Here is a 72,089-nt window from a genome sequence, read left to right as displayed (position 1 = left end):
ATAGCTTTTTTACAAGATACAACATACATTCCTATTTTAAAAAAACTAAAAAACTAAGAATAAATGAAAAGTTTAAAAAAATAATTAGCACTGTCAATCTGAAAAACAGACAGAACCACTAAAGTAGTCAGCAAAACCAAGTCTTTAATCAGGAAAAGAAACAAGTCCTTAATAATTAGAGGTCACACAGGACGGAACACTAAAGACCACACAGAGTTGAACCCTTGGGGCTCTGGGGTCAGTGTCTCTGAGAGGATCACCAGGTTAGATGATTCTCCAAAGAACAATGGAACTTTGGCACTTATATACCTTTTGGGGGAAATTAAGTACATCAAACACATATTGACAGTTTACAATCAGGCTTGGGAAAGAAGCAGTAGCTAGAGACTAGAATATCAGAGTGGCCTAATTTACAAAGGGTACAAAAAGGATGATTCCTTTTAGGTGTTAGTCTTCTTGGGAAAAGATCTCTGATACAAATGGGGAAAATTTCTAAGACAAAAAGGGTGATTTCAGGATTTGAGCATTTCTATTACTCCTATTCAGATGCTTAATGGGTCCTGGGACATCCCTTATTCAGGCTCAGACAAAATCAGTTTGGGACTTCCCTTAATGGCAAGTTCACAAGGGAAATGGGCAAACTTTGTGGCTTCCAGAATTCCCATTGACAACATCTATCTATAGGAATCTATCTACCTAGGAACTTATCTATATGAATAAGACAAGAACAAGTATTTGAAGGAATAAGATTAGGCAGTGAGGAAATATAATTTTCAATCTTTGAAGACAATATATTGCTATACTTAGAGAATCCTTAAAATAATCTCAAAAAACTAGTTGAAAGAATCAACAACTTTAGCAAATTTGTAGGATTTAAAATGTATCCACATAAATAATTACCATTTTTATATATTACCAACAAAACCCAAGAGGAAGAGTAAATAAAGAGAAATTTAATTTACAATAGTTGCTGGCAATATAAAATATTTGAGAGCCTGTCTTCCAAGACAAACTCAAGAACTACATGAACATTGTTCATACAAATAAAAATAGATCTGAACAATGAGAGAAATAATCATTGCTTTTGACTACATAGGCCAACATTTCAACCTAAATTTATTTACTTATTTGGTGCCATATCAAATAAACTACCAAATAATTATTTTATAGAGCTAGAAAAAAATAATAGCAAAATTCATCAGGAAGAAGAAAAGGTCAAAAATATCCAAGGAATCAGTTGAAAAAATGTGAACTAAAGAAGTCTATTTGTACCTTATTTCCAACTATATTACACATAGATAAACATTAAAATGATCTTGCACTGGCTAACAAATAGAATGTTGGATCAGTGCAGCAGAAAAGGTATAGTATACACGGTGATAAATGACTACAGTAATTGAGTGTTTGATAAACCCATTGACATATTAGGGGGCAAGAACTCACTATTTGACAGAAATTACAGGGAAAACTTCAGTTTGCAAGAAACCAATTATAAACCTACAGCTCACATTATATGCCAAGAAAATTTCAAATGGGTACACTATTTGTAAGTAAATTTGCAGAGTATGTGAAAATTTAACTATCATAACTGTGGACAAAGGAAGACTATGACCAAATAAAAGGCAGAGGGAATCATGAGAAATAAAAATTAAGCATTTTGATTACATGAAATTAAAAGGATTTTATGTCAAATTGTTCTGAATCATTGATTTTAGAGAAATTAGAATGAAGACAATTCATCTCTCTCAGATTAACTGAAGTGACAGAAAAGGAATAAGAAAACACAGGAAAATATATGGAAAAGTAGGTTGACTAATGTACTTTTGGTGGAGTTGTGAGCTGGTCCAAATATTCTGGAGAATGATTCAGAAATATGGCCAAAGTGATAAAAAATTGTGCATAAGCTTTGACCTAGAAATACCACTACAACATGTATGTCCTGAAAAAAATAAAAAATAAATAGAATTTAGGATAATTTATTTTGTAACATTGGAAATTAATAGTATCTCCATCAATTGGAGAATTGATTAACAAAATGTGGCATAATTATGATACTAATATTATTGCCCTATTAAAATGAAAAGTAGGATAACTTTAGCACAATATAAAGGGAAAACCTTGATGAACTAATGCAAATTAAAGCAAACAGAATTGGGTGCACATTATAATCAGTAAGAGAAATATTGTATTGATAATCAAGTGAATGGACTTATATACTTTAATCAATTAGAGGATCCAAGAGAATTCCAAAAGACTAAAAGAAAAAAAAAACACTATCCGTCACCAGAGAAATTTGAACTCTGAGTTCAAAGCTTTCCCCCATTTTAAATATCTTTCCTATTGTTTTATTTTTTACATCATGGATAATCTCGAAATGTTTTTCATGAAAAGGGAATTGTATTAAAATTTTTATTTCATTAAGATGTATAATAGTTTTGATCTGTTATAAAAATGATATTCTGTCATACCCTCACAGTTGATACAAGAATGACTCTCACATTAATCACGAATCATTTTATGTGTTAAATAAATAAATTTCATTTTTGTCATGCTATTTGATTGTCAAGTGCCTACTAATTCTAATTGTAAGGTCTCTTTGATGCAAAGATATTAGATCTATATATTCTGCAAGTTCTTGGTTTCTCAAAGTCCTTATCCCTTTTTTATACTTCTAGTACATTTATTGAAATTCTCACTTATTCCTTTCATTTTATTGAAGTCACTGAGCATCAGAAATATTTTTTCTAATTTTACAGATTTTATAAGGTATTCAGAAAATTTCTCTCCCCTTTATTTCATCACAACAGAAGTTGGTATATTAGCTACAATTATGTTCTTAGAGTGTTTTTTTCAAATGTTTATCATGTATACCACAATATGTGATGACCAGCTGTCCCCCTCAAATGATGTTCCTTATTGCCTTTGAAAATGCACTAAAATAAATTTCAACCTGCTTCCTTGTTTGCCTTTCTCCAAGTTGTGTGCATAAGCTATTTTTTCCACTTAGCTGTTATTTTCCTTTTTCTTCTAGTTACATTTAAGTTTATGGTAATAAAATCAATACAATTTAGTTTCTCCCATAGTATATCCACTTGTTCATTGGACAAGAATGGATTTTAGAGTATCAAAAGTTAATAGAAGCAAAATTGTGTATTTATTAGTATACTCTGTACCTCCCTCTAATGCCACTCTTTCATTTGCTGGGGACATATATATTTATATATATATATATATGTATGTATGTATATATGTATATAAATTTCCTCTTGGGAAATGAAAGTAGGCTTTTAAAGACTGAAATCCTTTTTGCATTTTCCTTGGCCAGGTATTTCATCACCAAATAGTTGGTTAGCTAATCACGAACCTTAAAATGATTTAGTATTCAGATTTATTTGGAATGCTAATCATCCAATATTTAAGATATTACATCCATATTTATGTTTAGATGAATAGAAATATAAACCCAAAGAAGAAGAAAGCCAGGTAACTCATCAATGACTTCACTATGATTTATGAATCTGGTTCTCAAAGAGAAAGCAGTCCATATATTTGAATTCTTTTAGATTCTTTTATTTGGAGTGATTATCCTATATTGAAGATATTGCATTCATATGAAATCAAAGAAGAGGATGAGCAAAAATGCAAACCCAAAGAGAGTATGTTTGTTTCAGGGTGGCTGTAACTGTCACTAATCTCAATACCTCACTAATATCCACCATGCAATTTATATTACCTCATTTCATTAGTATAATGACTCCATGAAGTAACAATTATTTTCCTTATTCTACAAACAGAAACTGTGGCTGGGGGTTTTAAATATAAACCCAATATCACAAAAGGAGTTAGGTTCTGGGCCATTACTAATTGCTTTTTTTGTCCCGTGTCTAACAGTTTATTTCAAACTTTCTTGTTAATAATTTGACAAGAATTAAAGTTAAAACATCATTCTGAGTGAAGTGGACTGAATTGAAGAAATAGTCATGGCATTAAATTATGTGCCATTTCCACTGAAGATTCTCAATTATGCACTTTAAAGGAGTTAGTGATATCTCAGCCAGTTTGTCAGATATGGAGTCTAAATTTTATCTGAATTATCATATCATGACGGATTCTTCCTTACAGTGAAATAAATCCCCTATTCCTATAAGGATACAGATAATAGAGTACATGAGATGCCAAATAAAATAAAGTTTATTTAAAATATGTAAAACTTCTGAAAACACACACATATATACACAAAATCACCATTGCCAGTTCCTATGAAAATGACTCAGAAGAATTTGCTACCTCCATCCTTTAAATCAACTAACCTTCCCTTTTTTTTTTCTATTTTTAATGGAACGGAAAATAGTCTTTAATAGGAACTGATCAGTCTTAAGTGGATTAGCATGGTGGCAGTAAGTGGCTCTATGGATTGAAAACCAGGTCTATAGGTGGGAAATCTGGGGTTCAAATCTGTCCTCAAACATTTCTTAGCTCTGTGACCCTGGGAAATCCCTTTAATACCCCTTGCCTAGCCTTACCACTCTTCTGCCTTAGATGCAGTACACAGTAGTGATTTTAAATTAAAAGTTAAAGATTTAAAAAAAGTGAATTGTCAATCTTTGTAAACTGCTATTATGGTCGTGATGGTGGGGTAATATTTGTGCACTTTCCCAAAAGTTTGTTTTTTACTTATAAACAGGAGATTAAGAAGATTCCCCTCGAGACTTTGTTGCAAAATTGAACAGAAAAGAACTTACCTCTTTGATTGCAATTTACAGTGTTAAACCTAAAAAATGATCAAGGATTATTCTGTATAAGTAAGGCATTTTATTCATACATATATAGAGTCTAGTTAGAATAGATGATTTGTCCAACACCACAAAGGCGTCAGGATTGGAACTGAGATTTCTTATACTAACTTTTAGAAAAGGAATTAGAATTTAGAAGTTTAGATTGCAAAAAGGCTTTGCTAGCAATCTTGCATTACATTCCTTAAGTGTTACTTTGTGAATTATTTATACTTTTTACTCATGCACAGCACATATATACATGGCTATGAAATTGGTATATTTCATCATTTTCTATTATGTAGGAATCACAAACACAATAATATGTCAATTTTTAAAATAATGAAACAATAAGTAATTTTAAAATCTCACATTATCAGAAAGGTTATGTGAGGGACAATTGTCTGTGTCATAATTAGTCTGTGCTAGGTAATGGGAAAATTAGATAACTACCCACAGGTGTTTTCCTGATAAAGAAAGCACATATTTTGAATCAATATGTTTTAATGAACTAACATATGGTATAAGGCAAAGAAACAAAAATATTTTTCCAAACTCCAAAAGTATTTAGAAGTCGATCAGTTAACTACTCATAAAATGTTTTGTTTTCTTTTATTCTGGCAGAAAAGAATGTCAAAAATAATTTGTGATCTCTAATTTCACACCACTAGCAATTAGGGAATACTACATAAATATTCACACCTGAGATATTGGACTATATTCTGGGTATTTGAAGAAATATTTAAATGAGAACAAAGCAATTACCTGATGGAGTAAGTGGCCATGAGAAAGGGAATCCTTTCTATTCACAAAAATAAATAAAGTAAAAAAATAGTCAAAGTTTATTATAGGACAGGAAAGGCTAGTTCAAATACACTGTGGGGAATTTTCTTAATCGCCTGATTTATAACTGCAAAAAAAATAATTATTTTGGGCAGTGTACAAATGGTACCCTCCTACCATTACATCAATATACAAAGATTGACAATCCACTTACAATCAATCAGTTCATATTACAAGTTGTTCTATTAAAAATAGAAAATGAAAAGTGAAATCCTAGAATGAGTAACCATTTATTCTGCAAATTTATGCAAATCCTCAGAGAAAAATATAGTAGCAGGCAGATATGAAGGTTCCTCTGGATGAGGCCTCCTTTCTTACCAATAATACCCTGATCCACTGCTCTCATTCAGTGAGAAAGAGAAATGGTACATTACCCTCTCCACAACTTTCTGTCTCTCCTCATGGTTTTATAGCATGGTAGATAGTCGACAGGATTCTTAAATTGGTTTGGGGTCTGTCTTTAAAGTACAATATTATTTTTGATAACTTCTTTAGTGTAATATGATGACAAAAACCTCCAACGTCCCTACTTATCTTTCTCTCCTTTCACTTAAAAAAAAGAAAATCTCTCCTCATTATCAGCCCATAAGGGGAATCTCTTAATTTTCACCTGTTATTCTTACAAGAATAGAATCAGAAGAGGCAAAGTGCATCTCTTTTGATACAGTAATATTCAACTACATATTTAATTCAATCAATATTTATATGTGAGTTTTGTTGTTTGTTTGATTCCCCCCCCCTGCTTTGTAAAGAGAGGAAAAAGATGGGAAATGAGTCTTTAGTTGGATAAAGAGAAATGAAGTTTCACTTTTAAAAGCCTTGATAAAGCTGAGGAAATTGTGATATCTGGAGAAATTTTTTTCATTATTATTTATCATAGAACACATCCTAGAGCTTCTTTGCTCCAGGTTGTCCCAACTTCTCTGATTTCTGGTAGCCCTCTGGGCTTCACAACAGGAGTTATGCTGTTACTCATGATAACAGAGTTCAGAGCCTACAATTGAATTTCCTCCAGGTTTATTTTTCTCCCATTAGAGAGGATAAGTACAGATAATTCAGAAGTTATGTTTGCATTTTATTGTATTGCCTCTTTCAGAAAGACATTGCATCTCTGGTTTGAAAACAGATAAAATATTTCCATATTTTTATGCTTCAATAAGATATTTCTTACTTTAAAACTGAAATAGAAAAAAACAAATATAATTAACTTATACATATTATTACTTATAATTTAAACATCTGAGGTCCGCGGATATTTGTCAGTTTGTTACTTATCACCTTGGAAACCTTAATTACCTTCTGGTGATCTACATTTACTTAACTTATAAGGCACAGGACTTGAAGATTTCTACGACCTTTTGTTTCATTGGTTTGTTTACATCTATCACCAGAACAGGTCACAATCCCCCCCCACATCATAAAAAATATTTTTATTTTAATTTGGATAAAAGAAAGGAAGGAAGGAAGAAAAGAAGAAAGGGAGGAAGGAAGGAAGGAAGGAAGGAAGGAAGGAAGGAAGGAAGGAAGGAAGGAAGGAAGGAAGGAAGGAAGGAAGGAAGGGTTAACCAGGGAAAAACACAAAACTACTAAAGTAAGCAGAAAGGCCAAGTCTTTAATCAGGAAACAGATAGTATTCAATATTTCGTCCACCACCCAGAGTCAGGGTGAGTTCTCAGGGGACAGGGACAATCTTTGGGTCTCCATATTTCAAGATAACAGAAGGAAGAATTTAATAAATAAATGGATGAATGGATAGATTAATAAGCAAAAATAACTAAGCAGATTGATCAATAAGTAAATATGCAAGAAAACAAACAAGTGAATAAATGAACAAAAATGAAATGAAATAGTCATCACTTGGGAAGCTGGGTGGCACACTGAGTGCTGGGACTGGAGTCAATAAGACTCTTCTTGAGTTGAAATCTGGCCTCAGACATGTAGTACTAGCTGTGTGACCCTGGGCAAGTCATTATACTATGTTTGCCTCAGTTCCTCATCTATAAAATTAGCTGGAGAAGGAAATGGCAAATCACTCATATATCTTTGCCGAGGAAATTCTAATGGATTCAGAGGGAATCAGACATTACTTAAAATAACTGAACACCACCAAGTTGTAACATTTCTACTGATGATCCTTTGAAAACTGAGTTTGAGAAGGGATTAGGAGGACACAGTTACTGGTTTCTCCTCTTATTAGTCAATACTCTGAAAACAGATTCCTTTTTTATGTCAGGGGGTATAAAAGAAATTTAAAGTACAACATGAAAAATATGCATAATTGAAATAATATATACCATCCCAATGAAAATGTGAAGTCTGTCAGGATCACTGTTAGGGACAAAAGGTACTGGGGGATGCAGGGGATTCCAACCACGTGACATTCTTTAATGATCTTTGGCAGTTCAAATGTCTGTTCTATTGATGAAACTAACAAGTATAAATGTGAACTTTAGGGATCTTGAATTTTGTAACATTATTTATGGGAATCTTTGCTCTTTACTTAGAAAGAAGGAGGCTCTCTTCTTGTACTATATGGTTAACATTAGCTTTTCACACTTCTAAGATTTATTTGTTGCTCATAATCTCAGAGACCAAATTTAGGAATTTTTGAACCTAGATTTTCGAAGCTGATCAGGTTCAGGATTATGGAAGGACCTAGAGGTACCTCTCAGGTCAAGGGTGTGATGGCACAGCTGAATGGACACTTCATCTATGAGTTGGGGGCATTTTGCAAAAGACTGGCAGAGACTACTTGAGATTGAACACTCTAGACTAGGAATAAGATATTATCATCTGTCTTTTTTAACACCTACACATGTATTCCACGACAATGGACCAGAACCAAAGCTTCTTTCCAGAAGTAAATAATCAATTCAATTGTAAATCTGGCTCCTGTTCATAGATGTCCTCATTGATTACTGGAGGATGAATAAATCATCTATGCCTCCTCCCTATTTAAAAGCTATGTTCTAGGCTCAGGAACATTCTGGCTTTAGCCCTCAGTGACCAACACTATTTGGGAAACAATTAAATGTGACGTATAAATAAGGATATTTGGAGCTCCGGCTAAGGTCCCCAAGTCATAAGACCAGGGCATGGGACTTGCAGCTGTTCTTTTGAAACCCATGAAAGTCCAATCATACTGTTGAATTCTACTTCTTGCTCAAAGAAAGATAATCAAGTCAAAATTATTATTACTTTTGGAAAGAGCTTAACAGTCCACTCTCTTCTGGTTGCACTCAGAATAATGATTCAGACTCAAAAGCTGCCCACCTAAAATGTCCCTTCCCTTTATACCATAACCTAATTCCTCATGCCCATCCATAAGAGCCAATCCCATTGTGTCTCAATCCCATTTTGCTCTATCTTTTTGTTTGTCTCAAGAAATACATCACTTTATTTTAGTCATTTAAACTTCTTTTTCTCATGTTCTTTTAATGTTAATTTAATGTAATAATACTAATGGAAATTTAACAGCCACCAATTAACAAACATTTATGAATAATCTGGCTTGTGCCAAAAGCAGGGATGTGTGATGTAACTCCCAAAACAAACAAATAAATAATGGATGAATGGACAAATAAAGTTACTTTTGTTTTAAAAATATATATATTTAGGGGGCATCTGGGTAGCTCAGTGGATTGAGAGTCAGGCCTAGAGACGGGAGGTCTTGGGTTCAAATCTGGCCTCAGACACTTCCTACCTGCATGACCCTGGGCAAGTCACTTGACCCCCATTTCCCACCCTTATCACTCTTCCACCAAGGAGCCATGACACAGAAGTTAAGGGTTTAAAAAATAATAAAAAGTTATATTTAGGGGAGAGGTAGGCTGTGTACACATAGAGGTAAATACAAATTTCTTGCAGAATAATTTAAATCAGATTAATTATAATTGGAGAAAACAATTAAAGATGTCTTAAAGGCCAGATTTAAAGAAAACTTCAAATACTAAGCAGCAAAAATGGAGAAAAATTTTATTCCAGATAGTGCTGTAGCAAAGACACAGAAAAAGATGATAGATTATATATAAGGAAGAGAATGCAGACTAGTTTGGTTGGAAAATATTTGGAATGTAGTGGAATAACATATATTAAGCTTTTTAAACCCTTAACTTCTGTGTAATGGCTCCTTGGTGGAAGAGTGGTAAGTGTTACATCACACACATATATATAAAACTTCCCTAACAGGGGAGCTCAGGGCAGTTTTTGTGGGGGATAGGGTAGTCAATGTTAGAGAGGTGAAGAAATTTCCAAAGAGGAAGCAATAGAGATAGAAGAAGATCAGGCTAAACTTAATGAAGCAAATGTTAATAAAGCAGATTTAAACAAAAGAAAAAGTCAGGTTCTGGGATAAGAGAAGAGCAAATTCTTTTGAAAGCACACCTGATAAGTTACAATGGGAGTAGTCTGATTATGGAGAAAATTACTGTAATTATTAATGCATTTAACAAGGGTTATTTATATCTTCTATAATTTAGAGCCTCATGGATCAGGAGAAAAACCAAAGTGAAAAACAAACTCACATACAAATAAGGATTAGCACACCCAGAACAGTCCTTCTGCAGTTAGGGAATCTCATCTTTGATCACTGAGACCCAACCTATTCATTTAATTCATTCTCAATTTTTTTTCTTACCTCATTAGGATGCTTTACAGTACATACTTTTCAAAATGGAAGCCCAAGAGGGAGAAAACGGAGGCATAAACACATATATACACATTTTTTTTTGGCATAGACTTTTTGAAGTTTGTCCTCTATTAAAATCCTCCTTTTTCCCCTTACCTGATTGTTGAATGAAGCTTTCAAAAATCCTGGGTCACCTCTGTGAACAATGAGGTGAAAAAATAAGACTTAATGGAGGACAAGCCTCAGTATCTAAAATGTATTTATGTATGTATATTTTTTCCTTGGGTTTTCATTTTGGAATGCAGCAAAATAAAAATGCACCGTTATTTGTTGTTGGTTATTACTAAGTTAGGTGCTTGATATACATTCCCTACTGCTCATCATGTCTAGCTTTAAAGTTTATTTACTTACTCTGAACTTGCTGTGGTTGGCATAGAGATAATGAATAGTTCAGGTAATACTGGAATATAGCTAAAGCAACGAACATTGCTTATAAAAATGGCCAAATAAACTTCATATGAAATAAGACAACAATACCTCCGTTAAAATAGAACTTTAAATTATGCTTATCTAAAAAGAGGGAAGAAATGTAATTGCATTTAAAGGCACACACAGCACTGAGAAAAAAATGTTAGCCCATTTAAGATCACTGTCTATATTTTATTTAAAATTGACAGTACCTTTGTTTCCAGTATTCAGAATTTCAGAATTTTTCAGTTTATTACATTTAGAGGTCACAGTATTATACTTTTCTGGATTTTCATATAGAATATATTCTCTTAATATTAAGGAAGCATTCAGTATTTCAGAAAATAAACATCAATATACATGTAATAAATGGAAATCTATACATAAAAATAGAGAACACAAAAAGCTGGGTAAACCATGGAGCATGTGGGCTGGATGCAGCATGAAAAGGGTAAGTCATATAACGTTACGTAAAGTTCTTTAAGGCATTTTGTTGGGTTTTTATGTGAAGGAATTCATAGATTTGATATGGCAAGAAAGAAGATGAAGACTTCATTAAATGTCTTCATTTTATGAAAGAAACAATTGATACTTGATGTCATACAAGTCTGACAACCATATCAGCACAAGAAAGAAAAAGATTTGTCATTACTTTATTCCATAGAAGATTGGTAGAGTTGGGAGGAGATTGTCTTCATTCGAATAGCTAGTACAAAATAGTAAATGAAGAGTTTGCAAATGGCAAAGAATGTTGGATTTGGATTCAGTTGTTCCAGGTTTGAATCCAACTCTGCTATGATCAAGTTGCTGATGTGGGGATTTTCAGTGCACAATGAGAGTGCAATCTAGGAACCATGAATAGAAACCATGATTCATTTTAGAGGTATCTGTTGTATGTAGAAAAATATACTGAATTTTTATATGAATAATTTTCCAGGAAGTTTTAAGAAAAGTTAATCATCCTGTAGGTAGTCTGATTCAATTTAAAAAAGTAATAAGTATGTAACTGCTAAAATCTGAGGTCACAAAGGTAAAAAAAAAGCAGTTTCTTAGCTGTAGGAATTTATATTAGCTAGACAGACAGACAGACAGAGAGATAGACAGATCGGTATATGCACAGACCCACATTCTCTATGCTCAAATTAGGCATGATGTGCTATCTAAAGACAAAGCTTTTCCTGAAGGAGGCCAATAGATTGAGTAACCTAGAAGTTTAAGAGGCAATGGAGACTTTATTCTATAGTGAAATAAATAAGAAAACTATGAAGTCACAGCATTTTTTTCCTTACTAACCAGGTAGCCTAGGAAGCACAGTGGATAGAGTACCAAGTCTTGAGTCAGGAGGATCTGGGTTCAAATATAGATTCAGACATTTCCTAGCTGTGCATGACTCTGGGAAATAATTAGCTCTGTTTGCCTAGCCCTTACTCTTCTGCTGTGGAGTTGATATTAGGACAGAAGGTAATATTTTTAAAGACTATATATGGAGTCTGGTGTGTGAGATAACCTTCAGTTAAAAGGGCCATTTTATCAAAGACTGGAGTAAAGAGCATGACAGATTGAATTGTTTTGGTGAGGGGACCATAATCTGAAAACATTATGAAATGAGGAGGAGAAAAAATAATATGTAATAAATGACTTTAAATTTCTTGGTGAGGGAGAGGAAAAACAACTGCTGGAGGGAAGAGGGGACAGTGCTAGAATATGGAAAACAAAGAACAGCCCTCAGTTGGGCAGTTTTGCAAAATGCAGATTCTGCAGAACTCTTGGAAGAAACAGATTACTAGTGGAGAAGGAGAAAGCAGCTGAGACATATTGGTGAAGCCTAGAGAATAAAGGATGAGTGAAAAAGAGGCAAGACAAATGGGGGAGGGAACAAAGAGAGAGAGACAGAACTCCAAAAGCACAACACTTTGAATAGTTTGTCCAAGGAGTTTCAAAAGGCTCTATCTCATTCCAAAGTTCGTGGCAATTATAGATACTACAATGATATACTCAAAATGATGACCCTGTCATAAAAAAAAAAATTAAACCCTTTTCCATTTCCCCTTGTTCTTAAGGGTCAGAAAGGGATACATATTAGAATGATTATCATCATACCTGGAGGTATGGGCCAGAGCTCCAGAGCACAAGCATCGCTTGGCAGTGGAGACAGGAGAGGTAGCAGGAATAGAGAAGGTAGCCTTAGGGCAAGTCACTATGAAGCTGCCTATACAAACAACAACAAAAAAAAAACAACACAGCCCTCCTCCTGGAAATCTCCAGCCCTAGAGGTGAGGGTCAGAGCTCTATAATACTGGTTCACTAAGGGCTCTGATAGGGAAGTGAAGATTGAACCAAGGCAAAGCCCTAAATTGGACTAAAATTGGAAATCCTAAAAATCAAAGGAGAAATGAATAAAATTGAAAGTAAAAGAAATATTGAACTAATAAATAAGACTAGGAGCTGGTATTTTGAGAAAAAAAATAAAGTATTGGTTATTTAATTAAAAAATAAAGAAGACAATAAAATTAAAAGTATTAAAAATGAAAAGGGCAATCTCCTCTTTAATGAAAAGGAAATTAAGGCAATCATTAAGCACTATTTTGCCCAACTATATGACAATAAATATGACAATAAAGGTGAAATTCATGAACATTTACAAATATATAAAATGACTAGATTAACAAAAGAGGAAACAGAATACTTAAATAATCCCATCTCAGAAAAAGAAATTGAACAAGCCAACAAGGAACTCCCTAAGAAAAAATCCCCAAGGCCAGATGGATTCACAAGTGAATTTTATCAAACTTTTATAGAAAAACTAATTCCAGTACTATACAAACTATTTGACAAAATAAGCAAAGGAGTCTTACCAAATTCTTTTTATGACACAAATATGGTACTGATTCCCAAATCAGGAAGACCAAAAGAAGAGAAAGAAAACTACACACCAATCTCCTTAACGAACTTAGATGCAAAAATCTTAAGGAAAATACTAGCAAAAAGACTATAGCAAGTTATCACAAAGATTATTCACTATGGCCAGGTGGATTTATACCAAGAATGCAAGCCTGATTTAACATTAGGAAAACTATCCACATAATCGACCATATCAATAACCAAACTAACAGAAACCACATGGTTATCGCAATAGATACCAAAAAAGCCTTTGACAAAATACAATACCCATTACTGTTAAAAACACTAGAAAATAAAGGAATGTAAGGGCCTTTCCTCAAAATAATAAACAGTATTTATTTAAAACCATCAGCAAGTATCATCTGCAATGGGGATAAATTAGAAGCCATCCCAATAAGATCAGGAGTGAAGCAGGAATGCCCATTTTTCACCACTACTATTTAATATTATACTAGAAATGCTAGGAGTAACAAATAGAAAAGAAAAAGAAATTGACAGGATTAAAATAGACAATGAGGAAAATAAAATATCACTCTGCAGATGATATATATGATGGTATTTAGAGAATCCTAGAAAATCAGCTAAAAAGCTAATAATTAACAACTTTAGCAAGGTTGTAAGGTACAAAATAAATCCACAAATCATCAGCATTTCTATATATTTCCAACAAAACTAAGTAGCAAAAGTTAGAAAGAGAAACTCTATTTAAAATCACTCTAGACAAAATAATTTTAGGAAACTATTTATCAGAACAAACTCAGGAATTATATGAACACGATTACAAAATTCTTTCACACAAATAAAACTCTATCTAAACAATTGGTAAAATATTAATTGCTCATGTAGGATGAGCTAGTATAATAAAAATGATAATCCTACCTAATTCATTCTGTGCCATACCTATCAAACTACCAAAAAACTTCTTTTTTAAAATAGAATTAGGGAAAAGAACAAAAGAGCCCAAAGAAAATATTTTTAGAGCCACAAAAAGGTTTCAAAAAATTGGAATGGCTAATTAAAAGACAAAAGTCTTTAAATTAAAATTAAAATTAAAAGTTTTTCTGGCCTTCTAATTAATTGTTTGAGTGCTTTCATAAAAAGATTATAATTATTCAAATTGTTTTGTTGGGACATGCTTTAAATTAATTCCTATATCAGCTACCATTAAAATAATTAACATATCTCAAAGGGTTTACATTTTTCATGGTATTTGTACTTTTCTATTGTTATCAGGTAGGATCAGGAGTAACAGAATTGTATTTCTATTAATTTCATTATTTTATTTAAGCATCATATTTAAAATTAATAACATACAGTATTAATGAAACTCTATAAAGCATTCTTTATTTTATCTTTACAACCATATCGAAATTTAATTATTTTACATAGGTTAGCAAAATGTATTACAAGAAAAACCTAAATATTGGATTTAACAAAAGCAATACTTCTGAAAGTGGTACAACATTTGATTTTTTTCCAGGAAATAATATTACAAAATGATCAACTCTGGGTCAATTTACCACACTAGGGGCACAAACTTGTTAAAATATAGTTGTGCTTTACTGAGCCATTTATATGCACTACCGTATACCTGAAATCAGTCATAAGGTCAAGGCTTAAAAACATTTTAGATACAAGACCCTAAGAGTGTTTTACAGCCATCTCTGTAAGAGATGCTTCCTGCCTCAAAATACATAAAGTCTCCTCCTACCCCCAAACTTCATTGTATCTTTAGTTCAAAACACTATTATCGTTGGTAATATGGTCTATATCTCTTTTGATCAGGATGATGTGGCCCAGGAAGTGGGGCTAGTCCCTTATTCCTGCCATATTCCAAAACTGTGTGAATGGAGGGCTCAGAGTTCCTTGATTTTCAGTGAACTATGGCAAAAAGTTAGTGGTGAGGAGGGGAAGCATTTACAGGAGGACCACCATGTTGAAAGGGAGGAGGTCCTGGTGGAGGATGATGATTCATGTACGGTGGCATCTGAGCAATGATGTGTCCAGGGGAGTGGGGTAGTTGGTGGTGGAGCAGAGGTAATTGATGGAGGAGAGGCTTGGCTATAAAACATATGAGTACCTGCTGCCTAGGGAGGATGCTGCCTTGGATGGCATATTTGTGGTGGAGGAGGAGATGCTGGTGAATAATATTGTTTTAGAGACATAATATGATGAGGGAGAGAAACCACTGGTTGACCCTGATATTCAAGGTGATGGTGAGTAGGTGCTGGGGCTGGAGGGGTTGGTTCTCTGGCATCTGACTATGAATCATTCTGAATAGGGACAGTTATTAAATTGCTGTGTTTTCTTGTTGAAATTTAAAAGGTTTCCTAAATGAGTGAATGAGGTGGAGGTGGAGGCATTGACAGCTCTGCAGGAGGTGCTCAGATATCTTCATGGGGTTGATTATAATACTCATGTGGCACATGCTGCAAAGGAGGTGGTAGCATCATGATGTGCTGCTTTGGCACAATATGGCTCGTGTGGTGCTCGTCTAGAGGCATTATAAAATGATCAGAAATTTCAGCTGGTGGTGGGGCAATGAGAGGATGGATATTTTCAATTGGAGGATGAGTAACAGATTTTATAGCTCTCAAATGATGGTGGTTGATGCAATGCTGCAAGTCTCTCTGAGACAGTTATGTTCTTTTGTGCTCTTGAACAATGCTACACTTGAAGAGAGAACTCCACATACAGTGTTAAATTCACTGCACAGGATCATTACAGCCTGGGCACATCTTATCTGCCTTTTTCTCAGCAAAATAGCACAGTCATAGCAAAAAGCATGTTTGCATGGGATCTTGTGCCCATAAATTTTAATAGGTAATCCACATTTATCACAGAAATGGACTGGAGTATCATCCTTTTCACCTAAGATATTTATCTGAAAGTCCCCCAAAAAATGTGTTCAGGAAATGTTGGAGGGGATGCTCCAAAATCGGGACACTGATACAATGCTGGAGTTGTGAATTGGTCCAATCATTCTGGAGGGCAATTTTGAATTATGCCGAAAGGGCTTTAAAAGAATGTTTGCCCTTTTATCCAGGCACGCCACTGCTGGGTTTGTACCCCAAAGAGATAATAAGAAAAAAGACTTGTACAAAAATATTTATGGCCACACTCTTTGTGGTGGCAAAAAATTGGAAAATGAAGTGGCATCCCTTGATTGGGGAATGGCTGAACAAATCATGGCATCTGCTGGTGATGGAATACTATTGTGCTGGAAGTGTTAGGGTTCAAAATGGGTGGCCACCAGAGGAACACAGGAGATAATGCAATCGGGCGGGAGAAAGCTTTATTGCCAGTGCACTCTGGGGGAACTCAGCAAAGAGAGTCCCGAGTAATACCTTTAAAAGGGGAATATATATATGTTCCGAGGGCTAGGGTTTGGCGCCTATAGGGCTGGGGTCTGGCGTCTATCTCTTAGGTTTCACTTAACAGTTAGGCAGATGTGTCTGGGCGCCACAGGATACAGTTCTAAACCTTCAAAGTGGTCTTACCTAGGGAGGAAGGGTGACCCACTGGTCAGAGCATGTAGTTGTAAAACTCCCCTTCTCTACAGGATATGCTAATTTATGGATGTTTGTAAAACCCCCATGCTCAACAGGATGCTGTTAGTTAAGGGTCTCTGTTTCTGGGCTACAACAGAAGGAATAAAGAACTGAAGGAATTCCATATGAACTGGAATGACCTCCAGGAACTGATGAAGAGTCAAAGGAGCAGAGCCAGGAGAACATTATACACAGAGAAGGATACACTGCAGCACAATCGAGTGTAATAGACTTTTCTACTGGCAGATATGCAATGATCCAGGACAATCCAGAGGAACTTATGAGAAAGAACGCTATCCACATCCAGAGAAAGAACTGCGGGAGCAGAAACACATTAGAAAAATATGTGATCCATCATGTAGTGTGATAGGGATATGATTGGTGTTTTGATGTTAAATAATCACTCTACTGCAAATATGAATAACATGGAAATAGGTTTTGAACAATGATACATGTATAACCCAGTGGAACTGCTCATCGGCTTCAGGAGTGGGGAAGAAAGAAGATGGGGATCATGAATCATGTAACTAGGAAAAATATTCTAAATTTAACAAATTTTTAAAAATGTGTCCAGGAAATCTTCCTTGATTTCTAAACAGGTCACCTCCTTTACAGTCATACCACTCTTCTTCATTATAGTCAAATCCTTCTTCATCACCAGGCTGTGCCTTAGAAGGCATTCTATTCATAGTCCCTAGAGTTTAAGGAGCTGTTTTGGCTTTGTTTGTCTGTTTGGAGATTAGCATTATAGGGATTTGTCCATCAAACATCAAAGCCACCCAACAATCCAGAATGATTAGTGCCTTGTAAATCATTTTCTTCTGTCTTAGAATCAAAATTAAGTGTAGATTCCAAGGCAGAAGAGCAGCAATGGCAGTTAAATGACCTGCCCAGGTTCACACAGTTAGGAAGTGCCTAGGATCTCCTCTCTCTGGGCCTGGCTCTTGATCCACTTAAGACACTTAGCTGCCCCCTAAATCACTTAACTTCTGTTTGGCCTTAATCTGCTGGGGAAAGAAATGGCAACACGCTCTAGTCTCTTTGGGGAAGAAAACCCTACAACAGGATCCAAGTGGTCTAGTTACTGAACAATAGTGTAATGTACCAGATACAGATGCTATGGGCTAAAGGAAAAAGAAAGGAAAAAAAAAACAAAAACAGGGTCCTTGCCCTCAAGGAGCTCACATTCTAACTGACAAATAGCATGAAGTTGCCTTTTGAATAATCTCAGCAAGTAGAGAACTTGCAATAAGAAAGCAATGCTTGGCTGTTCTATAATAATTTTTTTTCAGGCTTAATTTAAAAATACTTAAATGTAGACCTAAAACACAAAACTCCCCAAATAAGCATATCTCAGTTGGACAAAAATAAACATTTTGTTGCTTTTGGCTGGAGCAGTTCTCTGCTATAAAATCAAGATCCTGACTCTCACTCCACTGAGCTACCCAACTGCCCCCATATAATGGTTTTTTAAAGTTGTTGTTTTTTTGTTTTTTACCAGATTATATATCAGTACTGTTTTCAATAATTATTTTCTGACATCTTGTGACCCATGTTCTCTCTTTTCCTACCACCCCTGTCCCTTTCCCAAGAGATCAGGTAATATGACTTGGGTTGTACAAGTGATGTTATACAATATATTAATCTTCATGTTCATGTTGTATAAAAGACATATCTCTTACACGAGAGAAAAATTCAAGGAGGAAATAAAAGACTGACATGCTTCAATCTGTATTGAGACTTCATTCATTCCTTTTATAGTAATGGATAGCATTTTCTTGTTATGAGTCTCTTGAGTAGTCCTGGATCCTTAAATTACTGAGAATAGTTAAGTCATTCAGAGTTTATTATAGTACTAAATTACTGCTACTGTGTAAGATGTTCTCTTGGTTCTGCTCACTTCAGTTTCTCTCACTTTATATGCCTTTCCGGTTTTTTTTGTTGTTTTTTTTTTGTGATCATCTTGTTTGTCATTTCTTATAGTTTTCTATTACAATCATATACCACAAATTTTGGGCCATTCTTCAGACAATGGAAATCCTTTAAGTTCCCAGTTCTTTGTTACCACAAAAGGAACAGTTAGAAATATTTTTAACAAGTAGACCTTTCTGGTGTGTGCCTTTGATCTCTTTGGGATAAAGAATTAGTAGTGTCTATTAACATGTTTTCATAAGAGGATGTTAGGTTGTAAAGTTAAGAGAGAGCTGGCATATCTTGCAAATAGGGCTCTGAAAAAAATTTAAATATATACACATATGTGTATATGTAAACACATACCTGGCTCCAACTCTCTCCTCAAGCACTTGTTAGCTCTTTGACAGTAAACAAGTGATGTTTTTTCTCTTTAGACCTTGGTACTTTCATCTGTAAACTATATTGGTTGAACTTGATGGTCTCAAAGATCTATTTGAGTTATATTTATTTTTTTTTAAAAAAACCCTTACCTTCCGTCTTGGAGTCAATACTGTGTATTGGCTCCAAGGCAGAAGAGTGGTAAGGGTAGGCAATGGGGGTCAAGTGACTTGCCCAGAGTCACAGAGCTGGGAAGTGTATGAAGCCAGATTTGAACCTAGGACCTCCTGTCTCTAGGCCTGGTTCTCAATCCACTGAGCTACGCAGTTGCCCCCTTCTATTTGAGTTTTAAAACTCAGATCCCATGGATATTTCAATCAGTCTCCTAGTTTTGCTGCAAACAAAGGGAGATGTTGGCAGAATTTTGACATCATTAGAGGTGCTCCCATAATCACTGACAGAGTGATCACATCTGGGTACCACTTTTACATTAAACAATAAACTGAACAATATTTCAGTTCATATGTTTAACACTTTAAATTCATATTTTCAGTTTTCCTTTAATAAAATATCAAATAGGATAACTTGGAGTTTATTCAGAAGCACAAAAGATTAAGAATATCAAGGGAAATAATGAAAGAATGTGAAGGATGGGGACATAGCATCACAAGATCTTAAACTGTACTATAAAGTTCAAGATAACTAAGAGACAGAAGGGTGGATCAATGGAATATACTAGGGGTAAATGATCTCAGCAAGATAGTGTTTGATAAATCCAAAGATTCCAGAAAAAAACCCACTATTTGACAAAAACTGCTGGGAAAATTGGAAAACAGCATGGGGGAAATTAGATTTATCAACGCCTCACACTTTACACCAAGATAAATTCAGAATGGGTAAATGACTTAATTATAGGGAGGGAAATTATAAGTAAATTAGGTGAATGTAGGATAGTATACCTATCAGATCTATATTAAAGGAAATAATTTAAGACCAAGTAAGAGATAGAGAACAATACAAGATGTAAAAAGAATAATTTCAATTATATTGAATTAAAAAGTTTTTGTAAAACAAAACTAATGAAACCAAAATTAAAAGGAAAGCAACAAACTTGGAAAAAACATAAATCTCTGAAAAAGGCCTAATTTCTCAAATTTATAAGGAATTAAGTCAAATGTGCAAGAAATCAAGCCATTCCCCAGTTAAAAAGTGGTCAAGGGATACGAATAGGCAGTTTTCAGATGAAGAAATCAAAACTATCAATGATCACCTGAAAAAGTGTTCTAAATCTGTACTGATTAGAGAATTGCAAATCAAAACTGAGGTACCACCTCACACCTAGCAATTTGACCAATATGACATTAAAGGAAAATAATAAATTTTGGAGTAGATGTGGCAAATTTGGGACATTAATGTATTGCTGGTAGAGTTGTGAATTGATCCAACCATTCTGGAAGGCGATTTGGAATTATGCCCAAAGGGTTTTAAAAGAATGCATGCTCTTTGATCCACACCACTGCTGTGTTTGTACCCCATAGACATAATAATGAAAAATATTTGTACAAAAATATTCATATCTACACTCTTTGTGGTGGCAAAAAAAAAAAAAAGGAAAAGGAAGGGTGTCCCTCGATTGGGGAATGGCTGAACAAATTGTGGTATGTGATGGAGAATTACTATTGTGCTATAAGAAATGATAAACTGCTTGATTTCTATATGAACTGGAAAGACTTTCAAGAACTGACATGGAATAAAATGCGCAGAACCAGGAGAACATTGTACACAGAAACTGAAACATCACACACACACAGTCAAATATAACAGACTTTGCTACTAAGAGCAAAGCAATGATCCAGGACAATCCAGAGGGACTTATGACAAAGAAGGCTATCCACAGGGAGAGAAAGAACTATGGGGGTAGAAATGCAGAAGAAAAAACATGATTTTTCCCTTGTTTATAAGGGTATAGGATGTGGAGTTTTGGTATTTAGAAGATTACTACAAAAATGAATAACATAGAAATAGATATTAATATTATAATATTATATAACCCATTGCTTGTTGGCTCTTGGAGTGGGGAGGGAAAAGGGGAGGAAGAGAAAAAGAATCATGTAACCATTGAAAAATATTTAAAAATTAAAATAAGAAATTAAAAATTTTAAAGAGGTAAAAAACAAACAAAAAAAGAATATAGATTATTTATTTTCTGACCTCCTGTGTACTTCATGCCTAGCAGAGTACCTGAAATATAGTTACTTCATAAATGACCCTGGATCGATTGATAGAAACCTGACTTATCAAATTTTTTTCACTTTAGGCTAATATTTCTTTTATTGTTAATCTAAATTTTCAGTTTCCCTATTTAAAATTCCAAATCACTTTTTAAATAATTTATCATTTCATTTTAACTTTAAATCTGCACATAGTTTATTGCTTATAAATTAATCACAGAACATAGATTTACCTGAACCTCAGTGGCTTTTATGGCTTTGTTTAAGCTTTAAAAGTGGCTTATAGCTATTGTGCCACTGGAAATTAGACGCTTGAGCTCATTTTTCTATAGTTGGTGAAAATTAAAGTGTAATATCTATTATTTATCCAGAATAAGCAATTCTCTAACAGAAAAATTATGACAAAATATTTTGGTAGATTTAAAAACTATTTCTAATTATTTTACATTTTATTGAATTTAAAAAAGAAATTAACACTTATAAGTACTTTTTCTCTAATTTTACAACTCAGGATGCCTTTCCCATTTATTTAAAATATAACATTTATAACTACAAACTTGCTGAATAACTATGCTCCTTCACAAAGAACCAATGTAGACTCTATTATTTAAAGTTTATTTATTCTGTATAATTATTTATTGAATTCATATTGAAGTTTGTTTATTTTGTGTAATCACTCATATTTTTGGAGGAATGCACAAGACATGATGATTTTAATGATTTTAGCATTCCAAAGTTACAGAGTTGAAATTGGCTTTTTCTACTTCTACTGAGTAAATTTGTAATACTCTTTATCTAGTTAAATGGATATCTGTATTATTAGAGAGAGATGGTATATAATCATGTTTCCCATATTGGTTTACCAGCACTCTTGAGACAGATAAGTAGATTTTTCATGAAATTCATTTTGTCTTCTGCATTTTCAGGGATTTTTCAGTTAATGGAGTTTAGAGAGAATATAGAACCTGAGGGAAAGCAGATACAATTTATAAAAGTTTCAATTATAAGTATATTTTCAGCCTAATAGACAAGGTTTGGAAATTGTCAATGTTCTTTAGCAATACTTTATATATATATATATATATATATACACATATGCATATATGTATATATATACATATACATATATGTATGTATGTATAAAATCAGTATTTCTAGTTAACAAAGCATAAATTTAACATCTGAATATAATTGAATTGATATACAATCTTTAATACCGTCTTATTGTTGTTTAATTTTCAACCAAAGAAACAATTGTTAAAGACTTATTATTATGTGTAATAAGATACACTCTCTGGGAGAAATGATGATACTAACAACAAAGACCTTGTCCTCAATGATCTTATAATATGAGAGAGAGGCAAAGAGAGAGAGAAAATATAAAGATAAAACATATACTGAAATGATGATATTCTGTCATTATATCTATCTATATGTATTCATATTATATACATCATGAGATAGAAAAGTGCATATGTATATCNTGCATATATGTATATATATACATATATGTATGTATGTATGTATAAAATCAGTATTTCTAGTTAACAAAGCATAAATTTAACATCTGAATATAATTGAATTGATATACAATCTTTAATACTGTCTTATTGTTGTTTAATTTTCAACCAAAGAAACAATTGTTAAAGACTTATTATTATGTGTAATAAGATACCCTCTCTGGGAGAAATGATGATACTAACAACAAAGACCTTGTCCTCAATGATCTTATAATATGAGAGAGAGGCAAAGAGAGAGAGAAAATATAAAGATAAAACATATACTGAAATGATGATATTCTGTCATTATATCTATCTATATGTATTCATATTATATACATCATGAGATAGAAAAGTGCATATGTATATCTGCATTTGAAAATATGCATACCTTATCAGTATGTATAGGTATTGTTAGATATATATGGAATATCAAAATATATATATTAGTTAAAATATATATGGCATATATATATAAAAATAGAAGTAGATTAAATATATATGTAGGTATATATGGAAAGAGATATAGATATAGACTGAAATTGTGATTTCCTTACTTTCTGCCATTCCCTATATTGCTTCAGAGCAGCAATTGTTCTGAAACTTAAATAGTTAATCGATTCATTGAGGGGTTAAAAGACTTGTCGAGGGTTATACAATATGTATCAAAGGTACAACTTGAACCTAGATCTCCTTGACTCCAAGACCAGCTCAGTATGCCACAATATCTCTTTTTACCCCAACATAAATTAAAATGAAATCAATACATAGAGGAGTCAAATTCCTTCATGCTATGGATGAAGAAACTGTGCCTAGGAGTGGAATGGGAAGACATATTAGAGGATGTGGCACCTGAGTTGGACACTGAAGAAAGAACAAAATTTTACTAAGCAGAGAGTAGGAAGAAATGCTTTCAAACAAGGTGCCTGGATTTAAATTATGTATGTTCAGAGTATAGGGATTGCTTAGAATACATTCATAAATTGAGACAAATTACTCATCCAAATAATGTATTTTCCAATGCCACTAAATGTTTTATTCTCTTATAGATTAGTTTATACTTCATAAACCTTTTTGTTTCATGACATTAAGAAAGAAATAGGCAATATTTTGTTTTATTATTATTTGCCTTTCTACAATAATGATTTGAGACAAACTGAACAGTTATTGCCAGGTATAATTGTTGCAATTATAGTTCTCTCTTAAGGAAAAATGTTTGGAATGTATTGCAAGGGATTAATATGTAAATTCTGATATATTGCCAGTCTTCTTTCAATAATATACCAACTTTTAGTTGTGTTTTTCAGAATTGAACTTCAATGAACTGTTTATCCTTATAATGACAATACTATCAACTCCCTGCAGGCATCCTCAGATTGACAGAAAGAAGTGCTCTTTTAGGGGTCTGGAAGCAGTACAGCTTCCCTTTTTTGCACAGCTCACCTACCTTTGCTCTTTGATTGTGACAACAAGATATTTTCTGCTTCAGGGAAAAACACCTTAGTCAGCTAAGCTTATTCCCTTCTCCTGTAAAGTCTAAAAGTGCATTCTTTTCAAGGAAGAAACACCCTTGACTAGAAAAACTAATGGAGACATTTTAATGGCACTGAGGTAGGGAGCAATAATTTATAAACTGTATCACATTAGTTCCTAACAGTTGAGGATCTCAATTACTGCATTCAAGAACTGGGGAGAATATCATAAATAATCTAGGATTTGGAACCAGATGATCTGTTAAGGTCCTTTTCCAAATGAAAGACAGAATGAAGTGAGTTAAAAATAATAGTGTTAGTGAGAACAACTTATTTGACCAGTCAGGCAGAGCTGGGCAAGAGAAATGAAAGTTTGACAAAGATTTTACCTGTCAGTCATGGCAGAGTTACTCTATATTTAGCTGTATTGACTAGCTATCTAAGGAAGAAAGCTGTTGTTTGAGTGGACAACTAACACTCACTAGAAATGACAGGGAAATAGGTGATGGTTTCTTAACATGAGTTTGTTAATCATTTCTCTCATATAGCTCAGTGTTCCTCTAAACACTTTGGGTGAAAGATTACCAGAATGCATCAGTGTTCTAAGCTCTCAAATCACAGAATATACTGTATAGTCAGTTTACTCATTCAGTAATTATTTTGAACAAGCATTAATTAATAATCTACTGTTACCAGGAATCACACTGTGGTACAATGGCATTGAAATGTAGACTGAGGAAGACTTGAATTCAAATTCTACTTTTTAACATTTACTAGCTTTAGAGTAGATGGAAGATGGCAGCATAGACTGAGCAAATATTAAAACCTCAGCACCCTTACACACCGAGATAGAAAACAATGTGCTTCGAGAAGAAAGAGAACCAAATCTAATGACTGGACAGAGCAGGGGGAACTCTACTGCAGCATAACTATATATCAAGAAAAAGGCTTCAATTCTTGAATTATCAGGTCTGAGGGCACAGAAGGGGAATTCCAGGAACCCAGGATGCCTCCCCCACGTGCTGTGCAGAGTCTCCAGCTGCCTGGGAAATCTCAGGGCCGGGGTGTGCACCAGTCAGGAGAGAGGGCGTTGCTGGCATTGGATTCAGGGAGTCAAACACAGGCCTTGGAAAGGTGACTGGAGGAAGAAACCAGAGAAACACAGCAAAAACACCCAGAAGATGGTGGCTTAGCGAGAGCCAAACCCCAGACCACAGACAGCTTGACTTCCTCATACTGAGAGAGAGAACGCAGGGCTTCAAGAAGAAAGAAAACCAGATCAAACATAGTGGACAGCTCAGGGGGAACCCCTCTGCTGGAGAGCTCAGTTCAGCAAAAAATGCTCTTTCTTGTCACCCCATTTTTCTGTTTGTTTTTTTCTTTTTTCTGTTTGTTTGCTTTTCCCTCCCCTCAAGGTTTTAGCCTCAGGGCAGATAAAGGAGTAAGATTAATCTAATCAATAGAGGATTAATACCAACAATTGAAAAGACAAGAAGTCCTCAGAGGGCAGAGAAAGTAACTACAGACCTTCATTACCAGCTGGAACTTTCATCAAAAATCATTAAATACATCTGCTCAGACTAGCAGAACAAGGAAGGGAAAAAACATGAGTAAGCAACAGAAAAAGAGAAAAGAAATGACAATTGACAGCTTATTTCAAGGAAGTGAAAAGAGAGCAAATGAAACAGAAATAGAAGAAGAGGAAATAGTTCCAGCGAACTGGACACAGGCTTTGGAAGAACTCAAAATTCAATTAACACAAAAACTTAAAACTCAATTAATTCAAGAACTTCAGGAACACAAAAAGCAATCAAGAGAGGTTGAAGACAATTTGAAAAAGGAACTACATGAGCTAAAACAAGAAAATAAAGTATTAAAAGCCAGAATTGACCAGCTTGAAAATGAAGCAAAGAAGGCAAAAGATGATCTACAAAGAAAATCAGACCAGAAAGAGAAGGATGACCAATAAGCCAGGGATGAAATTCAGTCTTTAAAAAACAGAATTCAACAACTAGAAGCAAATGACTTCACAAGACAGCAAGAATATATCAAACAAAATAAAAAAAAAATGAAAAATTTGAGGAGAATACGAAACACATCATTGATTCAACCAAAGATCTGAAGAACAGAGCTAGAAGAGACAACTTAAGAATTATTGGTTTACCAGAACATCATGATAAAAGAAAAAAGTTTAGATAACATTTTACAAGAAATTATCAGAGAAATTGCCCAGAAATTCTTGAACAAGAGGGAAAAGTGGAAATCAACAGGATACACAGATCACCTCCAGAATTGACAACTTCCAGGAATATTGTAGCCAAATTCAAAAACTACCAGACTAAGGAAAAAATATTACAAGCTGCTGAGAAGAAGTAATTCAGATATCAAGGGATCCAAACATTCATCAAGAAAAAACCGGACTTAAATAGAGAGTTTGCTGCCCAAACACAGAACTCAAGATGTATGTATATGTATGTGTATATGTATGTATGTGTGTAGGTATAAGTATATATAAAACTAGGGGGGAAGAAGATAATAATAAGAAAAATAGGAAAGGAAACAAAAAGGAATAAATTTATATTCCATAAAGAAGTGAGTGGGATCAACAGGGAAAAATAACAATACACTATAAGGGTAAAGAGGTTACAGAGAAGAAATGTTCAATACTTAAGTGCATTGAAATCAACTTAGAGAAGAACAATCAGATCCATATGGGCAGAAAATTGATTCATACCCTATAGAGAAGTAGAAGGGAAACAAAAGGAATGGTGGGGAGGGAAGCGATACAAGGGAAGGAGAGGGCTGGGGGGGCACTGTGTGGCTTTAAAGAACAATAAGAGGGGAACAAGAAGGGAGGGGGGAGAAAGGGAAGTACAACTAGGGAAGGGATTATATGAACTGATTAAAAACAAAATACTAGTATAGAAGGAAACAGTGAAAGAAGAAAGGACAGGACTAGCAGAGAGAATCAAAATGTCTGGGAATGCACAGTTGATAATTATTACTCTGAATGTTAATGGGATGAAATCGCCCATAAAATGGAAGCAAATAGCAGAGTAGATTAGAAACCAAAACCCAACCATATGTTGTCTACAAGAAACAGACATGAGACAGACAGGCATACATAGAGTGAAAATGAGAGGATGGAACAAAATCTTTTGGGCTTCAAATGAGAAAAAGAAGGCAGGGTTGGCTATCATAATCTCTGACAGAGCCAAAGTAAAAATAGATAAGTTTAAAAGAGATAGGGAAGGTAATTACATCCTAATAAAAGGCAGTATAAATAATGAAGAAATATCAGTACTCAATATGTATGCACCATATGGTATAGCTTCCAAATTTCAAAAGGAGAAGCTAGTGGAGCTCAAGGATGAAATAGATAGCAAAACCATACTAGTGGGGGACCTCAACCTTCCCCTATCAGATCTAAATAAATCAAACCAAAAAATAAATAAGAAAGAGATAAGAGAGGTGAATGAAACCCTAGAAAAATTAGAGTTAATAGGTATAAGGAGAAAAATAAAGAGACAAAAATGAATACACCTTCTTTTCAGTAGCACATGGAACATTCACAAAGATAGACCATGTAATAGGTCACAGAAACATGGCAAACAAATGCAAAAAAGGAGAAATAATAAATGTAACCTTCTCAGATCATAATGCAATAAAAATAGTTATTAGTAAGAATACATGGAGAGGCAAACCAAAAAGTTATTGGAAATTAAATAATATGATTCTCCAAAATAATTTAGTGAAAGAACAAATCACAGAAAGAATTAATAATTTCATTGAAGATAATGACAATGATGAGACATCTTACCCAAATGTAAGGGATATAGCCAAAGCAGTTCCAAGAGGAAAATTGATATCACTGAGTGCATATATTAACAAATTATAGAGGTTAATGAATTGGGCATGCAACTTAAAAAACTAGAAAATGAACAAATTAAAAATCCTCAGATGAAAACTAAATTAGAAATATGAAAAATCAAAGGAGAAATTAATAAAATCAAAAGTAAAAGAACTATTGAATTAATAAATACGACTAGAAGCTGGTATTTTGAAAAAAACAGATAAAATAGACAAAGTACTGGTTAATCTAATTTAAAAAAGGAAAAAAGAAAACCAAATTAATAGTATCAAAGATGAAAAGGGAGACATCACCTCTAATGAAGAGGAAATTAATGTAATCATTAAAAACTATTTTGCCCAATTATATGGCAATAAATTTAGCAATCTAGGATATATGGACGAATATTTGCAAAAATATAAATTGCCTAGATTAACAGCAGAAGAAATAGAATACTTAAATAATCCAATATCAGAAAAAGAAATTGAACAGGCCATTAAAGAACTTCCTACAAAAAAAAATCACCAGGGCCTGATGGATTTACAAGTGAATTCTATCAAACATTCAAAGAACAATTAATCCCAATATTATACAAATTATTTGATATAATAAGCAAAGAAGGAGTCTTATCAAACTCCTTTTATGACACAAATATGGTACTGATTCCAAAGCCAGGTAGATCAAAAACAGAGAAAGAAAATTACAGACCAATCTCCTTAATGAACATGGATGCAAAAATCTTAAAAAGGATACTAGCAAAGAGACTCCAGCAAGTGATCAAGAGGGTTATTCATCATGATTAGGTGGGATTTATACCAGGAATGCAACATTAGGAAATTCAACATTAGGAAAACCATCCACATAATTGACCATATCAACAAGCAAACCAATAAAAACCACATGATTATCTCAATAGATGCTGAAAAAGCCTTTGACAAAACACAACACCAATTCCTAATGAAAACACTAGAAATTATAGGAAAAGAAGGTCCTTTCCTAAAAATTATAAACAGTATATATCTTAAACCATCAACAAGCATAATATGCAATGGGGATAAATTAGAAGCCTTTCCAATAAGATCAGGAGTGAAACAGGGATGCCAATTATCACCTCTATTATTTAACATTGTACTAGAAACACTAGCAGTAGCAATAAGGGAAGAAAAAGAAATTGAAGGTATTGAAATAGGCAATGAGGAGACTAAGCTATCACTCTTCTCAGATGATATGATGGTCTACTTAAAAAATCTTAGAGAATCAACTAAAAAGCTAGTAGAAATAATCAACAACTTTAGCAAGTTACAGGATACAAAATAAATGCACATAAATCATCAGCATTTCTATATATTTCCAACACATCACAGCAGCAAGAGTTAGAAAGAGAAACAAAATTTAAAATCACCCTAGACAATATAAAATACTTAGGAATCTACCTATCAAAACAAACACAGGGATTATACGAACATAAATACAAAACACTTTCCAAACAATTAAAAGAGAGAGAGAGAGAGAAAGTGAGGAAGGGAGAGAGAGCATATAAAAAATTTCTATCCAGTTAGGTGGTTGACAATTATTTTTTATGCTTTTTCTAACCATAAAATTCAAAATTTAGAATTATTTAATTCATAATGACAGTGGAAAGATCTGTGACTTTAAGTAAAATTGGTGTTTTAATCAGGCTATTTGCCACGGAATAATTATGTGATCTTGAATAGTAAATATAATCTTGAAATCTTTGGATTTCCATTTCCTCATTTAAAATGAGGATTTGAACTAAATGAAGTAATCTATCCTTTCTAGATCTACCTATATGATCCTATGATTCTGTAGCTGAAAAAAAGGAGCATATTCTTCTTTTCATGCTTTATTTAAATCATCTGCTGCCTTCTCTTGGACATGTCAATTCTTGTCTATAAAGTTCATATTAAATGCTACCTTTTCCCATATACCTTTCACTGATTTTTTCCCAATTAGTAATGCCTTGTTCCTCCCTTTAACTTCACATAACACTTTGCTCACCTCACTCTTGACACTAACCATGTATAATCTTATAGAATCATATATACTAAGTAATTCAATCATATGCCTCTACTAGTCTTTCAGGTCTGTGAGGTCCAGGATTTTCTTGAATTCTACTTAAAACTGTGTATCTGCTCTAGCACCCAGCATAGTGATTTACACCATACAGGCGGATTAATGCTATCGGCCTGCTGGCAAATATCCAAGTAAATGTTTGCAGTACTGACTTGATTTTTAGTTGAATAAGAGAAAACTTATTCTCACCAAATTCAATTCACTTAAAACGTTTTTTGGTTTATTTTTACATGTTTGCTTTGTTTTTATAGATCAGATACTACTCATTGACATTTATCTCAGGAAAGAAAAAAATAGCCTACTTCCCTTTCTCTTATATCATTTAATTTCATATTGTTTATTCTCTTTCGATCTTTGTAAGTTTTTGTTGTTTTTTTTATCATTCTCAGTACTACTTGGACTATATAAATATAGTTTTGATTAATATCACTAATATTTTTATTACTTCATTTAATTTGAGTAGCTTCCAGAACCTCCCTGTTTTGTTCATGATTTTCTTTATAAATTCAAAGGATTCTGAAGGGAATACTTCCCTTCTAGTGAGGCTATCAATTTGGCTATTATACTCATAAGAAGAAGGGTATGTTATCATGTTTTCCTAATATTTACTCTCTCTTCTGAATTGATGAAATTAAACTAATTTAGGCCATAATGGAATTCCTTTTTAGTTTAAAGGTATTTATTTGTTTCATTAAAACACTCAATTAACTCCCTTCTTCCTTCTTCTTATGCCATTAGAGAAAACATCTGACAAAAAGATCTCTTTCTCTCTGTAAAACATATATATATATATATATGTATATATATATATATACATATATATGGATATGATGTTGACTTGGGAATAAGAAAACATTGAGATAGAGGGATAGATAGAGATAAAGATATATAGATATATACTATGTCTTACTTATTTCTGCTTATCAGTTCTTTCTCTGGATATAGACTGCATAAATAATGCTTCAAACAATATTTCTATTGTTGTATATAAAGTTCTCTTTGTTTTGCTCATTCCAGTCTTCGTAATTTCATGTAGATCTTTCTGAGTTGATTTTCAAAATTATTTTCTTTCTCATTCCATTGTTTTCCCTACTTAATTATTTTTATATTTTATTTTCACAATTACATATAGTAATTTTAACATGTTTTGTGAATTTATAAGATCCAAATTGTCTCCCTCTCTCTGAGGTGCCAATTAATTTGATCTCAGTTATATATGTATGACCTTACAAAACATAATGACATATTGCTCATGTTGTGAGAGAATACACATATTAAACCAAAACCCTAAAAGAAAAATGCACAGATAAAATGAAGTGAAAAATATATTCTTTAATCTGTATTCAGACTGTATCAGTTCATTCTCAGGAGGTGTAATAAGTCCTTTAGAACTGTCTTGGGTCGTTGTATTGCTGATCATGGCTAAGTCTTTCACATTTGTTCATCATATAATGGAATACAGACTTAGTAGTATTCCTATTAGATCAAAAGGTATCCGCAATTTATAGCACTTTGCACACAGTTCCAAATTAAACTCTAGAATGGTTGAATCAGACAACTCCACCAGCAATGCATTATTTTCCCAATTTTTCCACATCTTCTCCAACATTTATTACTTTTCTTACTGTCTTATTATCCAGTCTGATAGGTGTTAGTATATCAGAGTTACTTTAATTTGTATTTCTCTAATCAATGATTTAAAACATTTATGTATGATTATAGATAGTTTTTATTTCTTCATCTGAAAATATTATATTCAGTTCCACATTTTACCACATACTTTGACCTATTGTGTATGCATAATTAATCTTAAATGTCTTCCTCTTTTCGATGAGCAATCAATGTTAATAAATATGAATTTCCAGGTTTCACTGTTATTTCTTTTATATTTTGTTTGTTTTGTTGTTGTATGATTGTTTTATCCAGTTTGAACCTCAAAGAGATAATATTTTATTTTTTTTCTTAAATCCCTATTGCTGTTTCTAAGGTGTAAAATGACACCCATCCTTTCCAAAATGTTTTAGGGAAGCTATGGGGAAGACTGGAGAGAATAGTGCCTATGGAGTGCAAATCTGCCCTTGATACTAGCTCTGTAATTTTCTTGGACCTCACTTTCCTCATCTATAAAATGTGAAAAGTTGGACCAACTATCTGCCACTGCATTTTTCCACCTCTGGATCTAATATTTCCGCCTTGGATCTTTTATTAAGCTGTTGAGAGACAGCAAATCATAGCAGATAGATGACCTATGAATCAGGAAGATAAGAATTTATTAATTCCATCTCATGCATAATACCTATGTGTCTACCTTAGTAAGTCACTTATGTCAATGTAATAGATAGTATTCTGACTGTAAGCTATAGAAAAGAGTGATCTGAATTTAGGCAGGAAATTTCCAAGAGAAAAACTCCCTACAATGATGAAATCACAGGACTGTACTTAAACAAAAAAAAATTAAAGGGTAAAATACTAATTAACTAAAAGATAATTGGAACTGGGGTAGCAGGTTTGGAGTTGGGGTGGAGATTAGTGGTAGTGGTAATTCTAGTCACATCAGAATTGCTAACATGTGTATTTAAACATTCCACAAAGGTGCAAACTGTCTGGCCCATTCTCATTTTATTTGCAGAAGGAAAAACTATATAATTTTATTGAAATGTTTATTTGAGCTCGAGTCCCTTAAAATTAAAGGTGTGAAGTTTTGGTTGTTTTATTTGGGGCTAAGTGAGAAAGAAAGAATTATTGCGAATTCTGGCATTCATTTTTAATATCTCTGAAGACAATTTCATTTGTCTCTAAGTTTAAAAAAGTAATGTTCATGTTTGTGACATTTGCATCATCCCTTTCTTTACAAGGCATATTTTATAACCTTGAAAAAACAAATCCTTAATTGATATTGACAGATGGCAAGTATTATATTTAGCATGTTAAGTTTCAATTGTTTTTCTTTATAGTCTAGCTCAAAGTAAAAATGTCTAAAATAACCATAAAACTTCTTATGATATTGTAATCTTATTAATAATAATTGTGTCAAATGCCTAGATATGTAGATCTTAAGTTGACCACACAAGTAAAGTCTATGGAGGGAAAGCGATTCTTTCCTAGATGCTATTCCTATCAGTTTGTTTGGCTTTACTTTCAGACCACAAGAGACCAGCCATATGGGGAACCTTAAGCTTCATTACTCAATTCCCACTGCTCCTTTAAGGGAAGTGTTAGTTTATTAGAAGAGTGATAGAGTTTGAATATCTGAAGTTTAAGGACTTTTATAAAACTGAGCTATCTCTGCTTGCTTAAGGTCATGTTTCCAACCCTCCTAGACTCAAATTTAGAAATATATATATTAAGAGCCAAAGTGACCTCAGAACTCTCATCTCACCCTTGATTTTTGCCTATGAAAAAACTAAGGCACAGAGAAAATTAAACCAATAAAATTACTTTTTAAATAAGAAAAAATATAAGGCTGTAGTCATGTCAATTTAGGAGTTTTAAGTATTTTACTTTTATGTATGAATGTGCTTTTTAGAGTATTATTAATCAGTGACAGTTCCACAAGGTCACAGTTTTGCAACTGGAATAGATCTTAGAGGACATTAAGCTTACCCTCTCATTTTATATATTAAAGAAAATTAGAGATTGGAATGTTTAAATGACTAAGCCAAGATCACATAGGAATCTGGTATGTTCATTTATCAGGAATGAACAATGAGGAAGGTAGGAAGGAAAGAAGGAAGGAAGGTATAGGGAGCCATGCCTCTATATGATTTTTTGGGGTCCTGAGCGGCGTGGTGGCATAGGATGGTTAAGGCAGGAGAAAGAAAATGAGAACAACTAGACTAGTGGTTAGCCCATGCTGTCCCAAATTCTGCAGGCATGGAAGTTTATTATATACTGATTTCAAGCAAAAAGGAGTCACAGTTGGTAAGGGGCAATAAATCACGCATAATCCATTGAAGTCTAAAGAATACAGATGCAAAGACAAATGGTCAAATTCCAAACCCCAATTCAGCAGGGGATAATTCCGGGAGAGGAAATATCCCAGGGAGATGCTCACCAGTCAAATCCTAAAGGAGCCAGTTCTAATCTGAATATGCACTCTTATCTAATTAACATTTGTTAGGAAAGGAATCATTAACTCAGTAGATGCTGGTCTGCCACTTCAAAGCTCTCCAATAAGAATCCTAAGAAAGGTGGGAATCAAAGACTGAGTCAAAAGAGGAGCCTCAGATTTTTACCTTAGATGGCCCATTCTGTCTGTCCTGACATGCAGTGCAGAAAAATCATACACACAGTTTTTCTTGTCAATGATTTTGTAATGGGATCCAGATAAAATATCTGTTACAGACTCTGTTTCTCTAAATGACTCCTAATAGCCTCTTGGAGGGATCAAGTTGATTTTGGATTAACCTACCTGCTGGTACCAGAGCCTTTTGGGGCTCAGGTGACCAGGACCAAACACAAAGACTGCCTCAGTCTGGATTGGTCACATAGGGAATCCAGATAACAGGCCCTAAATTTGATCCTATTTCTCCAATGGCTTTAATACATCGAACGGCTTCCCACAGGAAGGAAAGAAGGAAGGAAGGAAGGAAGGAGGAAGGGAGGGAGGGAAGGAAGGAAGGAAGGGAGGAGGGAGGAAGAAAAGAAGCACAGAAGGAAGAAAGAAGGAAGGAAGAAAGGAAAGAAGGAAGAAAGGAAGGAGGGAAGGAAGGAAGGAGGGAAGGAAGGAAAGAAAGAAGAAAAGAAAGGAAGGAGGAAGGAAAGAAAGGAAGAAAAGACAGAAGGAAGGGAGGAAGGAAGGAAAGAAGGAAGGAAGGGGAGAAGAAAGGGAGGAAGGAAGGAAAGAAGGAAAGAAAGAAGGAAGGAAGGAAGGAAAGAAAGAAGGAAGGAGGTAGGTAGGGAAAGAAACTTACAGAAGAGTGCTTTTTGCAAACATGGCAGCTCTAGTTTTCTTTTCTGAATTGTGAGCTTCATGATCCAGAAGTCCCTAACAAACAGGCCAGTGTAGGGGAAAGGTAGAGGAAGATTCTCAATGATCTTTTGTTGCAAACTGAGAATTCTTTATTGTTTATAAGCATCAGGGTGGAATGAATGTGGGATTGTGAATGTGGCTAAGGTTGACTGGAATGGAAAAATTCTATTTGTAATGAGTGATGTGCAGCAGCTGTAAAGTAAATTCTGTTAAAGCATGACAGACCACACATCTGGAGAGACAGTGTTGCACAGTGAGCCATGCAGAGGCTTATAGGGCTGTATTTTGTTATTGCAGCTGTGGTGCAAAGCACAATGTCACCTCACACAGACACACAAATCAAACTACCTAACAGGCTCTTCATTTGGGACATAGGTGGCCCAAGCCCTTAATATTAACAGTTCTAATTTATATAATGGTCCTAAAACTTTATTCAAACATCCCTGTGTCATAGGGAGGGCAAGTAATACTATCGTTTTTTTTTTCCTTTTTTTTTAGATGTGTAAAATTGCGACACAAAGATGTTAAGCAACTTGTTTAGGGTCAAGCACCTCAGCAATCTTTGAGACAAGATCTAATCCTATGCCTCCTTGACCCCAAGACCAATCCTCCATTTATTGTGCCATGCTATCTCTCTAGCATATGTATTAGTTTAGCCAGAAATACTGGCTAAAATATGAATCGTTTAGCAAAAACAAATATTCCTTAAGCGCCTACTTTGTGAAAAGTATTGGGTAAAGTGTTGAGGAGGAATGAGGGAATACTTAGAATAGACACAGTCTCTGCTGCCATACAGATTACATTATAGAAAGGGGATTTGAGGAGGCAGTCAAATAATTATAATAATACATATATATGTGTATTTATAATATTTTAATAGGAAATAATAGGAAATATTATCATTTAGTGGATAGAGAGCTGACATCCAAGTCAGAAAGTCCTGGGTTAAAATTCTAGATCTGATACACACTTCAATACTAGCTCTTTTTATCTCAAACAAGTCATTTAACCTGTCATTCTCAAAGGTAACCCTCAAGTCTGTAAGTTGTAGAAAAGGTGTCAACTTTCAATTGGTTTACTTATCTGGAATTTCCATACATTAAAAATATTAGCATATGATTACACAAAAGAAATATAAACAAATTGAAATTTGAGATTTAAATAGAGAAAGATCAATACTCATGAAAAGAATTAGAGGAGGTTTTTTGTAAAATATGATATTTGGGTTAGGCTTTAAAATTTAAGGAGAACTTCTACCAAGGTATGGTCAGAAACATTCTAGGTGTTAGTGGCCATGTAAGAAATGGCAGCAGGAAAACTCAGATGGTTGGGGAGTAGTCCATTTGGGTTGCTCCATAAAGACCATGTGAAGAAGGAATCTGAGAAAAGCTATAGAGGGAAGATGGGGAGTCCTTTTATAGCATGACCAGTCTCTCTCCCCATATACACACACCTCTCGCAATGTATTCCATATTCTTTTGTTTAGGCTTCCCTTATTAAATGGAAATTTCCTTGAGGGTATGAGCTGTCTTTTATTTCTTTGTATTCCCAGAACTTTGTACAGTATCTTACACACAGTATATGATTAATGAATGTTAATTGATTAAGTAACCTCCATGATTAAGCTTATTACAAATTATTTGGATAAATTCATTTTGCTTCAAGCAAAATACAACCTTTTAGATAAAGAGGAAAGGAAACAGACCAAATGGCAAAATTACAGTAGAGAAAATTATTGAAAAAATATATATGTTTACATGGAGTAAATACTAGAAATAAACTTATACATCAGAGGTTTTTAAATATCTTTTGTGTCATAGACTCCTTTGATAGTTTGTAAAAATATGAATTCCTCAGGAAAAAAAATCATGAATTTAAATACACAGGGGTGCCAAGGAGATTTATTTAAATTGAAATGTAGTTATCAAAAATATTTAAAACATTCACACATCTCAGGTTAGGAACTTTCCTTTCCAGTGAGTGTCCATTTCTTCCCTTCAGCTCTTTTCCTATAATCACTAAATGCATGTACTTAGGCATAGTTATAGTAGAAATCTGCTTATGTGATAAAATATAGTATAGAAAGTCATATACCCTCTCCCCCAGGACACATTCACTACCTGCCCCATGTTGATGGAAATCCCTTTAATCTTTCCTTCCATGAGAAAAGTTTTCTTAAAATTCAAATATCCCTGAGAGAGAATTAATTAACTTAAATGTGCATGGCGTTGCAAATGACTAATACCAGAGTCCTTTCAGAGAGCATGTTTTGATAGTGGGGTGTTAATGGACCCCAGAAGAGGAGAGAAAGGAAAAGGCCAGAGAAAGAATGCCTATAGACAGTAAGTATAAAATTGCCTGACTCTGCTCTATTTTGGCCCTTACCACCATCTTAATTTAGGCTTTCTGCATGTCACACCAGGATTAGGGTAAAGGGATCCCAACCATTTTTTTTTCTGGTTCTAATCTCAAATCCTTCTCATCATCTATCCTGCAAGGAGATGTCAGAAAAATCTTCCTAAAGCAGAGCTTTCATCATATCTTACTGCATTGCTTGAAAACTTACAGTGGTCAATTAGCATTTTCATACAGTTCTTCAGATTCATGTTATGAGAGATTCGATGAAATATTGATACTACCAATACATCGAGCTCTATGAAATAGGTATGCATCGAGAATGTCTATTATATCCAATGACTTCCTCTCTAGAAAAATATGATATATATATATTCATATATATATTCAACATATATATATATATGTATGTGTGTATGTATTGTTTCTGAATCTTCTTTATCTTGTAGGTTTTCCAGTCTACCAGTTTATGATAGACCAATTTTCTTGTGTTATGCTAAAAGATGTCAAACTTTAGTGTCTTAAATGGCAAAAAATTTTGGGGGGCTGCTGGGTGACTTAGTGGATTGAGAGCCAGGCCTAAAGATGGGAGGTCCTGAGTTCAAGTCTGACCTCAGTCACTTCCTAGCTGTGTGACCCTGGGCAAGTCACTTAACCTCATTGCCCACCCTTACCACTCTTCTGCCTTGGAGCCAATGCACAGTATTGATTATAAGATGGAAGGTAGAGGTTTAAAAAATTATATTGTGAAATATTGGTTTAGACAATAGATAATACCCTGTATTCATTCTGATTCCATAGTTCTAGCTAAGGAGTAGGTTCTGGCTGCTAGATATCAATAGGGTCACTTTTGAAAAACACTGGGCTAGGAGAAAGAGTAAAGATGGAGTCAAGTGACTGTTTTTTTTTCTTTTTTTCTAACTCTCCCCAAACTCCCCATTATAATATATATATATATATATATATATATATATATATATATATATATATATATAAGTGGGTCAAGTCATAGTGCAAACTAACAACTCTATAAGATATCAAGACAGAATAAGAAAATCAAAAAATCTGAAAAAATAGAAGAAAATACAAAATATGAGAAAAAACAACTGATGTGGAGAAGAGATTAAGAAGAGATAATTTGGTAATTAATGTACTGTCTGAAACCTATGCAGAAAATGAGCTTAGACATTATAATTCAATAAAATAAAAAATGGAAAATGCCTACATATTGTTAAACCAATGGATAATGTAGAAATTGAAAAATTCATTGAACATGTCCTGGAAGGAATCTCAAAATGAAAATCCCAAGAAATGATATTTTAAATTCCAGTGGTCCCAGATCAAGGAGAAAAAACTGAAAATCCTCAGAAGGACATAATTAAAAAACTGAGGAACCATAGTAGGTATCATACAAGAATATAGTCACCATTATGGTGGAGCAGTTTCACAGAGGAGAAATCTGATATTTAATGAAGTAGAAGATTTTCAAGCATTCTAGATGAAAAGGAATAGAGCTATCCATGTATATCCATATCAATTTCTATCTTCTATGTATTGTGTAATTAGAATTTTGTTCCCTAGAACTCTCTTTCCCAGCTTCCCATGTTACTTCTTACATTATGTGCTAACATAGGGAGGATATAAGTTTTGTATAGCTCCTCCCTCGCTCTCTTTTCCCCTGATTTAGGCTGTAAAAGCTGACTTTACTGGGTTTTTACTTTTGTCCTTTTGTTTCTTTTACTTCAAGTGATTATTAATAAATCTTATAAAATATGATACTTGGAGTTATTTGATAGTAAATTTAACTATATTTAAAGTAAATTTAACATAACTAAACAGTATGTATGTAGTATGTCTGTATGTATCAGTCTGTCTGTCTTTCTCTTTCTATCTATCCAATCACATGTATGTATATCTATTTATGTATATAGGCATGTATGTACCTTTGTGGTTTTATACATATGTCATATATGCAGCTGCATAAACATCTATAATTTTCAAATATAGCTGACATTTTTGTGTGTACATATTTTATATATATATGTACATATATATATATATTTATATATTTCTCTATATGACCACCAATGCAATGAATTTCCTGACAAAGTGAACTTCTTGTTGTTGTAAGTATTCGAGCAGAAAGTGAATGAACAATTATTAGAAATCTTTTAGAAAGAGAGGATCGTAGGGTATATGACCTAAACACTTCCAAGATTCTATGTCTTTAAATGAATTCACCTCAACTCATGGTTATTTATTTTAGCCTTCCTTGAATTCATCTGTGTTGATACTACCACTATGATACAAATTATAATTCTTTAGGCAGTACAGTGAATTTTAATATTGGAAAAGACCTTAATAACTGTCTAGTGCAACTAGCATGGAAACAAAGACGCCCCCCCCCAAAAAAAAATCAAATAACTTGACTGAGACGTCAAAATTTTCTTTAGTGGAAAATAATCTATAGTTTAAAACACACACACACCCACCCATACACACACACACACACACACACACCTATATATATGCAGACAGACAGACAGACAGACAGACAGGCAGACAGACAGGCAGACAGATAGACAGAAAGATAGGTAGATAGATAGATAGATAGATAGATAGATAGATAGATAGATAGATAAATAGAGATAGATAGGTAGATAGATAGAGAGATAGAGAGATAGATAGAAAGATAGATAGAGAGATAGAGAGATATTTAGACACACAAACACTTAACCAATTAGCTTCCTGGGAATGGACCTCTGAATTCTGCTGGCTGTTTCTCAAGTGACAGACAGACACAGACTCCTTTGCTAAGCTAGAGTTGAAGATTTTTTAGCAGATAAGGACGTGCTCCAGCTTGCATTTCCAAAGCTGGAACTAGCATTACTCACACCCAGGGCAAACAGAAAGAAGTGAAAAATGAAATTGGCTCTTTCATATAAATTCAATTAAGTGGAGGTAGAATACCAAGAGATACCAAGAATACCAAAAGAATTCATGAAGGACATTCTATGGGATGGAAGGAGAATTTCTGCTCACCACCTTCTCTAATTAATCCTACTAAGTTGCTTATAAATTGGAAGGAAGGATTTCTTCTGTTGCTGCTGTTCTTCAGTTATTCAGTTTTGTCCCACTCTTTGTAACCACATGGATCATAGCAAGCCAGTACCAGTCATTGCATTTTCTTGGAAAAGAAACTGTGGTGGCTTGTCATTTCTTTAGGGAAAGAGATGATTTCATGAGAGCAGAGACTATCACATTTTTGTTGGCATTTCCATCCCCTATTATTGTGCCTAGCACATGGTAGGCAGCAATTTTATGTAGGATCTTTGATTGATTCTCTCTAAACTACTTAATAAAAAGTAAATGCAGATCAAAATCAGTTGTAAGGCCAAATATCCTCCCCCTGCCTCAGTGTTTTCTCATCAGCCCCCTAAGATAGCAAAAACAGAAATAGACTTCAAGATATCAAATACAAATTAAATATTTATGTAGCTTAAATTAAATCTATGATATTGATATTCCTCTCGTGAAATATTTTCCATTTCAACTATTCCTTCAAATTGTAACTGAAATCACTTTGCCCACCACGAGGATACTCAGCATATTCAGATTTTTCACTAAGGTTTCTTAGTTTAAAAAGCAAAACATACTTTCATCTCATTCCATCTACAAAATAAGAACAGTAATAACTAAATAATGATATCTTTAGGTCTTTGGTCAATTAGGTCTAAATTCACTCCTACTTGAGGAATGTATTCATATCTTTGGCAAAGCATAAATAACCAAAGTAACAATTAAATTTTCCCAATGTATAATTATTTAATTTCAATACGAAACTACATCTTGCAGTTCAAAGGTGCTTTTTATCAAAATCTGGCAAATATTTCTTTACAAATATTTAAATATCATTAAAGCATATTCATATTAAAACGACAATCAATAAATCCTTAGAGTCTGATCTAAAAATGTTTAAACTTCATCTCCAGTAAATATTAACTTCTTTATTTATAGTGCTGAAGTAATTAATAATGTCAAAACCTGAAGTGAGTGTCTCAGTCATATACACAGCTTCTAAGAACCATAAAGAAATGCCAAATTAACGCTGTTAAAGTCACTCTCAACCCTCTTAACAATATTTTTGAAGCTGGTTCAGCTGTTTGTACTATTTCAAACATAACCACAATATAGAAGTTGTATCTACCTAGCAACATCCACATACCAAAACTCTGAGGTCTTAGAAACAATTTGACACTTAAATACAGACTTAAATCTAATTTCAATATTTGCTGCCTTTAGAAATGCCTTAGCTTTCACATAAATAATAGGAGCAAAGCCCCATTAAACGTAACACAAACAAATTCTACTGTGGAGACAGTTCAGATTAAAATACTTATTGATATAAAAGCCCAATCAAAACAAAGTTTCCAAATTGGCTTTTTTCTTCTCTTTTGAATTTACCAGATAATATACAACAGACACAGTTAACATTTCAGACTAGCGTGGAATCCTTAACCAAGGAATAATTTAAGTGACAGTCGATAAAAAAGTTTAACTTAAGCATAACTTCAAAAATCTTTATTTCAGAAACAGGAACAAAATACTTCTCATATAATTAGTAATAATATTTCCATCAAAATGTAATATTTGCAAAGCACTTGACACAAAAATTTTTGTTGCAGTAAAATGAACTTCATTTTCAAACAAAAGCACATGATACTTAAAGTCTATTGAAAATGAAAATTCATCTGAGATAATAATATATAAAATTACTTATGAGGAGACAATTTACTTTTGCCCACATAACTCTATCATATCATGTTTCAATGTGGAAACCAAGATGTAGAATGAGGTAAAAAAGGGATCGAGGTTATACAAACTCCAGGGTCTATTCTATTTTCATTACTATGCTGTATAGACTTTCATTCATGAATGCCTTCATCTATATTTATATTTTCATATATCTGAATAACTTAATATGTAAGTATAATAATGTATGTATACATGTAAGAAAGACAGATAGATAGACAGACAGATATATAAATAGATAGACAGACAGACAGACAGATAGATGGATAGGTAGATAGATAGATAGATAGATAGATAGATAGATAGATAGATATATAGATAAACAGACAGAAAGATAGACATAGATAGATAGATAGATAGATAGATAGATAGATAGATAGATAGATAGATAGATAGGTAGATAGATAAGAATAGGTGGACAGATAAATGGAGACAGCATGGATTTATAGAAAAGCAGTTTTTCTGGAGAAGAAGGACCAAGGTTGTAATTCAGCTTATTAATTTTAAATTATTGTAATATGACATTGGCAAATAATTTATTATCCTTTGTCCCCAGTTTCTTAAAATCTAAAATAAAGAGCATTTATTATATAGCTTCTATGTCAAGATCTCTGGTTCTTCCAGGTCATAAAGTATTCTTTGGTAGATATACAAAAGGAAAATAAGACCCAAATGAGAATTTGATAGTGAAGTTTTCCCATAGGATGTTCTGCCTTAAATTCTGTATTTTTAAAGGGTAAAAGTAGGCAGTTCTGGAAAGCCACTTTGTTTTTTAGTATCCTGTGTAGATTAAGGCCCTTCTGTGACTTGCTCTGGGATTGCTTGGATCAAGCTTGACCTAATTTGGGTAGAGGCACCTTCCCTAATAAATGACTTTATGAGGCTAAGCCTGGTGTCTCAGAAAGAAACGTCTGTATTGCTCATGATGGGTGGTCTCCTAATGAGCTATTCTGGCCCTGGCAGCTAAATTCCAATGAAAGTGTTAATAGTTGGTTGTAAGTCTGGGAAAGACTCCCATCCTCTCGCACCCTGTGGAGTAATATACAAAGAATATGCATCAGGCATGAGGAAGGTTCAATACCTTGACAGTGAAAAGAAGAATGTTCTTTTTTTACCTTCTTCTCAGCAGGTACCTATATTTATTATCCAGTATAGCAAGGACCTAATTTGACATGCACCATTCAGTCCTCAGAAAAACAATGGAATTTTTCCAAAGAAAGGGCAAGACCATATGGTGATGTCACTTGATTCATGGTGTGAGCATCAGGGCATTACAGGAGCAGTCCTAGAAGTCTGGACTTAAGGATGGAGGTAGTGGATGTAATTCAGGTAGCCTCATGAATGGAATGTGTGCTTTTATAGGATATGGCACCGTGCTAGAAAAGGGGTGCAACAAAAAAGCTGGAGGCAGTATAAGGTTTTAACAACTGCTGTTTGGGACCAAGTCTGACTCTTTCAAAGACAAGATTTTGAATGTAATAATATTTATTCCATGGAAACTGTATGATTTACAGTGTGGCTTAGGCACTTAATCATTGTGCTCAGCTTGTAGCTTAAAATTCACCATCCAAATCAATAAATGCTGTTAAATTATGTAGAGAAAGTTTAATATACTGCATATTAAGGACTTGAAAATGTGCATTTTGTTCAAATATATACATGGAATAAGTAACTTGCTCGAGCAAGAAAAAATAAATTAGTAGAATGAAAACATACTAATGATCCATTTCTTCCTTATATCCACTAAAAACAAGGAGAGAGCAGCATCTTGGGATTCTGTTCATTAGGTAGAAGAACTCAAATAGACCCTTTGGTTGATGGAGCAGACCTCAGATTGGTCCCTATTTTTATAGCTCAAAAAGGAAGGCTTCCCCCAAAAGTGCCATTGATACCCTCTCACTTCAGACTAAATTAATCCTGGAAATGCTGTCCCTCTTCCCACTCTCTCCTCTTCCCCCTAAAACCGCCTCAGTCAAATACCTGACATAGTCAGAGAACATATATACAATCATATAGACTGCAAATTGTGTGTGTTATGTGTGTGTGTGTATTTCAAATATACAAATATTCTTCTTAGGGAGAGAGAGAGAGAAAGCAGAATAAAAAAGAGAGGTCAATTATGAGTTGTTTTCTTCATCACTAAAATAAGGATAAAATATACCCCCTCCAAAGAATTGTGAAGATCAAATAAAAGAACATACACAGTGTTCTAAAAGATAGTGAAATTTTTAAACTCTAGGATATTGTAATTGTATCAAAACTTTGGGGACGATCTGTATACATTAAAAACTCTTCATAAATTTCTTCAACATATTTCTTCATCATATTTGAATTCAGAAAACAAGATTTTGAGGGCAGAAAATTTGTCTTTTTTAATGTGTTTTTTTATCAATGCCACTGAGCTCATTTTCTCTTTACATTATAGGAACTTGAATGCTTGTTAGAAGAAAAAGGGACTTAGGGGAGTGATAATAAGCTAGCTTTGGGATATGTTCAGTTCAAAATGCTAGTGGAAATGTCAAAGAGAGAATAGAGACACAGGTATGGAGACCAGAAGAGAGGTAGGAGGTAGTTGATAAATATCTTTCACCTGAGCTATTTTCTTGCCATCCACCTTTCCTGCTGCTCCATCTGTCATTCCACAAAATATTGCCATCTGCCCTTCTCCTATACTCTTTGGACCACAGAACTCCAGAGATCTTGCATTGTGGTATATCTCTCAGGTTGGGAATTACAGCTATTCGCTGTATTAATTGTGAAGTATATCACATACATAGTTCATTAAATCTAGCTTGACTCAACAATGTTTCCCATTACAACAAGCTGAATTCGTGCTTTATCATTAATTTTTATTTGTATACTACCTTCCACACAAATACACTCCTTAGATTGAACATCTACTATGCAAGTCTGGAAATATAATCCTACAATATCTCTAGTCCTCATAAAACGTGTATTGATCAACTTTTTGGTAGCCATTTTTGGCCATTACTTCCTATTTTTTTTTGGCCTCATTGTGTTGTCCATAGTTGTATATAGTTTATTGTTTTTATAGAATACAAGCTCCTTTGGATTAAAATATAAAATTAAAAGATATTTCTATTTGTATTCCCAAATTTTAGCATACTAGTTAGAACATTAAGGGCTTAGTAACTTCTTTTTCATTCATTGAAGACAATCAATTTTGCAGTCTTCTCCACAGAAGTAAGGGTTTAAAAGTCATGGCAGCAAATAAATTGATTGCCAAAGAAAGAGAACATAGACTGAAAAGATCAAATTGCTGAGGAACAAAACATATTGTCCTCAAAGAAGCACCTCACCTGGTCAGGAATAAGATGATAATGTAGTACAGAAAGAAGAGAAAGAGCAATAAAAGAGAAAGGAGGTTAAGGAAATTGTAGTACCTTTGTAACTAATGGACTTGAGACAATGCCATTATTACTCAACGAAGGAAATGCATGTGCTTGAACATTGAAATGATTCTATTCATATGAAGTTGAGTTTATGGTGAGCTTGCTATTCAGTCCAGGTGATCTGAGATATGATAAGTACTTATAGGATTATATATTTTTAAAAAAGACTTAGTTTAAAATTCATTTAATTGCCTTTAAAATATCTTGCTTATTAGCTTCTGCAAAGAAGAAAAGGTTTAAATAATGACTACTGAAGATTTCTTTCTATATTTTTTTTCTTCTTCTTGAATTCAGATCCTTCAACCTCAAGTTAAAGCTTTGGATATTTATGAGTTGTAAAATTATTTTTTAATGTGAAAGATGAAAAAAATTAAGTGAAATATGAGAGAGCAAAATTGGAGAGGAGAGGAAAACAATATATTTCCTATTATAATGTATTACACATAATAGATATATTTTCTGAATTGAATTTGTTATGATTATACTTTGACTTCTAATTTAATATTAATATATTATTTAAACTGTTAAAATTTGTACATTCTATTTTCAAAACAAACACGATATTAGAGAACAAAAATCACTGTGCTTTATTGCCTCCAACTAAGGTTTTTCTTGATGCCTAAATATGGTGTTGTGATTTCATTTTTTTTGCTATCAGTCATTTTTGAATATTACCTTCTACACAAATAGGGTTGAATATCACTTCTTTGAAAGAAAAATGGTCAAGCAAAAATAAGGGATGTAGTGGCTAGTGACTGAAGCTGTTAGCATTTACAACATTTTAAATCCCTCATTCCCCACCTTTCCAAGAAAAAGAGGTTGTTACTTCTCTTCTAAGGGGAAAAGTTCACTTCTTTTCACTTATATTATTTTAGTAAATGTATGTATAACTTTTTTCTGGATGTGTTTTCTTTCATCTAAATCAGCTAATACATTCTTCTCCTATATATCTAACTTCATTTATAATTTCATAAAGCACATCAATACCTCATTCAATTATTAATTCATCATCAGTTGCTCACACATTCCCAAATTATTGACCACTCACTTTATTTCTACTACTTTGGTATTGGTACAATGAATTTTTTGGTATACAAAAAGCATTTTTATCTGCCTTTGATATCTGTGCACTCTAGCTATATTTTTGACAGTCTAGCAAACAATTTTATCATTCACATTAGAAAACATGACTCAGATATTACAATATTTTAATTGTAATATCTATTTTTGGACTTCATTTTTGTGATAAGTGACAACCTCATCATCTCATTATTTCAGAATAGTCCTAGTCAAGCTTCTCTTAATTTCCAACACTGATTACCATTTTCTGGATTACTTGCCCAGCAGCCTTGCATTGTAGGTATATCTTCTTGCTCCTCTCTCCTCCAGTTCTGGAACCATGCTATAATTAGTTCTTCCATTGTTCTTGGAAAATGTATGTCAAATCCCATTGTACTCATGAAGAAAAAGTGTTCTTTACCTCCAGAGAGAGAACTGATAAAATCTGAGTGGAAAGTGAAATATTATTTTCTTTATTTTTCTTGATAGTTTTGAAATACGGCTAATATGGAAATGTGTTTTGCATGATTTATTACATTTTTAATAAGTGAGGGAGACATGGGACAGAGGGATAGATTTGAAATTTAAAAAGAAAATAATGTTAAAATAAATAATACTTAAAAAAGAAAATGTATGTCAGTGCAATCTTCTATAATCCATCTCAATGTTCTGCCAAATATTCCAGACCAAAGCAAAACTCTTTTTAAAAAAACATTTTAAACCCTTAATTTCTGTGTATTGGCTCCTTGGTGGAAGAGTGGTAAGGGTGGGCAATGGGGGTCAAGTGACTTGCCCAGGGTCACACAGCTGGGAAGTGTCTGAGGTCAGATTTGAACCTAGGACCTCCCATTTCTAGGCCTGACTCTCAATCCACTGAGCTACCCAGCTTCCCCTAAAGTAATACTCTTGGGTCTGTACTCCTTGTATTCTTGTCCATTATAATGTAATGTCCTTGAAGGCAGAGACTATTATTTTATTTGTAATTGTATTCTCCTCACTAAATAGTGTCATACACATAAAAAGCAGATAATAAATGTCCCTTCCATCCTTCATCCTTCATTCCTTCCTTCCAATTTTTATTAGAATGGTTGATAGAATTCCTGTTGTTCACTCTTCTTTGGAAAGAAGACTAATAACATCAGAGGGTAATATCTGATTTATGCATGAAGTGGATTTAAGTGAGGTGGAGTTGAACAAAGTCATCAACTTCCCTTTCCAGATGTCATCCAAGTCCAGTGAGAAGAAAAAGACAAGATGATTGGTGATGGCCTGGGATACAGTGGATGATCTTCAATATCTTAACAATCTCTAAACATTCCACAACACCTGTTTTAGCCACAGATGTTGAAACATATTGTTCTCATCCACCCATTCCACCTGGGGAAGTCTTATACACTAGGGGAATGTAGAGGTAGTGTCATGTAGTAGAAAAGAGTCTTGAACTTGGAATAAGTAGACCTGTTTTTGAACTCTGTCTTCCTTGCTTTTCTATTATAGGCAAATCACTTTTTTGGATTATCTGTTTCCTCACCTGCAAAATAAGTGTTTAGGAGTAAATATACTCTTATAGGTTTAATATTGTGTCATTATGTGTGATAGCTTCAATATATTGATTCAGATTTGATTTTAGATGAGAAAGGAAAAGTTATGTACTGGCATTTTAAAAGGTATCTAAACTAGTTTTTCAATACATTATAAGAGTCAGGGTAAATTGAATCCTCATTGGCAGGCAGGATTGGATGAAATATGGGAATTAAACATAATAGGAATTTTAATGGTTCACACCAATTCTTTGAATTCCTTCATTCCTTCATTCCTTTGTTCCTTCCTTCCTTCCTACCTTCCTTACTTGCTTCTTTGCTTCTTTGCTTCCTTTCTTCCTTCCTCCCTTCCTTCTTTCCTTTTTTCCTTCTTTCCTCCCTGCCTCCTTCCCTATTTCTCCCGTTGAGATCTTTTTTATGTTTAATATGGCTTCCTTGATGAGGGGGAAGCAGAAAACAAACTGGTATCTAAATACACAAATCCTCAGAAAAAAGCATTTATGTAACAATAATGTTGGGAAAGATGATGTTTCTTAGAAATTTTTAGAATATTTATTTGAAGTAGGGAGATTTACCAAAACTAGAGAGACTTCTAGCTGACATGTTTCAATCACGAAATTGGATTATGTTAATACAAATAAGGAAAGTAATATACCTTTTAACTGTCATTGCTATATGTTTCTAGTTTCAAGAAACAGCTGCCTATGCTACTGGGCATGTTGTTTAAGTCATATGTATATGATAAGAGTAAAAGGGGGAAAAGTAAGGAAAAACACTTTAAAATGACTATATATGGAGAAATTCAAGGCAGAGGGAAGAAAAAGGAAGATTCCCTTATAACTACAAAACTGAATCCTGTACTCTCTAATTATAATATACAAGTTTGGTTTCAAAGAAATAAGAACATGCATCTCCCTCTCTACTTTGCCAAGAAGGGTGACTATGGGTGTGGACCACTGCATATATTATTACTTGGTTAATTGTTTGGTTAATATTGTTGAACTCCTTTATTTAATCTTGGTTTCTTGTTTTTATTCTTTGTTATAAGAAATGGAAAATGAAGATGTTGTATAAATAAAAATATCAATAGGAATCAATAAACACCACAGGAAATTGAGGTAAACAGTAATAACTTAAGGATAGTTTGACTGCTTGATGTCTAGAATGGCCTAGACAGAAACACTGTCAACAATAGTCTTGGAGAAATCTTCATTCTGTTTAACCATATAATGATAGAGAACATTTATATGACATTTTAATGTTTGCAAAGTACTTCATATATTTTAAGTAATTTAATCCTCAACAGCAACCCTATGAGGTAGGTTCTTTTACATGCTTAATTTATATATGAATAACCTGAGAAAGAGTTTAAGTGACTTATTTATATTTCTCCTTCTCCTTTTTTCACTTTTCCCCCAGAATATCTTCTGAACCAACAGGTAGCATGATAGCTAGAGAATAGTATCATAGATTTAGACCTAAAACACATTTAAGGAACTCTCCAATTTGACCCTTTCCTTTTGTAGATAAAGAAACTCATGCCTTGTAGAATTAAATTTAGATGACTATGGTCACAGGAACAATAAGTGTTAGAGACAGAGTCAGAGAAGTAGTTCATTTAATTTCAGGCCTTGTAAACTAACATAAAAATTCAAGAAAAAGGAAAGAATATGTAGAAGACAAATGACAGAATTCTTGTATATATTTGCTGCATGAAAATATTTTCTGAGACAGAATTTGACCACATTGATTATGATTGAATTTTAGGGAAGAAATGGTCATTGCTAGAGGTAATGATTATCTATTTAAGGCAGAATGGATTTATGTGTCATTCTGCATTATTTTATATTTAAACATAACTTTGGTGCCTACATTATGTTGTTATGGCACCAAATTAATCCATGTCTCCTCATTAGTCCAGAAAGTCCAAATTAATGAATATTACATTGCTATTTCCTGAAAATTTTTATCACTCTACCTTTCTAAAGTTATATTTCTCTAACTGCCTATATGACCCATTAATGTTAGCCAGACAGATCTGCTCACTGTATATTGAAAATACCTCGGACAATCCCATCTCTAAGGTATCTTGTTTGGACCATCCCTGACCCAGAATGCTTTCTAGAACCTGTATACCTATCAAAATCCTCCCTGTCCTTTAATACTAATAATGGAGATTCATATATAACTACAAGGTTTTCAAAGAGATTGAATTATGACAAACTGGACAGTCATGGAGCAATGCGTTGAGCACTCAATTGGAAGAAAATGAAGCTGAGTTCAAATTCCAACTCTGTTCCCTTGGTCAGGGTGCCTCTTCACTACTGGCTTCAGCTATCTCAATTATAAAATAAACAAATTATATTTTGTGACCAATGAAGTCATTGGTGGTGCCAAAGATAACATGTAGTTTTTCAGATAAGCTTATGACAATATATGTTTCCTCAGTTTTATATGTAGGAAATTGAAGACTTTACACATATCCATATTAAATTTTTTGCTCTACTTGGCCTAATTTTCTAGCTTCTCAGTCTATTTTCAAGTTTCTTTTTTGTAATCCATTGTGTTATTCCTTCCAGCTTCATGCCATCTCTAAATTTGATAAGGATGCTACCAATACAATTATCTAAATCATTGATTAGAAGATTAAATAGGGCAGAGTCAAACACCCATCCCTGTCCTAAATACCTCTTTCTAAGTTGGCATTAAAACATAAATAAATTTCTTTGGCTTTAGAGCATTTCTAAATCCACTTAATAATGTTAGATTAGTGCATATCTTTCCAGCTGTTTCACAAGAATGACATTAGAAGCTTTGTCAAATGCCTTACTAGAAAACAAAATAAATTAAATTTATTTTACTCTGGTAACTGTTAACTGGTAGTTATGATGATGAGAAAGATAATAACACCAACAAATATTAATAACAATTATAATAATAAATAGCAGTAATTTTTAATGACCTCTTATTGAAGCCAACCTGGCTTTTGTAATCATTCTTTTTTGAGCTTCTTCTTTAAGCACTAATCTTATCCCTTTACTGAAAGATCTAAGTGGCATGAGAAAGACTTATAAGGAAGAAAAATGAATTTTAAAAACCTTAGTGAAAATAAAAGCTTTGTATTCTAGGTAAGTCACTTAATCTTTCCCACTTAATTGTCCTTGCTATAAATGGCGGATGGTTGCTCCTATATCAACGGGTTGCTATATAGATCAAATGATTAATATTTGCAAAACCTTTTGGATGTCTTAAAATTCTTAATAATTCTAGTCAACAAGAATTATTTTTCTTTTCTTTCCCCAAAAGGTTAAAAACTTTTTTTGTTAACTTTTCTCCCCAGATTCTGTTGCTTGCATATTTTAGAAATCTTAATATTATGTTTAGAGGGCCATGCCACAATTTTGTATTTATACTGCATTCATGGTTTTTGTTTCCACCCTTTGCAATTGAGGTTAAGTGAATTGCCCAGAATCACACAGCGAGGAAATATCTGAGGTCAGATTTGAACCAAGGATTGTCAGTCTCCAGGAGTTGCTTTCTCTCCACTGAACCACCTAAATTCTCCCTATCTCTTTCCAACATCCTTCCCTTCTTATTTCTTTAATATTTCTTTGTCTACCACAAATATTCTAATACATGACCTTTATGTGTAGATGCTAAAAAAGGGTGTTGATTGTTATGTGCTTCTATTGATTTTCATAAGTGTGACAGTGATGAAGCCAGACAGAAAACGAGATAAAATATACCTTGTAAAATTTCCAGCTTGTTTTTTGAGATAAAGTAAATTTTATTGTAAAGAATTTTTGAGTCAGCTAAAATATGGTGACTTCATGGGAAATAGCAAACAACTATTACAACTTTCAGCAACAACAAACACTAGGAACACTGGGTACAACAACAAAATGATTAACTTTAGGTGGCTGCATTTGGTCATAAAGGTCATGTAGTTGTTGAAAATGCTGGAATCTGCATCAAAGTTGTAAAAGGAGCCAATATTTCTCTTCTGGCTTTGTACAAAGGAAAGAAGGATAAACTTCCTAACCCTGGAAAATTGCTGTGCTCCTGTAGCTCCCTTGTTCAATTTGTGAGTGAGTTTTTCCCTGAGCTTCCGTTTCAAGGGAATGCCAAGGCAACCAAGCTTACTCTTTCACTTTTCTCTTGGCTCTGTTCCTGACTCTCCTGACTTCTCTACCATTTCCCTATTCTCCTTTTTAGCTCCCTTTTTATGTGCTGTCTTCCCCTATCAGATTATGTCTTTCGAGATAAAGGAACATCTTTCTTTTTTCCTGGTATTTGTTTCCCAGGTCTTTGGACAAGATATACCACATAGTAAGCACTTAATAAATGTCTGTTGACTTAAAAAAAGAATTATTTCATGAATCACTGGAAGAGGAAGAAAATGCAAATGGAAACATTTTTTTGCTTATTGGGCATACATGAAAAATGTCTCATTGAATATAACCATATTAAATAAGCAAACTAATCGTACAATTTAGGTAATTTCTGAAGCTACTTCATAATCCCTTATTTTAAATTTTTCTTTGGAGAATCAGTTTTCACAATGACTTTAGTATCATTATCATTATTGCTCTGCTAAATTTTAACATTTGTGACACCTATTTTTTCTAACCAACAAACGATAAGTTTTATGTTAAAGAAAACTAATTTAATTAAAATTAAAAGATACGAACATTTTAGAAAATAATTGTTTTTCATGATTAGTAATCCTACTTAATAGAAAATCTTTATATTTAACATAGAAACAAAAGTATGACCATTGAATTTTAATTTGTTATTCAACCTGCAATTGTTTTTGGATGTTAACATTGTTTTACAGATGTAATACATTCACATAAAACAAAGATATTTTCTTTTTTTTTCTTTATGTGAAGATAGAAACATTTATTACTTATAGATTTAATTATACAAATACAAGGATATGAACACATGCATGAATGAAATTATACATGTAAACACTCTAAGTTTAGCATGTTAATTCTAAAGAGTTTTTATGTTTCCCTGTGAACTTCCTTCAGTTTTCAAAAATTCTTTACATCTCTCTTTTGTGTGTGTGTGTGTGTGTGTGTGTGTGTGTGTGTATGTGTGTTTTCTGTTTTTGCAAGTATTCCTAGCTGCCCCAACATCAAAAACCCTTTTCATAACTCAGCCCTTTTTACCTTCCCATGAACAATATGAACAAATACACAATAATTATAACAAGTAAATAAAGTCAAGCAAGCGAAACACACACATTTGCTATATTCAAATTAGATAAATTTTAAGGGACTTTTTAAAAGTATTGCAGAAACAATGAATAGTTATAATATCTTCACCTTAAAATTGTGGGACTATATTAATATAAGAAATGCACAAAACATGTTTTAAATATAAGCATACTTTTTATTAAAACAGATTGTTACATTTATGATTATGAAGAAAAACTTTTAAACCTGACACAAGTGCTTTCACTTATTTAAGTAATCCACAAATGATGAAAAACAGTGTGCTCTTCTCAAATCCATGTCTGTCAGTCAGTTATATAACTGAAAATGTGGTCTGTTGTAGAAATCATTGATATAACCCTGCTGTTATCCTTTATATTTTTATCATTTATCATATATTTGTAGATCACTCCCACAGAGGTTTTATCACTATGAGAAAGAAGGAAAATGGGTCAAAAGCTATCGGTATTTCAATTGTCTTTTCTTGGTATAAGTATCATTTGAGATTTTCCTATTCATTTGATATTTCTCCTGAGATTTACAAGAAAAAAAGACTTACTAATGACTTCATGCTCATTTATATCTTATGAAATTAGCAAAGGTAATGCCTTGATATCCTAGATACAGAAGGTAAAACAGAAATTGAAGGAATCCAACAATCATCTACTAAAAGATATCTCAAATGAAAAAAACGACAACAACAAAAAACCCAGCAAGATCCAACCATTCTGGCTGGCAATTTGGAACTATGCTCAAAGGGCTATAAAAAATGCCTGCCCTTTGATCCAGCCATACCATTGTCGGGTTTGTACCCCAAAGAGATCATAGATAAACAGACTTGTATGAAAATATAGCTGCGCTTTTTGTGGTGGCAAAGAACTGGAAAAGGAGGGTCTGTCCTTCAATTGGGGAATGGCTGAACAAATTGTGGTATATGCTGGTGATGGAATACTATTGTGCTCAAAGGAATAATAAACTGGAGGAATTCCATGTGAACTGGAAAGACCTCCAGGAATTGATGCAGAGTGAAAGGAGCAGAACCAGAAGAATATTGTACACAGAGACTGATATACTGTGGTAAAATAGAATGTAATGGACTTCTGTACCAGCAGAAAGCAATGACACAGGACAGCTCTGAGGGATTTATGATAAAGATGCTACCCACATTCAGAGGAAGGCCTGCAGGAGAGGAAACATATAAGAAAAACAACTGCTTGAACACTTGGCTTGATGAGGACATGATTGGGGATGTAGACTCGAAACTACCACACCAATGCAACTAACAACATTTTGGAAATAGGTCTTGATCAATGACACATGTTAAAACCAGTGGAAATGTGCATTGGCCATGGGTGGGAGGAGAGCGGGGGGTGAAGGGGAAAGTAGGAGCATGAATCATGTAATCATGTTAAAAATGAATATTAATAAATGTTTTTAAAAAAAACAGCAATAGTATAGATAAATCCTGTGTTCCCAGGTCAGAGAAAGAACTTCAACCAGTGAGAAAGAAATAATTCAAAAATTGTGAAACTACAGTCAAAATAATACAGTATTTCTTGGTTTTCTTGTTAAAGCAGAAAACTTGGAATATAATATTCCAGAAGGCAAAAGAAGTAGGTTTAAAACCATGAAGAACCTAGCCAGAAAAACTGAGTATAATCCTACAGTGGAAAAATGGATATTAATGAATTAGAGGACTTTCAAACAATTCTGATTAGGGAAAAAAAATTACGAGTTTCCTAGGGCCATATAAATATCTTGAACCAGAGGCAAAATTTGAACTCAAATCAGACTGTCTCCAAGGACAGCTTTCAAGTCACCATTCCCTTTGTCTCTTGAGCAGTATGTAATTTTAAAATAAATAAATGAATTTAGCCCTTACAAATTTAATTTTCTTTATACACTCCACATAACGATTCTTAAAATAGTATCCTACACTTTTTCTCTGTTCTACAGTCTTAGTCCTTTGTTTTATCTGTTGGTTATTAAATACCAGAACAATTATTTAACTTGAATTCAAAAGGTGATTTCTTTAACTTTGACTTTATGAAGAATTTACTTTTTGACACTGAGCAAACAATAAAAGGGGCTTAATTTTTTTTCTATAAAAGGAAATCAAGTTAGAAATTCTTTAAGATCACTTCTAACTCTGACATGCTAACAATTTATTTTATTTTTCCTAGAAGGACAAAAAAAAGCCAAACATTTTCTTTATATCAGCTCTTTTATTTGCTTCATACCATTTGGTCAGTAGGTAGATAACAGTTTGCTCAATTCTGAGCATAATTCTATAGTCCAAATACAGCAATGGGAGGGAAAAGCACAGTGGGGTGCAAAGGCAATAGAATACACAGATGTTACATTGCACTCTGCTAAAAGGAAATTGTCCTAGAAGGCTCTCCCTATATGAGCTACTAATTGGCATTTTCACCCTAGCGTGCTATGGCTGGGTTTTTGGTGGAAACAAAGAGACGGGGCTCACTGGAGTATATAAGAAAAGTGTACCAATTGAATCCTTAGCAAAGTTGGACATTATAATTCAAGTCAAGTCAAGTCAATAAGGGTGCATTATGCAAACACTTACAACTTCCAAAGTAATATTTTAAATTCTGGGGATATTTTGAAGCTAAATTATATCTAACGATACAGTGAGAAGTAAGATATGGCTTTTAGTCATGGTAGAGTTGCCATGACTATTCTAATGTTTTTGTTGGGGACTCCTATGCATTGTATGTTCTTTTCTAGAGACCAGAGTTGTGAAGAATGATAATGTCTGCATGCTTGGTGTATTACGTTTATCTATATTCTTATTGCGCACTCTCTTGCAAACAATGACTTTTTCACTCTCTGGGGAAGATTTTAGGACACAAAAACAGGTCAGGAGAAACCTTTTTGCTGAGCCATTCTACTTGCTTAAAACTGTACCTCTGTCAAATGACTCAGAATTCTGAGAGTTAGAAACCAGAAAAGGTGACAATGACCTTAAAAATGCTCTCTGGAACATTTTTGATAGGACATATATGAAATCAACAAAAAGATGAATGAGTAAACTCGTGCACATAGCTATATTTAAAATTGTCAATGAAAAATTATGTTTTATTTAAAATATAATTCAATAGACTTCATGATGCAATAAAGGGTTTCATATGGAATCTAAAGGGATCTGTATTTGATTTCAATATCTAATATTTACAGTGCCATTCTGAGCAAATTATTTAAGCTTTCTGAGCTTTATCTTCTTCATTTGTACAATAAAAATGATATCATTTTTGGTATCTAATCTGGTATTAGTAGGTAATTGTGACATGTAGTTATTATTGTTATTATTATAATGAAGAGGAAGATTTTTAATATTTTAAATGAACATGTAACTCTACTAATCAGAAAATTAATAGTGGCTTTTTTGACTAGAGGACAAAATTAAAGGTTGGTGTTAAATCATTTTTAGTCCTGTATGATTTCTTTGGAAAACGCTTTTAGGATATTTTTGGCCAAAATATTAGAGTGCTTTGCCATTTCCTTCTCCAGTTCATTTTCTATTAGTAGAAACAAAGGCAAATAGAATTAAGCGTCTTGCCCAGGATCCCACAGCTAGTTTCTAAAGTTTTGAACACAGATTTTTCTGACTTTAGACCTGGCTCTTTATCCCCTGTATCATCTTGCTCCCCCTAAAATTAAAGGTATTCTCTCTGAGATTTCAGATTTCTAACTGCCATTTTGAGATTGAATGTGATTTACTCTCCATGAACTTCTGATCTTGTCAAAAAAAAATGCTGACTTGCTAGTGCCTGGCTATGACACTCTTACAATCTCAGATTCTTTGACACCTGAATTCAGGAGGAAAAGTTTGAATATTTCTATTTCCAAATCTGTTAAGTTGATAATTATTGCCTTCATCTTTTAGACATTGCCTTTGAAATTCTATTGTATCACAATAATGATAAAATATTGCATATAAAATTTAGTTTCCTTTATGAAAGGTCCTTATATATTTATTTTCTCAGAATAATCTTACTTTTTATAGAATGTACATATTACCCTTATTTTACAAATGAAGAAACTGAAGCTTAAACTGGTTATGTGAAAGTGTCATGTGTCAAATATATGGTTAGATTCAGTTTGGAATCCAAGTCTTCAAATTCTGAATGCTTTCCACTAACCAGGATTTTTAAAAGTTCATGTAATATTAGAATGACTACTAAAACTGTCCAAATTTATAATAATAAAATTATATTATACTTTCTAATGGAACTTGGAGAAAGACATTTGAAGTAATATAACATAAATAATTAAGGAACAGAAAACAAAAAAAATTGCTTATTCAGATAACAGGAGGCTTATAACCAGTCTGAACATGTATTTTAGTGTCTTGAGACAATCTAGAAAGAATAACAGAGATCAAAGACTTAAGAGCCAGAATGACCTCAGACTCTAGTAAAAAAACTCATGTTTTTACAGAGAAGGAAACAAAGGCATTAAAAGTTAATTGAAATAACGATAACAAAAACAATATGTACCATTAATATATTTCTTTAAAGTTTGTAATGTACTTTACTAATATTTTATTTGATCCTCACAACTCTTTGAAGTAGGTGCTATTACTATGCCCCTTTTATAGATAAAGATTCTGAAGATAAGAAAGATGAAGTGATTTACAGAGGTCACATAGAGAGTATCTGAAGCTGGATCCAAACAGTTATTTCTGACTTAATGTGCACATCTATCTATCACAGTGCCCAGGTTCAAAATATTTTCCACTGTACCATGTTATTGATCCTGGGTTATCTCCAGGGAAATATAGAAACAATTAAAAGCAAGTTTTATGCAGTATTGCTTCTAGACTCCAATTATATGATCATACAAAACCTTGTTTTATTTTTTAGAATATATGCTACAAATTACATGTTTACTAGTTTCAGCTGAATTTCTTTTTTGCTTCCTCTTCCCACTCCCTTAAATTTAAAATGAAATAAAATACAGTAAGTTTATAGATAATGGACTATGCTACTTATAGGCCAAATGTCTATAATGTATAGTTTTGATGTTTATGTTCTGTTTTTTTTTCCCCTGAAGTGTTTTCACAGTTGACAAACTATTGAAATCATAGATCCAGATGTTTGACTATCTTTAAAATGACCACATCTGGCACATTTTCTTTGACCTGAAAGTGATTATCTTCTAAGTTTTGTCTGTCTAGGCAGGCCCAAAGTATATGGCCTATTTACATTTATATTGCTGAGACATTTGATTTCCTATAGCTCTACCACAATCATCATTTTTTAATCCTGAGTATTTTCATCTCACTGGTCATTGATGTTCATAGTGAAGAATTTTTATCTGAGCTTTAATTTGCCCTCCCCACCACACCATGAAGTAATCACAATATGGAGAATGATGCTTTTCTTTTTCTTAATGCATATTCTTTCTTTTATTCTTTCTATTATCTTTTCAAACTTGCTAAAACTGTGTATAGAAGCAAATGACTAGGAGTGAGGTTCTAGAAAGGGGGGCATTGGGCAGACTGTGCCTTCATTTCTGAGTTTTGATTGTGTTAAATGTTGTGCTTCTCATTAACGTCATTATAGGCCACCATTTGGAAGTATTATTTTCTTCATGTTTATCTGAAAATATTGCCAGAAGATGTGATTAACAGTAAAGTTATTTTAACAAAAATGAGCAAATGAAGTCTTATTTATTTCCATATCTCATTTAAGAAAAAAGTACCAGAGCAGTGTCATGAACCCATTCCAATGAGGCACTTTCATGGTCTCCAAAATTGCTATGGAAAGAGTCTATTTTAAATCTAAATTTAGGTTAGAACCAGGACTAACGCCAAGACTGCCTTATTTCATGTTTGATATTATGACTATATAAGACACTTCTAAATTATTATACAATGAACAAAATGAGGCTTCCTTTGTCTCAACAGATGCTCAGCAAGGAGATGCAACAAAGATAAAGTAGCATTTAATAATTCTGGATGGGACTCTGTCATGTCTCATAAAATGATTAGTAGGAATCTACCAGTAGGAGGGGCTCTGACTTCTGCATAGATGATAGTTTTTGTGCTTTGGGTGATCAAAAAGCTACCTCAAGAGAAGGAGGGATCAATTAAGTCCCAAGGTCAATTTTATTGACATTTGTTGTTTGAATTGTTTAGACATTCAGTACTCTCTGACTCTTCCTGATCTCATGGACCACTGTAAGCTATTACAGTCCATAGAATTTTCTTGGTAAAAATACTAGAGTTATTCACCATTTTCTCCTCCAATGAATTAATACAAACAGAGGTTAAGCAACTTACTCAGGGTTACACAGTGTATAAGAGGCCACATTTGAATTGAGGTCTTCTTGACCCCTGGTCCAGCACTCTATCCACTGAGCCATCTAGCTGCCTCCTTTGTTGCCATTTAGAGAAAACTAATTCCTATTATAGGGGGAATGAATTGCGGATGCACTTACACATACTTATTTACTCTTTGACTCTGGGCAAGTCACCTAACCCTGTTTGTCTCAGTTATTTCATCTCTAAAATGAGGTGAGAATTAAATGGAAAATCATTTTAGCATCTTTGCCAAGAAAATTGCAAAAAGGATCAGAGTTTTTTGCTTGATTGAAATGCCTAAACAACAATTCCTAGTGAAGGGATATAAGGTAATCCTCCACCTATCCCATAGCAACCCCATGATGGCAAAGACCTGATGATTTTCTCGAGTGGTGGCATTATTCTAAAATATAAATACCTGGGTCACACATTGTCTTACTGAGGAAACCCTAAAATTAGCATTATCTTCGTTATAGTTTTTTTAAATTTTTGTTAAACATTTCCTGATTCTCTTTAAATCTGCTTCAGATTTTTTGTAGGGACATTTGACACCTCTGTTCTAGTGAATCTTCTACTATTGAAATTGTTTCATGTCTTTTATTGTACAATATTCTCAACATATACACAGTATTAGATGTAATAGGAAGAAAAAAAATAAGGGAGAATCTAACTTCTCCCCTTGAAGTATTATGAAAAAAGAAAAAATATGTCAGAGAGCAAAAGTTTCTCCTCTCTGGAAGGCTCATATCTCAATCACCTGGTACAAGTAGTGAATATTACCATGGCTTTGCTGTTCACAGAAGTTTGGTAATATGAGGAGATAAGCCAGTGACCTGGAGCAGCTCAGCTTCGAGTACAAAAATAAGTTAATAAGTATTTATTAAGTATCTATTATGTGCCAGTCACTGGACTAAGCAATGTAAACACAAAGAAAAGAGATAAGGTAGTCCCTGCCTTTCAAGTACTTTAATGGAGAAAGAAAAAAACTGCAAAGGGTGAAGGGGACCCATGACCCAGGATTATGATGAAGTCTTGCTGCCAGAGTAGTAAATAGTGAGGTGAATAGTCTAGGTGTCTTATCCAAATAGGGAAAATTTTCCCTGTGTCCACCCTAATTAGCATGGAATCTGGAAGAGATGTGAGTTTTGGAATGGATGTTATCTTGACCAAAGATGAGATTCTGGAGATTCAGAAGCTCAGAAGAGCAACTAAGTGGGAAATGAGTTGAATTAATTGGGTACCAACCCTAATAGTGTTTTTGGTCAGAGACCTTCAGAAACATTATCCTAACTTGATCATAAGTGCCTCAAAGGAGAGACTATTGGACATATTCCTTTATATGTTTTAGGGCTTTAGTATGATTATTAGGGCTTTAGGAACAGTTTAAAAGAGGCATACCAGGAAATGACTGGGTTAAAGAGGGGGCACTGGACTATCAGCATGGGGAATGTGGATTCTCCAAAATATAAAAAATATAGTAAGTCTCTGAGCCTTTTTATGTCATAGGGAAGCTTAATCTAGATTATTATTGAAATCCTCTGGGTTTTCTTCACCTACTTTATTCCCTAAAGCTTGAATGAGAGGGCTATTCCCTGGATTTTCTTAGGGTTCATTTTTATCTCTTTTCCATTTAATTTAGTTAAATAGGCATTTATTGAGTAACTAATATGTGTCATGCACTGTGCTACATCCTGGGGCTACAGATTAGAAAAAGAAAGGCTATTCCTGCAGTCAATCTAATGGGAGCAGACAACTCACAGCTGGAAGCAGGAAGAAAAAGGGATTGAGGGAGAAGCTTGTTTTAGGACCTGAGGAGCTGAAATAATAAAGAAAGACAAATGCAAAGTGAAGTGAGTTGAAAGCCCAATTTTTGTTCTTCATAAGGAAAGACTTTGGAAGGAGTTATAGTATTCTATCCTCTAGCCCTCCAATCAGAGGAAAAACTAAGGAATTTATTTAGATTATTCCCAGAAATCTTTTAGTTGGAGTTCAGGTTTGAGTTAGCAGCAAGGAGATTAGATTAGAAATGAGAAGTACTGACTTTATCCTTAGAGGGGCATCTTGTCCAGTGGAGGTGAAACCAGATGGATCACCACCATGTGATCTATGATCTCTGTCACCATAGCCTCATTTGGTCAAGTCAACATTAGGTCATCCACGTAACAGTGTACATCAATCTTCTCAGAAGAAAGGTCTCTTTTAGGTCTCTGCCCAGCAGTAGAGACCTGCATGGCAACATAAGAGAGTTCAGCTAACCCTGGGGGAAGGTATGGTAAAGTAATATTCTATTCTCTTTGGGGTCAAAGTAAATGGATTCTGACTATTCTCAGGAATAGAGAACCAATCAATTAATAAGACAAATAATTCCATATCTCCCACTCTGGGTCTGGGCTACCTGTTTTACAAAACTGAAAATTTTAAGGAGCAGTTAGTTATAAGGATGGGCACTATGAGTTTGTTCAGCTGCACTGTAAATTACCGAATGTCATCTGCCTTTCTTAGGAAATATAAAGTTGTAAAAGGAATTAGTATAAGAAAATACTACAAAATACACTAACTTCCTCATGTATATCACTAGAGAATATCTCAGCAAACCCCTCTTCAGACAGTGATCCCCTATTTCGTGTCAAAAATACTTATAATGGTTCAGGTAACTCTAAGGGGCTTCTACTTGATCCATGTACAGTGACTGCTAAAAAGATCTCCAAAGACCCCTTTAAAAAAGCAAACAACAACAAAACTTTCTTCCATGGTCTGTCCTCTGTAGCCTTCTCTGAATGATTCAAATGGATCTAATGGATTACAATCCAATCTATCAAATCCGTTTCCATTAGGAACTGCAGCTCCTTTTTTATAGATTCCTACCAAGGAGATGGGTATGTAAAAAGGAAATTTATTTATACAGTAGTAGGTGTAAATAACTCCCTATCCCAGTAAAAAATAATTTATGAAAAAGACAAATACTATTCTCTCTTGGAGTTTCCAATAAATCTAGTTGATTCCATAAAAGTGCATCATCAGATAGTTTCAATGTTTCAATAGCCTATGAAAGTCAAAGTCAGTTATGGATATATATATATATATATATATATATATGTATATATATACATATATATATATGTTCTGTTAGTCATGCAGAAACAATTGTTCTAGTTTCTTCTTATCAGATATCTATTTGAAATTATACAATTACCTAAGCAACTTGATTGAGAAAACAGACCCAACCCTGCTTTCTCAAGGCATGGAGACATGAATTTCCCAGCAGGAGTTATAGGACAAAGCTGAAGGTTTCTTACCAGTAATGAGACTTTCCAGGTATCTACCTTCTGTCTGTTCTCATTCTTCTGTCTTATGTCTCACTGCATAGTGTAGTAACCACAAAAGTAACAGTTAACTTTGCATAAAGCTTTCAGCAAGAATCTTTCAGATTCCAGGCAACAGATGTGATGCAGCTAACTTACCTTTGAGGAGGAATTTCTAAGCATGANATACATATATATATATATATATACTAGAGAAGAAATCTAAACAAAATATTCTAAGTAAACTTGAAAAGGGATATCAATAGTGATAAAATATCGACTATTTAGACATCTAATGTAAGACTCCTGAATTGATTTCCATATGACTGACTAATCTTCAACCTTCCTAAGCTGACTCAGGATCTAGAATGGATCTTAACATATGGTTGCTTGAAATGTTAATACCATGGGAATGACTTGTTATTGCACTTATCCAGTAACATTTTCTTATGTTGCATTAGCATTTTCATGCTTTGAAAAGTCTTTCTCTCTTACATACATCAGCATAGCCCTCTGATGTCTCTGAACTTTTCACTTGAGAAATGCTATATTCCACAGCTATAGGTTTCCTTTTAGAGAATATAGTAATTCTGATTTATCTTTTTGGACCACAGAGTTATACTCTCTTCATCTACATCTTTTTTCTTCCCCAAGTTCTCCACTCCTCTGCCATTTTGTTCTATTACTTACTTTACCCATCACCATTAGCACCAAGATATTGTGAAAAAATATTGAACTTGAAACTATGAAAGAAAAAAAAAGATACTACTCCAAACACGCACTAGTTGTGTGATTATAGAAAAATCACTCAGCCTTTCTGATTCTGTTTCCTAATCATAAAAAATGGACATATGGATGACTTAGGATCCAATGAGTCACTAAGCTACATTTAAATATAAATATTCTGTAATTCCTACCACCTTGAAAAATGCCTTGCACATAGTACTCAGTAAAAAAAATGCTAAATTGATTTGGATTACTTTTATGGCTAGTTAGTTCTGCTATTCACTTCCTTCTCTCTGCCTTCTGCCAACCAACCATCCAATAAATCGAAAGATATCACTATGAAAATAATCTATAACAGTCAAATTATATTTCAATAGGATCATAGTTTTAAAACTGAAAGTAACCTTATAGACCATCTATTCTAACCTTCCCATTTTACAGATAAGAAATTATGCAAGATTTTTCATTTACTAAGTATTATGCATGAATTAGAGGAAACATGTAAAAATTGAATGCTACTCCCTGAAGAATTAATATAGAATAGTGAATAGAGTTCCTTAAAATAAAATTATGAAGATTTAGGTTAAAAGCCTGACACTTGCCTGACCCTGGGGAAGTCATTTTAACTTGTGCATCAAGCACCTCCCTAGAATTGGTTTTAGACAGGGTTTATCTCTCCATTGATGTAAAAATTATAACACCTTGACAAAATCACATATATTTATATATAAATACATGTAAATGTGGAACAATGTGGAACATATGCATACATATGCATGTATTGAATATTATGTATATATATCATATTTCCAAATATGGTGGGAGGTAGATTATTTGTTAGCATCATATCAATTTTTTTCATATAACCTCATCAGATACAGTTGAATATATTGTTTAATATTATCTTCCTTGATAATTTACCTTTTTTTCCCTCTCAACTCAAAGTTCACTTCTTTATGTTCTTAGAATATATCCATTTGTGTTATATTAGAATTTTTGTAAATAAAATTTGATCTGGGGACTTATTACCAGATTGATAAGCATTTATTAATAAAGAGAGAGATTGATAGAGGTGGAGAGCAAAATTTTTCTAGATCTGATTCTCCATTTAGCTGGCTCAGAGAGAAATCAAGAGAGCAACTCTGCTTGTTTCAAAAACCCAGTTGACTCCACCTCTGCAGCCACTTTGTGCTGGCTCTGCCACATTGTCACTTGGGATACCCCCTCTGACTAGGAGCCCATGAACCTGGACTTCTGACACAACACGTGATTTTTGTGATTCCCATGTCCTACCACCAGGATACACAGAATCCAGGCTCCATAATTAATTGCTTCACACAATAGGTATATATATATATTTTTATCTTCCTCTATTAGATTATAAATTCCTTCAGAGCAAGTGCTATAATTTATAATTTTATCTAATCTCCAAACCCCAGAGAAGTAGCTAGAATATATTCTAGTACTTTGAAGAAAGTAATGCAGTCAGGAAATACTTTTAAAATGTCTATGTTATGCCAGGTTACTGTGAAAATATGTGACCACAATGATATCATTTGATCCTTACAACAGCCTGGGTTGTAGGTGTACTTATCATTGCTATTTTTCAATTTGGGAAACTAAGACAAACTGTTTACATGATTTTCAGGGAACACAGTTATTAAGTATCTAAAAACAGTTTTGAATTTAGTTCTTCTGGATTCAAAGCCCAGAGTTTTATACACTTCACCACCTGGAAGGAAAGAAATAAAGAAACAAAAAAAAGATATATTAATTTGTATCAGCACCAGGATGTTTGAGTTTCTATAGCTCACAAACTCTTTTATACAAGTTATAATTAATACAATCCACCTTCTCCTTTAGACACATATGATTTTGTAGCAATAACAAAGATATAGGCACTATTTCTCCTAAAATGGCTATAGAAAAGCATCCTAATTGACGTGTGTGTGTGTGTGTGTGTGTGTGTGTGTGTGTGTGTGTATATATTTAGAGAGAGATCCATATCTCTCTATCTGCCTATTTGTCTGTCTGTCTGTCTATATACATATATTGGTACCCCCATTAGAATATAAGTTCCTTGCAGGTAGAGATTATTTCATTCTTTGTGCATGAGTTCCCAGCCTCTGGGACACTGTTTGACAAAGTAGATATATAATAAATACTTAATTGTTGGGCTGCTGTAATAAAATAATTCATTTTAGCTGTTGGCACTTGCAACAACAATTTTTCTTCTCAAAGTGATTTTGATATTTCTGATGGGTTGCTGAAAAGTCACTGATCAGAATAATTTTGCCTTCAGAAATAGAGAAGGCATAAAAGATATCCAGTGTTCATTAGGTGAGCTGCAAAAAGATATCACACACACATATGAAGATATGGCATATCATCACATCACATTGCTCTCTGCCACATGGTAATCCAAACTCTTACTGTAGGAACAAATAAAATCACTAATGAGTGGGAAGAGAGTTCACTACCAAGTTTTCTGTCTTTCAAGTGCAAAGACTACTCTGTAGAAGCTGGTGATACTGATTTTCAATGAATGATATTTTTAAGATTATATTTAATATATTCAGAATTCCTTAGGAAATCTAAATGATTGGAACTGCATAATGCAGTTTTTATCTAATATATTATGAGAATCTTTTGACATGGTTGACAGAACATTTCCATTATAAACCCTTATGATTTTTCCGTTAGGTAAATCTTGATTCTCCTAGCTATTGCCTTTTCAGCTTTTCTTATTTAAATTCATCTTAATAGCTCTGAGTCACATCATCTGTAAACAGGTGCAGACATGGGAGGTTACACATGACTGTGTCCTCTATATGTATTGTGAGCTAATGTTTGTATTATTGTTTAGCATTTGCTCTGCGATCTATGATTTGTAAATGTTGCAATTATATTAAATGTCATTTCAGTGTCTTGTAAACCCTCACATCCTCTAATCTCAACATGAAAATGAACTTGAGAAAGAAGGTTACAATTGGCAGGAGATTGGAGGGAAATAACTGATGAAAAAAGTTAATATTTTACTTATTAAAGATGAAGGAAAATGTATATGCAAATAAAAGATGAGAAAATTACTTGGAGATACATGCTGGAATTCCAAATAAGATACATTACTCACATCTCCTTGAATATTATATTTTCTTGTTATGATAATTTTTCCAAGTTTGCTTATTTAAGGGAATTCTTCATCTCATCAAAGGTCTATATTTGAAAAAAAAAACACAACACAAAGATTTTAAGAGACATATTCAGGGTCATATGGTTAGTAGGAATTTTAAGCTAGATTTCATCACTCAGGTGTTCCTTATGCCCACTGTGCTATACTTTCTGGAATGAATGAAGGGAATAAAAGAATAAATAAAAATATCTTTTTCAGTTGATTATAAATAATGTCCTTAGTAAATGATCATAAATATCCTTTAAAGTTATGGGAAAAAATGTTGTTTATTAAGAAAGTAGGGAAAGAGGAATATGGCACAGGAATTACAAGTTTATAACTATAATCTGCAGGAACAAGCACATTTCAGTCTTTCTTGAGCAGCAGATAAAATATATTCAGGTGATAAGTTTAGTATTTTACAATGCAAATAGCTACCACTGAAACATATCTATAAATATTATTATCTCTGATTGCTCAACTTCCAGGACATATTAATATTTTCTAAGATTAATTATGTCTTCCCTACACATTCTAAATTAAAGGAATGATCGAAATAGAAACTCATTTCATGTATTGCAGATCATTATCCTAATTGACCTCACTAAACCACATTCCTATTTACTATAATTTGAGAATGAGGGAAAGGTAATTTTCTCAGCTTAACACAAACTCCTATGTCAGCCAAATTTAAGAAAGTAAACTTTCAAATAATACTGTATTAAGATTGGTTACTAAAATACGAGAAAGTCCATCTTCAAAATAATCTTATCTTTAAAATTTATCATGCTTAGTATAATTGTTGCTCCAAGATTATTGCAGAACGAAGAGGACACAGTAGAAGGAGGAATTCTACTCAATTCCTCTCCAGACAACTTTAAAATAATGCCTCAAATTGAATTTTGGATTGGTACAAACAATAAAAGGTCAAAGTGAAATGATTTTGCAGCTTAAGGCAAAGTAAGAGGAGGACAAGAAAGGTTTGTTACACTGGGGTGATGGTTAGCTCTGGAGCACTTCACAGGTGGCAGGTAGGCAAGACCAGTAGCAGTCACTGGGGATATCTACATCATTGGAAGCAACAGCTTCTGGGGCTCTCAACCTACAGATGGTAGGGAGTTTGGAAAACAGGTGAGAAAGATATAATAGACTACCCTTTGCATTGCCTATAAACAGTGCCTGGTCACATTTCTGTAGTGAAGAGGAGCACTAGTACTTGTGGCTAAAATGCAAAAGGAACAAAGGTCCGTGGTGATCATAGTTCTTGGGCAGAGAAGAAGGATTGTGGTCACTCACAAGGAAGGAAAGGTCCTGATCTCAGTTTTAAGGCAGAAAGGAGTGGTAGTATATGTGGTAGCAAGAGAACAAAGGACTTGATTGTAGTTCTGGAGTCAAGATGAGCAGCAACAATTGTGAATGTAGGAGAACAAGGTTGATTGCTAGGTGAAGACAAGAACACAGGTGAGGAAATCATTCCTTGGATTATACAAATCCTTATTTTACTTTTTATTTTTTTTTAATTTACTTTTGAAGCACCAAAACATATAGACCTCCAGAACTGCTCTGAAAATAAAAGCAAGACAACCTTGAAGTTTGGTATATTGTCAACCCCAGTAGAACCCAACTTAAACATGAAGTAAAAAGTCAAGAGGTAGAATGAAAAAAAAGAACAAACAAGAAAAACAACAAAGGTAACAACAACCCCAAAATAAAATGTTACCATGATGATAGAAAGTCAAGCCACAAACTCACAAGCAGGAAGATAGGAAATGAGAGCGTCCAGTGTTACACATCTAAGAAGTCATAATGAGATTTTTTTAATGTCACAATTCTCTGAGTTTAGTACTACTATAATTCATATCTCACAGATGAGGAAACTGATAGTCAAAGAAATGAAGTGACTTGTTCAAGATTCTCCAGATAACAAGTGTTTAAGGCAAGATTTGAAATCAGTCCTCTCTCATTGCAAATCCTGAATCCTATCTATTATGTCATCATATAGCTTCCCCAATTCACTTATTTTGTTTCATGTACTGTGTGCTAGGATAAGAACAAATGGAATAATGATAATTAGCATCAAGCAACAATTGAATTAACTTGGATCCTAATGTTATTTTTCATAGAACTTCTAAATCTTTATGCTCTGCAACATATATTGGAAAATGATAGACTTCAGTTACATTTCTGGCAGCCTTTTTCTTTGCACTTATCTTGAGCATAAGTGGGCAAACTGAGCAAAGATCCCATAAAAATGAGGTCCCTCATTATGACCAAGAGGAAATATAATTCTACAACCACTTTAATTTTTTCTCTAAGGAGATTCTACAAACTATCTTTCCTCTAAAGTATATTATTATTGGTCTTTGTTTTTGTGAAATTGTAAATATTTATATATTTCTATTTTTCCAATAGATAATCAACTTATTGATGTTTGGGCAAAAATTACATGTTAATTCCAAAATTAAAATAATCACTCCAGTGTTAAAGTTTATTTTATTAGTCTGTTGATTGTACAATGTTATACCCTTACATTGTTCTTATCATAATCATATAGAAGTTTCATCACATACCCATAGAGCAACACATTCCTCCTATGACCACAAAGGTACCATAATTACTGGGTGGATAGGAAAGTTAGGATCTAATCCTTAAAATATTCCAGTGATACCACAAATACTTCTTAGGGTAGCAGGGCAAAAAGAGACCACTAAAACACAAGTAAACTATTGCAGCTGTAAAAACATTGAGCCTCAAGAATTTTTTTGAAATGATATTCTTTCACTCTGAACTAAATGATTTTTCTCCTTTGCAATCTGTCTGCAAAAATGGTAATTAAGATAACTGTAAGTATGACTCTGATCCTTTAACTAATCGTTCCCTTCCAAGCCTAACTCTTTTTTCTAATAATATAATACTTTTCCAATAACCTAAGACTAATAAAGCAAGTTTGTTTGGCTCTTGTCACTCCATCCCATCATTCTGAGATACCAGGTTCTGTTAATTAAAACTATGAAATATTTCTTTGGTATATATTCTTTTTATGTCCATTGCCACTACCCTAATTCAGTACGTTATTCTAATCCAGACTCCAAACTGATCTTTCTACTTTGATTCTTCCCTCTCCCGTCTGTTCTTCCCAATAAAAAAAAAAATCTAATTTTAAATTTCAGTCCTACTTCCTTGCTATGATATGTAATTTTGGACATGTCACTCCATTTCCTGTGTTTCCTTAATTTTAATTAAGGGGGCATTAGAATAATTGATCTGTAAGGTCTATTCCAAAAATAATACTCTTGGAATTTATGAATATCTACATCTTTACACATGCTATTTCCTGATTCCTGAATTAATTTCCCCACACATTCTTGTATCTCCCTTACTTTATGTATATTATGGTCCTACTTAAATGCTACTCATTAATATTGCTCCTCTCATTCCTCCACCAAAATCAGTTGAAAATTATCTTTCCATCCTTCAGTTTCTCATAATATTCTGGCTAGAAACTTTACCATTTTAGTGACTACATTCTGTCTCATATTACACTTAGTTGAGTCTGTGAGAAGCAGTGGGCATAGAGGACTGTATTTTGGAATTGCAGGAAAAAAAATAAATCTATCCTATCATAGTATTATTAGCTGTGTGGCCAGGGTTAATCATATAACTTCTCTGAGCCTCAAATTATCTCCTGAGGTTTACCACACCAATTTCTAGATGATTCATGACCTGCCACAGAAGGAATTCTCATAAAAAGTCATATTTCCTTGATACAAAGAAATATGTTATATATATGTGGTCTCCCTCCTATCATGAGATTTTTACTTTAAGGAACAGCTAGTGCCTCTTGTCATCCTATTATCCTTTAGTGGGATGGTGCTTTATAGAGGTATTATCAAACATCCCCAAATAAATTCATATAGAATACATATTGACTTAGAATATACAAATTAAGGTTATGCATTTTATTATATTAATATTTTATTAAGTTTTTCCCTAATTAATATTTTAATTTAAAATTTTTAATGTATTTAATTAATTTAAAACATTTTTTCCATGGTTATAAGATTCATGTTCTATCCCTCCCCCTCCCTGCACTCCCCCACATAGCCCACACACAATTCCACTGGTTTTTACATCTGTCATTGATCAAGACCTATTTCCATATTATTGATATTTGTGCTAGGGTGCTCAATTTGAGTCAATATACTTTATTATATACCCATTCACCCATGTGATCAGGCAGTTGGTTTTCTTCTGTGTTTCTACTCCCACAGTTCTTCCTCTGAATGTGGAAATCATTCTTTCTCATAGATCCCTCATAATTGTCTTGGATCATTGCATTGTTGCATTCAATTTTACCACAGTGTTTCTGTCTCTGTGTATAATGTTTTCTAGGTTCTGCTCCTTTCACTCTACATCAATTCCTGGAGGTCATTCCAGTTAACATGGAATTCCTCCAGTTCATTATTCCTTTGAGCACAATAATATTCCATCATCAACAGATACCACACTTTGTCCAGCCATTCCCAATTGAAGAGCATCCCTTCATTTACCAGTTTTTTGCCACCACAAAGAGCATGGATATAAATATTT

The 72,089-nt window shown here is 33.5% G+C and overlaps 1 pseudogene; it reads right to left on the bottom strand.

The window, feature by feature from the left end:
* Nucleotides 1-15,420: 15,420 nt before the first annotated feature.
* On the bottom strand, nucleotides 15,421-45,395 carry LOC123252272 (annotated as a pseudogene).
* Nucleotides 45,396-72,089: the final 26,694 nt, after the last annotated feature.

This window comes from Gracilinanus agilis, chromosome 6 (assembly GCF_016433145.1).
Source record: "Gracilinanus agilis isolate LMUSP501 chromosome 6, AgileGrace, whole genome shotgun sequence".
NCBI classification, from domain to species: Eukaryota; Metazoa; Chordata; class Mammalia; order Didelphimorphia; family Didelphidae; genus Gracilinanus; species Gracilinanus agilis.
This window is presented reverse-complemented; position numbering and strand designations above follow the sequence as displayed.